General features: G+C 54.7%; 3 protein-coding genes and 1 long non-coding RNA gene across 8 annotated transcripts; 3 read left to right on the top strand and 1 right to left on the bottom strand.

The window, feature by feature from the left end:
* Positions 1-35,150: 35,150 nt before the first annotated feature.
* On the bottom strand, positions 35,151-41,479 carry LOC138925308 (uncharacterized). 2 transcript variants are annotated; one of them, XR_011441270.1, is made up of 3 exons: positions 41,313-41,479; positions 39,435-39,673; positions 35,151-38,449 (listed from the first exon to the last, which is right to left on the bottom strand). It is a non-coding gene; the product is annotated as an uncharacterized lncRNA (long non-coding RNA). The 2 variants fall into 2 exon arrangements; XR_011441271.1 differs by lacking the exon at positions 39,435-39,673 and having other exon boundaries at positions 41,313-41,459.
* A 1,915-nt stretch (positions 41,480-43,394) lies between these two features.
* On the top strand, positions 43,395-52,016 carry SEPTIN5 (septin 5). 4 transcript variants are annotated; one of them, XM_023648090.2, is made up of 12 exons: positions 43,395-43,546; positions 43,702-43,712; positions 48,057-48,153; positions 48,253-48,339; positions 48,601-48,724; positions 48,830-48,964; positions 49,142-49,259; positions 49,397-49,498; positions 50,276-50,393; positions 50,478-50,613; positions 50,856-50,958; positions 51,038-52,016. In XM_023648090.2, exons 1-12 carry the CDS (start codon positions 43,504-43,506, stop codon positions 51,092-51,094), a joined length of 1,131 nt encoding a protein of 376 aa, XP_023503858.1. In that variant the 5' UTR covers positions 43,395-43,503; the 3' UTR covers positions 51,095-52,016. The 4 variants fall into 4 exon arrangements, with proteins under 4 accessions (XP_023503858.1, XP_023503859.1, XP_023503856.1 ...); XM_023648091.2 differs by having other exon boundaries at positions 43,397-43,546; positions 50,297-50,393; XM_023648088.2 differs by lacking the exons at positions 43,395-43,546; positions 43,702-43,712 and adding an exon at positions 46,959-47,382 and having other exon boundaries at positions 50,297-50,393.
* On the top strand, positions 52,002-53,427 carry GP1BB (glycoprotein Ib platelet subunit beta). Its single transcript, XM_023648108.2, has 2 exons — positions 52,002-52,281; positions 52,536-53,427. Exons 1-2 carry the CDS (start codon positions 52,002-52,004, stop codon positions 53,150-53,152), a joined length of 897 nt encoding a protein of 298 aa, XP_023503876.1. The 3' UTR covers positions 53,153-53,427.
* Positions 53,428-53,680: 253 nt separating this feature from the next.
* On the top strand, positions 53,681-54,766 carry LOC138925459 (dentin sialophosphoprotein-like). The gene has a single exon (XM_070275924.1). It carries the CDS (start codon positions 53,681-53,683, stop codon positions 54,764-54,766), a length of 1,086 nt encoding a protein of 361 aa, XP_070132025.1.
* The last annotated feature ends 14,671 nt before the right edge of the window (positions 54,767-69,437 follow it).

The raw sequence follows: 69,437 nt of genomic DNA, 5'->3' as shown, positions 1-69,437 counted from the left end.
GAGACAAAGTAGGATATTTTATAATGATAAAAGGATCAAACCATCAAGAAGATATAACAATTATAAACATATATGCACCTAGCAAAAAAGCCCCAAAATTCATGAAGCAAAAACTGACAGATTGAATGGAGAAATAAACAATTCAATAACAAGAGAGAGGTCAATACTCCACCCTCAGAGGATCTATAAGGAAATACAAGAGTTGAACACTGTAAACCTATTAGACCCAGCAGACATTGACAGCACACTCCACCTAATAGCTGAATATACATTCTTCTTAAGTTCACGTGGAATGTTCTCCAGGATAGACCATATATTAGGCTATAATACAAGTCTCAATAAATTTTAAAGGATTAAAATAATACAAATTATCTTCTCCAACACAGGAAATAAAATTAACAGAAAGAAATTGGAGAAATTCACAAACACATGGAAGTTAAACAATATGTACTAAGTGAGAAAGAAGAAATCATAAAGGAAATTAGGAAATACTTTGAGATGAATGAAAACAACACCACCACACACCGAAACTTATGGGATGCAGCTAAAACAGTGCTCAAAGAGAAATTTATAATTGTAAGCACCTCTATTAGGAAAGAAGAAAAATTTCAAATCAATAACTTGTTTCCACCTTAAGAAACTAGAAAAGGAAAAGCAAACTAAACCCAATGCAAGTGGAAGGAAGTAAATAATAAATATTAGAACAAAATTAAATAAAAAAGATAATAAAAAATAATAGAGAAATCTACAAAACCAAAAGTTAATTTTTTAAGAAGACCAACAAAGTTAATAATCTTTTGTTAGACTGACCAAGAAAAAGAGTGAGACAAATTACTAGAATCAGAAATGAAAGAGGGGGCATTATACCAAAGTTACAGAAATAAAAAAGATGATAAGGGAATACTATGAACTGTTATATGCTGTGGTGGTCAGAACAGTGCTTGATCTTTATGTCCAGATCCCTGGAACCCATGAATAGATCACATTACATGGCAAATGGAATTTTGAAGATATGATTAAGTTCAGGATCTTGATATGGGGGTCTTAACTTGGATTATCTGGATGGGTCCAAAGCAATCACAAGGGTCCTTATAAGAGAAAAAGGGAGGCAGGAAGATTAGAGTCAGAGATTTGATGATTCTATGCTATTGGCTTTGTAGATGGAGGAAGGAGCTATAAGCCAAGAAATAAAGGCGGCCTCAAGAAGCTGAAAAAGATGAGAGAACGGATTCTTCCTTGGAGCCTCCAGAAGGTATGAACACTTGCTAACACCTTGATTTAGCCCAATGAAATTCATTTTGAACATCTGACCTCAGACACTGTATGATATTATATTTGTGTTGTTTTAAGCCACAAAGTTTGTGGTATTTTGTTACAATGTGATAGGAAATGAATACATATGACAGCAAAGTAGACAACCTATATGAAATAAACAAATTTATAGAAAAGTAGAAACTACTGAAACTGACTCAGGAAGAAATAGAAAATCTGAATAGACCTACAAATAAAGAAACTGAGTGAATGATCAAAAACTTCCCGTTAGAAAAGTCCAGGGCCAGATGGTGTCACTGGTGAATTCTATCAAATGTTTAAAGAAGATTTAACCCCAATCCTTTACAAAATCTACCAAAAAATAAAGAGGGAACATTTCTGAACTCATTCTATAAGGCCAGAATTACACTGATAGCAAAACCAGACAGAAGCAGCACAAGAAAAGAAAACTACAAACCAATATCCCTTATGAACATAGATACAAAAATCCTCAACAAAATACTAGCAAACCAAACCAGGCAACACAGAAAAAGGATTATACACCATGACCAAATAATATTTTTATATCAAGAATGCAAGGTTGGTTCAACCGTCGATCAATGCAATCTACCATATTAATGGGATAAAGGACCAAAAAACACATAACAATCTCAATAGACCCAGAAAAAAGATATGACAAAATCCAACAACCTTTCACAATTAAAAAAAAAAAAACTCAACAAACTAGGATGATAAGGAAATTTCCTCAACCTGATAAGGAGTATCTGCAAGAATCTCCACAGCTAACATCATAATAATGACAGACTGAAAGCTTTCCCACTAAGATCAGGAACAGACAAGGATTTTTGCTCTTGCCACTTCTATTGAACATTGTAGTGGAGGTTCTAGCCAGGGCAATAAGGCAGGAAAATGAAAAGGCAGCCTGACTGGAAAGGAAGAAGTAAAACTATCTCTATCTGCAAATAACGTGATCTTGTATACAGAAAATCCTAAGGAATTAAAAAAAAAAACTATTAGAGCTAATAGTTATCTAGGTTACAGGATACAAGATCAATATGCAAAAATCAATTATATTTCTACACACTACCAATGAACAATAGAAAAATGAAAGTAGGAAAACAATTCCATTTTCAATAGCACAAAAAAGAATACAATATTTGGAATAAATTTAATCAAAGAAGCATAAGACTTGTATAAAACATGGCTGAAAGAAATTAAAGAAGACCTAAGTAAATGGGAAGACATCTTGTCTTCACAGCTTAGAAGACAGAATGTTGTTAGGACAGCAGTACTCCCCACACTGCGCTACAGATTCAATGCAATCTCACTTCTTTGAAGAAATTGATGAGCTGATCCTAAAATTTATACAGAAATTCAAAGGGTCTGGAATGACCAAAACAATCTTGGAAAAAAAGAAGAAAGTTGGAGGATTCACACTTCCTGATTTCAAAACTTACTACAAAGCTATAGAAATCAAGACTGTGTGTTATCGGCATAAGGACAGACATATAGACCAATGGAATATTTGGAGTCCAGAAATAAACCCTCACATTTACCGTTAATTGATTTTTGATAAGGGTGCCAAGACAATTTGATAAGGGGGGAAGAATAGTCTTTTCAACAAATCATACGGGGATGATTGGATAGCCACATGCAAAAAATGAAATTGGATCCCTACCTCACACCATATACAAAAAGTAACTCAAAATTGGTCAAAGACCAAGTAAGTGTAAGAACTAAAACTATAAAAGTCTTAGAAGAAAATGTAGATATAAATCTTCACAACCTTGGATTTGACAAAGGTTTCCTACATAAATAACACCAAAAGCGCAGGCAATCAAAGAAGAAAAGAGATAAATTGAACTTCATCAGAATTTAAATACTTTTGTGTTTCAAAGGACACTATCAAGAAAGTGAAAAGACAACTCACAGGATTGGAGAAAATATTTGTAAATCATATGTCTAATGAGGGACTTATATCCAAAATATATAAAGAACTTTTACAACTCAACAATAAAAAGACAAATAACCATATTAAAAATGGGCAAAGGACTTGAATAGACATTTCTCCAAAGAAGATATAAAAATGACCAATTATCACATGAAAATATGCTCAACATTATTAGTCATCAGGGAAATGCAAATTAAAGCCACAATAACATATCACTTTACACCCACTAGGATGGCTATAATCAAAAAGCTAAACAATAATAAGTATTGGCAAGACTGTTGAGAAGTTGGAAGCCTCATACATTGCTAATGAGACTGTGAAATGGCATAGCTCCCGTGGAAAACAGTCTGACGGTTACTCAAAAAGTTAAGCAAAGAGTTACCGTAAAACCCAGCAATTCCATTCCCAGGCATATACCGAAGAGAATTTAAAACGTATGTCTACACAAAAACTTGTACACACATGTCCATAGCATTATCCATAAGAGCCTAAAAATGAGTACAGCCCAAATGTCCATCAACTGAAGCACGGATCAACGAAGTGTTGTAGCTACGCGCAATGGAGTATTATTCAGGCATAAAAAGGAATGGACTGACACAGGCTACAACATGGAAGACCTGGAAAACATCATTTATATGAATGTCCAGAATAGGTAAAGCTACAGAGACGGAAAGTAGATTAGCAGTTACCAAGGGCTGAGCAGAGGGGAAAATGGGGCGTGACTGCTGAGGGATACAGAATTTTTGGGGGAGGTGATGAAAATATTTTGGAATTGATAGTTTATGATGCTGCACAACTTTTTAAATATACTAACAACCACTGAATTGTATGGTTTAAAAGGGTGAATCTTATGGTGTATGAATTACATCATTAAAAAAACATGAAAATCCAAACCCAAAAGAGAAAGAGTGACTTGGTGGTGCTGACCGGAGCAAGCACTGGCGTGTTGTGGGGCTGCAGCTGGGAAGTGAGGGAACCCCGTTCATCAGAGAGCCCCTTCTGAGCTTTGCCCCGCGGGGTATGATTGTTCTGATGAGTAGAAATGGACCTTTTTCTTCACAAATAAAAGATCAGTAACATAAAAATTACTTTGGTTGACATACTTTGTATTTCTTTCTAAACTTTTCTTCCAAAGCAAGATAAATGTCTTTTGGGTTATAGGTAGGTTTGATGGAGTGTATTTGTGCCTGGTGGGGCAAAGGTCCCCCATCCTGCCCTTTCTCTTGGGGCAGAAGGAGGCACAGGGCAGCATCTGCGGCGGCTGCCCTGCTGTCCAGCTCAGGGACTGCGAGATGGGGCTCTAGTCCCGGAGCAAGATGGAGCCCCAGGCTTCGAGATGTCCGCCCTGGGCCAGAGAGTGGGAGCTGATGGTAGATGATTGAAAGGAATTGTGTTTCACTGCTTTTTATTTTGTCAGATGTGATGATGGTATTGTGATGATGTTTAAACATTCTTACCTTGCTTCTTTCCAGAATGTTTCCCAGAATATTTAGGGATAAAATGCGTCTGGGCCATCCTGGAAAATACTTTAGCAAAGGAAAAAAAGAAATGAAGTAGATATGACAAAACGTTAATAATTTTAAAATTTAGCTGATGAGTATATGGAGGTTCTGTTTAATGTTTTCTCACGTGATAGGCAGATATAGAGATAAATTAACATCAATATCTATCTGTCTATCTATCTATCTATCTATCTCTATGAAGATTTTCCACTAAGAAAGTGGCCAAGTGGAAGCGCACATTCAAAGATGCTTTCTCCACTTAGCTCACTTACTTCTAAATGATTTTGTTCTCTTTGAATAGAAATAGAGGATATTATGATCTTGTCACTTTAGGAATGAAATAGAATAATGAGATTTAGAAACCCTATAGATTATTCAGATGAACACAAACATCTGATCAAACAGCAGCACCCCAGCTTTGTGTCCGCCAGGGCGCAAGCCTGGGGTCACCAGGCTGTGAACGAGGGCTCTCACTGTTGGACCGTCTACACTGGCCGAATCCTGGAAACTGCTCACACCTCTCAGAAGGGCACTGGCTGAATCTCTGGGATTGCTGTGCTACCGGATAAAGTCACCTCGCTGCAGCCAAGAGAGCAGGGAACCTGTGGCGGGGTGGGCTGGCTTCGGTCAGTGCCAGCTGGGGGCAGGGCGGCCTATTCGCTAGCCGTGCAAATCAGTCCGATGCGCCTTTGTGCTGTGCAGAGCGGCTCCTGTGGTGGCTCGCTGGGTCCTCCCCTCCGCTCCTGCCCTCTGCCCTCACCCAGGTGCTCTCCTCCCTCCCCTGCTTGCCTTTTCCCCTGGCCTCCTCACCGTCTGCCGCCCCTCCACTGCAGGTTGTAGTGAGGACTGACTCGGTATCTGGTCAGCGGGCTCCCCTCCTGAAGACAGGTCCAGCCGGGGGCCGGTGGCTGAGCCCTGCAGCATGCCTGGCAGGGTGGACGCTCATTCCTGAATGAGTGAAGGCTCAGGGGATCACTAGTGATTTTCATTTTATTCTTTATGTTTTCCCTTTGGGTTTCAAATTTTCTATAAAGAAGACATTTTATAGTAAAAAATAAATAAATGTGGCTTTGAAAGTGTGTGTGGAGCAACAGGAACACTCGTTCATTGCTGGTGGGAAGGCAAAATGGGGCAGCCCCTGAGGAAGACAGTTTGGCGGTTTCTTACAAAACTAAAATACTCTTATCACGTGATCCAGCGACCACGCTGTTCGGTATTTACTCAAATGGGTTGAAACTTGCGTCCGCACAAAAACCTGCCCAGAAATGATGACAGTGGCGTTATTCAGAATTGTGCAAACTTGGAAGCAAGCAAGCCGTCCTTCAAGGGGTGAGTGGATAAATAAACTGTAGTCCATCCAGACAAGGGAATAAATGAAAAAGAAATGAGCTACCAAGCCATGAGAAGACACGGAGGAAACTTAAATGCATATCACTAAGTGAAAAAAGCCGATTTGAAGAGGCCACACACTGTATGATTCCAACTATGTGACCTTCCGGAAAAGGCAAACTATGGGGACAGTAAAATGATCAGTGGTCGCTGGGGGGGAACGTATGGACCGAGCGAGAGGATGTTAGGGCAGTGAAACTGCTGCGTGTGATACCGTCATCATGGGGCCACGTTGTTACACGCTTGTCCAAACCGGTGGAACGTACACCAGGAATGAGCTTAATGTAAGCTGTGGACTCGGTGATCATGACGCGTCAGTGCAGGTTCATCAATGACAAATGCGCCACTTGGTGGGGGACGTTGATAGTAGCGGAGTCTGCGGGGGGCAGGGCAGGAGGATATGGGAATTCTCTGTACTTTCCGCTCAGTTTTGCTGTGAACCTAAAACTACTCTTTTTAGAGTCAATTAAAGTATATTAAAACTTTTTTTAAAAAAAGGAAATGTGAGGCTCAGAGAGGCCGGGTCACAGAGTAAGTTGTCTGTGGTGGGTCCTGGACACAGAGCGAGCAGCACGCACTGCGCCAGCGCATCAGGGAGGACCGGGCCGCCGAGCTGAGGCGGTCCCAGCCCTGCAGTCGGCAGAGAGCAGCCTCTGCGGATGTGGACGGGCAGGCTGTGCCTGCTCATCCGTGTGCGTGCCGTGGTCCCGCGCTGCCTCACCCCGGCCCTCTGGGGCAGTCGCTTTGGGTCACTGGCAGGCACACCCTTGGCTGCAGACCAGCAGGAGGTCCGACCTGAAGCTGGGAGTTGACAGGCATGAGGAAGGCCCAGGAGGAAGTTTTCCCTCCGAAAGACCCTGCCCCGTTTCCTGCAGGAGCTGTGGCTGGGCAGCGCCGCCCAGGGTCGCTGGGCAGGAAGCAGGGGAGGAAGAAGCCCAGGGCACGCAGACCCTGCAGGGGTCAGTGGGAGGGAGGGCACAGCCCAGTGGAACTCAGAGGATGGCGGCCTGACTCAAGGTCCGGCCACCACCCTGGGGCAGCGCAGGCTGCCTGGACAACATTGGAGCCTTGGAATCTCCTGTCTGAGAGATGGGCTCAGAATCCCCTCCATAGAGATCTGTAGGGTCGAGCCAGTTGTATGTGAAAGTCACACACAGTCCACAGGCTGTTCTTGTCACCTGAAACATTCTGTTTCCTTTGTGATTCTGCGACCACCTGGCCCTCCACCCCACTGTTCGCTGGAGCCAGTGAGGGGATGGGGGGCACCTGCTGGAGACCAGTGATTTGCTTTCTTCTCTGGAAATCTGGAGAAAGTGATTTGCTGGAGCCTGGGCAAGGACTCTGCTGGGCATAAAAACAGCCCGTTTGGCCTGGAGTTTGGAGGGTGGGTTGTATGGGGCTGGAGTCAGCCAACCCTGGAGAGAGCCAAGCTGGGTGTCCAGGGAGGGGCTGGGCTCTGCTGTCTGGGGGCAGGGGCGAGCGCACGGCACGCAGGCCCGGCCCAGCCTGCTGGGCAGCTGCACGTTCCTCTTCTTAGTGGAAATCCCTCCTCTCAGCCATACATTGTGTTTGACTCGGGTGTGTTTTTCTTGGCCTTAATGAACAGGATTAGTTGAACTCTTTGTAATTTTTGGAATTGAAGGTATTTTTAACAAATGCAGCCAGTATCGTGGGAACATCCTGAAGTTGCTGGCGTGTCTGTAGTCTAAAATCAACCCCACGCCACCCCCAACCTTCCTCCCTAAAGAGTCCACGTCTCTCAACGGGATGCCTATTTTTGTCCATTTAGGCTTCAAACTGAAGCATAGATAGAATTGAGGAAATTGGCATTCCCCTCTGGTTATTTCTTCTTCTTTCTCCCGCCCGTGATCTACGAAAGCAAAATGGGAGATAAAAAGGGCCAGATGGCCCAATGGTGTAGTAGTGGTTGAGTTTGTGTGCTCTGCTTCAGCGGCCCAGGGTTCGCAGGTTCAGATCCCAGGTGCAGACCTACATGCTGCTCATCAAGCCGTGCTGTGGCAGCGTCCCACATGCAAAATGGAGGAAGATTGGCACAGATGTTAGCTCAGGGACAATCCTCCTCAGCACAAAAGGAAAAAATGGTGCTCAACAGGATGACAACTAGACTTTTGGTGGTGAGCACGATGTGGTCTATACAGAAGTCGAATTATAATCATGTACACTTGAAATTTATATAGTTTTATAAACCAATTTACATCAGTACAAAATAATAATAATTCTTTTTTAAAAAGTGCTCTACAGCTGGCACACTCCTCACCCAGCACAGAAGGGACAGCCCAGATGAAGAAGGAACAAATACACTTTTCTGGCTTCCGTTTTGAAAAGAAAAATTTTTATCTGATTATGAAAGTGATGCCTACTGGAGGCAGAACTCTGAAGGAGGCTGGAAAGAATTGTGATCCCACCGCCCTGCAGGGCCCGCCTGGGTGGGTCAGAATTGGAGTGTGGGGGTGGGCTCTCCCAGGACGTGACTGGGGTCCCCAGATCTGCCCCAGTGGGGCTTCCAGGGCGGAACTGCACAGACGGGGCCTAGGACAGCCCTGTGGGTGATTCTGACGTCCGCCCTGGTCACAAAGCACTCTGAAGGCATTGTCACCCCAAACCCCAGGTGTGGTTTTCTATGTCTGCTTTTCCCCAGGTGACATTATGTCAATGCCATGACCCAATGACACTGAGTGCTCTGGCCACCCAGTGCCCCTTGCCAGACACGGCTGTCATCATCAGACTGGTGCATGGCATTCTAGGTCTTTTTCTCTGCATTTCCATACTTACCTCTTTAACAAAAATACAGTTGGGATTTTTTTTTTCTTATGTAAATGGTGTCACACCACACATGGCATCCTGTGGCTCACCAGTTTTCTACTCAGTAACATGTCTTGATATCTTCCCATGACCAGACACGTTGACGCACATTCTTCCCATCGCTTTGCAATGTTCCATGCTATGGACATGCCGTTTCCATCCCCCGACCCTGGCATCTGTGGACATTCAGATTTCATCCACAGAGATTTTGCTCTTATTAGCAGTGCTGCCTTGATCGGCATCATTTTTCCTCACACACACGTGCGGGTTCCTGTAAGGGAAAGTCAAGAGGCAGAATTGCTGGTCTTGGGGACGCACATTTAAAATTTTAGTCATATTAATAATGCCATATTGCCCTCTAACACATCTGCTTTAATTACCCTCTTACCAGCAGTCTACTATTTCTCTTCATCCTTATTATTACTTGTTATTATCAAACATTTTAATGTTCGGTAATCTGATGGAAGACAGAGTACCTCATTTTAACTTACACGTCACTGAGTTTGGACTCTGTTGCAATTTGTCTATTGATCATTCTTGCTTCCGCTGTTGTGTGCGAATTGCCCGTCTTTTTCAGGTGCTTCGTCCCCTGGTTGCTAAGAGAGGATCCTTGTGGATTCTGCCACCAATCCAGTGCCTCTTTCGTACGTTCCAAACAGTGTCTCCCAGCCCATCAGTTCTCTTGCAACTTTGGTTTTGGTGTCTTTTGTCCTCGATAAGTTTAAGTATTCATGTAGTCACATTTATCAGTATTTTCATTATGGTTTCTCAAAGCTATGTTTTGTATACCTTACTCTATGTTCGTGAACCAATTTTCCTCTGTTTTCTTCTTCTTCTTCTTATCTCTCACCAGCATCAATGTCCCTCAGACAAAGACACCAGGGACCCTCGAGGTTGGGTTTATCGCTCTGCCGCAGCAAGGGAGCCCGCGCACCTTGGGGTCTGAGGGCAGCTCTAAGGCCCCGGGAGGGGGCGCGCGGGTAGGGAAGGGCTGTTACAGGGTTTGGGACTAGAATTATTCACAGGACATCTTGGCAGGGAGTGGACAGAGTTTGTAAACAGGGGTTTGCTGGAACAGCGAGTGAGTGGTCCTGTCTTTAGAACACACGAATTCATGTGGAGTCACTGTTGGACCAGTTTGTCCAGAGCTGTCTCAGTGCTTTTGGGCTGCTGTGACGGAACACCACAGACCGGGTGGCTTATAAACAACAGAAACTGATTTCTCACAGTTCTGGAGATCGAGACCCCGCAGACTCAGTGTCTGCCAAGAGCTTGCCTTCCGGTTCATAGCCGGTGCCTTCTGGCCGCGTCCTCACAGGGCGGAAGGGGTGAGCGAGCTCTCAGGGGTCTCTTTTATAAGAGCACACATCCCACTCATGAAGGCTCCACCCTCATGTTCTAAGCACCTCCCAAAGTGCCTCCCTCCTAAACCATCACTTTGGGGGTTAGGATTTCAACATAGGAATTTGTTGGGGAAGGACACAAACATTCAGATCATTGCAACGGTTTGTCTTAGAACATACAATTCTGAATAAACTGGCGTCAAAAGGTGATGGCCGTCGTGGCTTGGTCGGGCGTGGTTTCTCCCTTTTGTGAGTCAGGGTATGTTTTGCAAGCTGTGGCTTGCCTCAATTCTTAGTTCCTCCTTACAGCCTGGATGCCAGCAGGACCTGGGCAGTCCCTCTCCTGGCCATTCTCCTGGTCATCCTTGGAGGAAGGACAGGCTGTTCTCTTCTGGGCGCAGCATCAGTCCAGACCTGTACCATTGTTCACTTGTGTGTCAAGTCACAATGGTGGCCGTTGGGATGCCTGTGCCATCCAGCCCCCTTGTTCTTCCTGTTGGATCGTTTGGTGGGACAGCGGCTGAGCGGCAGCATTCCAGAATCTGGAGCTCACACACCCGGCGACTGCTACACGGATAAACACTAAGACGAGGGTTTTTATTGTTGTGTGAAACGTCTCCTATGTTCCATGATCAATTTGGACCTTTTTTAGATGACCAAGTTGTTGTTCCCTTTGATCTTGATATAATGTGTTCAGCTTTGCTAGAGTTTGGAGAATTAGTTCCACACCTTGTGACTGTCTGGGGTCTGGGGCGCACCATTACTAAAAACAGGGTTGTCCACTAGCAACGGAGCACCTGAGCCAGCAGAGAGGGAACGTGACCAAGCAAATCAGGCACAGAGACCCGCAGAGAAGCCCAGAGCAGCGGGCGAGAGTGCTCTTCCCCACGGGTCCTCTGCTTGCGGACCACACGTCCCCAGGACCCCTGACCCAGATGCGGGTCTGTGGCGGCGACATGGGCACTGCGCTGTGGAAGCAGTAGTCACAGTCAGTCCTGGGACAGCCCTTCACTGAAGCTCTTCTGACGTCTCTTCCATAAGGTTCAGTTGTGACCTTCATAAAGTGCAGGAGCCTGGAGATGAAAGTCAGGAACAAGCAGAAGCTCCTATCGACAGGGAGACGATGTGGCCCAGTTTGTGTATTGTGGTGACTCAGTTTATCAGAACAGGGAATACTCACCTGAAGCATCACATAACTAAGGATTCATTTAGTCGTTATTTGGGGAAGAAGAAAATCTCCAGACCTTTGATTTATCCCTTTAACTGAATTACAAATATCAGCAATTGACAAGCATAGTTAACCCAGAAACACAGCGTTCTTTTAGACGGTTGTTATGTCAGTCTTTGTACTACATGAATATGAGTATTTTTAACCTGAAAGGTACACAATGATTGAAATATGCACAGTTTACTCATAATTAACCTAGGAATGCTGAAAATCTCTTTTGAGTGAACACTTTTTCCTTTTTTTCACCCTGAATTTGGTAAACAATAGAACTCTGACAATAGTTTTGAATAAATTTAAATTTAGAGAATGACAAACGAATCTAATTGTTCCTATTATCCTTCCATTAATAAGATGAAGGGGTAATTCTTTTTTTTTTAATGGCCATTCCAGGAAACCCAATGATAGTTTAGGCAAAAAAACACCAAACATTTAAATGTTTTTGTTCTGGATTTGAGAAAGACAAAGTCAAAAAGAGTTGTCAGAGAATATAATATCTACTTAAAGCAAGAAATGGTTACAGATAATATTTTGAAAACATACCAATAAATGATAATGATTATGGGGAACTTTAACCTTTTCAAAAACGAGGAGTCCTTTAAAAAAAGATATAAAAGTATGTTAGGAAGCACAGAGGGATAACAGACTATTTTGGTGATGAAAGAAAATGTAGTTCTCCCTCTAGGACACAGACCTACACAAACACACACTCACACTCACACTCACGCCTGTTCTCCTTAAGACCTGCTTGCACGCCCACCAGTTCTGACACCGTTTAACCTTCACCTTCTGCCAGGGGAGGAACCCATCCTGCTTCTTGGCGGGACCTGGCCACTGCCCAGAAAGGCTCCTGGCCTCCCCACCTTGCCCGGCCTCCCCTCTGAGGTGCCTGGTGCCTTGTGCGACGCCCAGGGACGAGGTCTCCACTTGCTCTGGGGCTAAGTCTATCACTCCCTGCCCCCGACTCTCTGTCGCCCCCAAATCTATGCCCACTTCATTCCTTTGCTGTCATTTTAGTGAGGGTCAAGGATGGAGCCAGGATAAACCCGGCTTCTCACAACCTGAGGTTCCAGTCATGTCTTCTGATAGTCTAAGTTTTCTGTGCGTGTAGAGCTCCTCGGTCAGTCTGCAACGCATTTTTCTGTGGGATCTATGACTCGAACCTTTGTTGCTTCCAATTGGCTAGCCAGTTGTCCCAATTTTATTGACCGCTATGGCCATTTTTCTGTTCATATGGATAACCCTTCAGAGACTATCAAGCACGTGTATCTTTTTATTCACGCAGGCTTATTTTCTGGGCTTAGATTTCCAGAACTAGAGTTACTGAGTCAAAGGCATGAGCCTTTGGGAGGGTTCCTGGGCGTGTCACCAACCACTTTCCAAAAAGCTTGCACCCACAGACAGGAGAAGCGTGCCTATCATTGGGTATTCTAATTTTTAAAACTAAACTTCTCTAATGTGGATAAGCAATGTACCTCAACATTGTTTAAATTTATACCTCTTTAAAAATTAGTATTTTAACTAATCCCATTTCACACCCATTAGGATGGCTATCATTAAAAAAATAAAATAACGATGGGGCTGGCCCCGTGGCCGAGCGGTTAAGTTCGCGCGCTCCGCTGCAGGCAGCCCAGTGTTTCGTTGGTTCGAATCCTGGGCGCGGACATGACACTGCTCATCAAACCACGCTGAGGCAGCGTCCCACATGCCACAACTAGAAGGACCCACAACGAAGAATATACAACTATGTACTGGGGGGCTTTGGGGAGAGAAAGGAAAAAATAAAATCTTTAAAAAAATAAATAAATAAATAAAATAACGAGTGTTGGTGGGAATGCGGAGAAACTGGAACACTTGTGCGTTCCTGGTGGGAATGTAAAATGGTGCAGCTGCTGTGGAAAACAGCATGGTGGTTCCTCAAAAAATTAAACATAGACTTACCATTTGACCCAGCAATTCCACTTCGGGGTACATGTACAGAAGAACTGAAAGCAGAGACTCAAACAGATATCTGGACACCCAAGTTCATAGCAGCATCGTTCACAATGGCTGAAAGGCGGAAGCGACCCAAGTGTCCATGGACTGAAGGATGGATAAGCAAAGTGTGTTTTATCCACACGCTGAAATATTATCCAGCCTTAAAGAGGAAGGGGATTCTGACACGCTGCGGCATCGATGGACCTCGAGGGCATTATGCTAAGTGCACTAAGCCGTCACAACAGGACAAATTTACTGTATGAGTCCACTTACTGGAGGTCCCTCGAGTCATCAGATTCATAGAGACAGAAAGTAGGATGGCGGGTGCCTGGGGCCGGGGGGCTGAGGAGGAACTGTTGTTTAATGGGGACAGAGTTTCAGTTTTGCAAGATGGAAAGGGTCCTGGAGACGGATGGTGGGGATGGTCGCGCCACATTGTGAATGTACTTTACGCCACTGAACTGGACACTTGAAAATGGCTAAAACGGTAAATTTTATGTTGTGTATATTTACCACAGTAAAAAAATCAGTGAGAGGAACATATCTTCCAATGTTGACGAGCCAATCCTATTTCTTTTTTTGTGAGTTTTCTCTTCATTCTACTTACGCCTGAGCTTGTAGTTACCTGGTCTCGTGGAGGGGGTCGTCTGAGTGACCTTGGGCTGTGGCTGGACCGGGCCTCCTCCAGACCCCTGAACAGAGGCCCAGGAGTTCAGTGGAGTGAAGGAGAGGATGGCACGGGGGTTGAGGAGGCTCCTGGAGCCCCTGGGAGGAGGCAGGCTTCCTCAGGCCCAGCATCCGTGCCCACCGGCCTGGAGGCGGGGTGCTGAGGAGGAGCCCTTCTCCTCAAGGGGCCCTGACCCCCGGAAGGTGGTCACAGAACACCCAAGTGGCCACATCTGGTCAGGGTCCTGAGCCCAACCAGCCTCTGTGGGTCAGGCTGCCCCTCTCTGGGTGCCAGCGGGGACTGAATGCCCAAAAAGGCACTCTCAGTTCTGACCCTGTGTCCTGAGAGGGTTCTGGGCCATCTGGAGTCCTGCCACCTGGACACCTAATCTGCAAGACAGGTCAGGGCTTCCATGTGTGTTACAAAACCTTGGAGAGGGTTTCTAGAAAGCACAGGCACTTGCTCCATACACATCTCCACCCCCAGTACTTGCCCCAGAGATCGCTCCACACAGACCCTGGAGACGCAGAGCCCTGACCAGGCCCTGCCACCAGGGGGCAGTGTGGCCTGCAGGAGGCCACTGTGATGGGAGCCTTTGTGTTCCAATCCCGGACCAGGCTTCTCAGGTGGACCAGCCCTGAGGCCCTGGGGGACACTCTGGGCTCGGATCTAGAAGTGGTTCCCTGTTGTCCAGTCATCTAAGAGTCTGGGGACCTCTCAGGTGTCTCTGCTGGGGAGGGAGCAGAGCAGGCCAGGGCCCGGTTCCCATGCCCACCACGTAGGCTTGCAGAGCTGGCTATATAAGAGTCACACAGGGAAACTGTGTAAAAAACTTACTGGGACTTCCACTTCTGGGAAGATGGAGCAGACATACTTTTTCCCATTCCTCCCACTAAGTACAACTGAAAGTCTTGGACAGCATGTGTATAACAAACACGGGAAACTCTGAAAGGTGCGGAGAAGACAGATCAGCTTGGGGCCTTGAGATTCAACGAATAACATGGTGGCAGGTGCCCTGGGTTTTCTTTTTGCCTCGTATATCTCACCCCTGGAGCTGAAGAAGCTGGCAACTCAGAAATGCCAATGGAGACACACAGAAACAGCCCCAACAAAAATCTATTCTGTTTATCCACAGGACCAGCAAGGAGCAGCCTAGCAAGAAAAAACCTTTTGGGCAATAACCACCCTACTCCAACCAATACCACTGAAAACACTGTGGCCACACCCCTACCCCCCTAGCAAAGGCCCGGTGGGAGCCTAGACTGAGAAGCTGTAACAAGGCATTCCAATGCCGCTGCCTGGGGACGGTGTCAGAAGAGGCAAAGCAGGGAGCTGAGACTACCATCCCCACTGGTCAGAGCGGCCCCCACCCCCATGGAGACCACCTGGGGGAGCCTGGACTTCCACCCCCACCTGCCGGTAAGGAAGCACTCCTCCCCGCCCCTGCTGGGGTGGTGCCAGAGGAGGCAGAGCAGCGGCCCAGGACTTTCATCACCCAGAGGTAATGCGGCCACCCCACAGGGAACCAGCAGAGACCATGTGGGGCGCCAGAACCCTGCGCAGAGGAGAGAGGAGAGGGCCTCGCCTTTGGTGTCAGTGGAGACTGAATGGGGACTCGAGCTTTATCTCCAGCCTGCAGTAACAGTTGCCAGAGCAGTGTCGGAATAACAAAAATAACACGACACTTAAAAAATAGGCAAAACAGGGGCCCACCCAGCGGCTCAGTGGTTAAGCGCACCTGTTCCGCTTCAGCGGCCCGGGGTTTGCCAGTTCGGATCCTGGGTGCGGACATGGCACTGCTTGGCAAGCCATGCTGTGGTAGGCATCCCACATATAAAGTAGAGGAAGGTGGGCATGGATGTTAGCTCAGGGCCACTCTTCCTCAAAAAAATAAAGGGCAAAACAAAGGAGCAGGAGGAAACTTTTGGAGGTGATGGATATGTTTATTACCTTGATTGTGGTGATGGTTTCACAGGTGTATACATATGTCAAAACTCATCAAATTGTATAGTTTAAATATGTGTAGTTTTTTATATATTAATTATATCTCAATAAAGCTGCTGAAAAAAAAAACAACTAAAAGAAAATTTAAAAATAAGATCCAGGGGGGGCTGGTCCAGTGGTGTAGTAGTTAAGTTCACATGCTCAACTTCAGCAGCCTGGGGTTTTCAGGTTCAGATCCCGGGTGTGGACCCATACACCACTCATCAAGCCATGCCGTGGCAGCATCCCACATACAAAAAAATAGAGGAAGATTGCCACAGATGTTAGTTCTGTGACAATCTTCCTCAAGCAACGAGAGGAAGATTGGCAACAGATGTGAGTTCAGGGCCAATCTTCCTCATGAACAAATAAAAATAAAAAATAAGATCCAGGATGCTGGTCCCATGGCCAAGTCGTTAAAGTTCCACTCATTCCACTTCGGTGGCCTGGGTTCACGGGTTTGGATCTGGACGTAGACCTACGCCACTCATCAGCCATACTGTGGAGGTGTCCCACATACAAAACAGAGGAAGACTGGCACGGATGTTAGCTCAGGGCTAATCTTCCTCAAGCAACAAAAAGAGGAAAATTGGCAACAGACATTGGCTCAGGGAGAATCTTTCTCACCAAAATAAAAAATAAAAAAAAATAAGATCCAGAGTCTCCTAACATGAAAATTTCCAGGTTTCAGTAGAAACTCATTCATCATACCAAGAACCACAAAGATGGTTCCTGTTAAAATGAAGCTGTGGAATGAAACTGAATGAAAAAGGGCAATCAATACACGCCAATGCTGAGGTGACAGATATGTTAGAATTATCCGACAAAGATTTTGAAGCTGCCATTATAAAAATGCTTCAATGAACAATTACAAATACGCTTGAAACAAAGGAAAAAATAGACTAGGAAAAATGGAAAGCTACTATTTCTTTGGAAAGCAAAGAAATAGAGTCTTACCAAAGAAATAGAAGATATAAAGAAAGTATAATGGAAATTTTAGAAGAAAAATACAATAAAAAATATAAACAGTGGATGGACTCAAGGGGAGAATTGAGGGTGCAGAGGAAAGAATTAGTTAACTGGAAGTCAACAATAGAAATTACCCAGGCTGAGATAGAAAATAGACAGAAAAAAAAGGAATGGAGTCGGGGCTGGCCCCATGGCCGAGCGGTTAAGTTCGCGCGCTCCGCTGCAGGCGGCCCAGTGTTTCGTCAGTTCGAATCCTGGGCGCGGACATGGCACTGCTCATCAGACCACGCTGGGGCAGCATCCCACGTGCCACAACTAGAAGGACCCACAACGAAGAATATGCAACTATGTCCTGGGGGGCTTTGGGGAGAAAAAGGGGAAAAAAAAAAAAAAAAGGAATGGAGTCTCAGGGACCTGTGGGACTACAACAAAAGATCTAACCTTCATGTCCTCAGAGTTTTGGAAGGAGAGGAGGAAGAAAGAGGGCAGAGTTGATAAAGTACTCAAATAAATGATGTCTGAAAACTTCCCAAATTTGGCAAGAGAGATGAACTTACAGATTCAAGAAACTGAGTGAACACCAAATTAGGTAAACCCAGAGAAATCCACGCTGAGGTACATCACAAGTGAACTTCTGAAAACTAAAAACAAAGGAAAAAGCTTGAAAGCAGCCAGAGAAAACAATACCGCCCCTAAAAGGGGACAACCATGTGAATTACAGCAGATTTCCCACCAGAAACGATGGAAGCTACAAGGAAGTGGTACGATATTTTTCAAGTACTGAAGGAGAGACCTGTCAACCCAGAATCCTGTACGCAGTGAAACAATCCTTCAAGAATGGAGGAGAAATCAAGACATTCTCAGACAAAGGATACTAAGAGAATTTGTTGCCAAAATATCTGCCCAAAAAGAATGTCTAAAAGAAGTTATCTAAACAGAAAAGAAACAATAAAAGACGGAACTTTGTAACATCAAGAAGAAGGAAAGAACACAGTAAATAAAAACATAGACAAATACTATCCACTTTCCTCTCTTCTTGAATTTTCTAAGTTATGTTTGGTAGTTGAAGCAAAATTTATAGCACTGCCTAGTATGGTTCTAAATGTAGGAGAGGAAAGATTTAAGACAATTATATTATAAATGGAGGAGGTAAAGGGACGTAAAGAGAGGTAAGATTTCTACACTTCACTCAAACTGGTAAGATGACCACAGCAGTAGACTGTGATAAGTTATACATAATGTAGAGCAACCACTAAAAAAGCTATACAAGGAGATATACTAAAAACAACTATAGATAAATCAAAATGGAATTCTAAAAAATGTTTTAAAACCTGCAGGAAGGCAGGAAAAAGAAAACAGAAACAAAAGACAGAGAGAACAAGTAGAAAACAAAACTGAATAAAATGGCAGAATTAAGCCCTAACGTATCAAGAATTACATTAAATATAAAATGTCTAAATTCACCAATTAAAAGACAGAGATTGGCATAATGGATTTTAAAACATGCCTCAAGTACACGCTATCTACAAGAAGTTCATTTCAGTATATTCCGCACAAACACTAATCAAAGAAAAGCATGATTGGCTGTATAACATTAGACAAGGTAGACTTCAAGGCAAAGAAAATTACCAGGGACAGAGACTGACATTATACAATAATAAAAGGGTCAATCCACCAAGAATACGCAGCAATCCTAACCGCATATGCGCCAAACAACAGAGTGGAAAAATATATAAAATAAAAATGGCTAGAACCAAAAGGAGACTTCAAAACTCCTCTCTCAACAATTGATAGAAATACTAGACAAAAAATCAACCAACAGGAGCTAATTGACATTATTGAACATTTTATCCCAACAGCAGCAGAATACACATTCTTGCCAAGTGCCCATGAAACATACACCAAGACAGACCACATCCTGGGCCATAAGGCGAATCTCAACAATTTTCTAAAAATTGAAATCATATGGAGTGTGTTCTCCAACCACAATGAATTCAAACTAGATATCAATAACAGAAAAATAATGGGAAAATCTCCAAATATTTGAAAACTAATAACACACTTATGCATAACCCATGGGGAGAAAAAGAAGTCTCAGGGAAATTTTAAAAACTACATTGAACTAAATAAAAATTAAATACAGCATGTCAAAACTTGTGGACAGAAAAAGCAGTGCTGAAAGGGAAAATTTAATGTATGCACTAAATGCATACATTAGAAAAGAGCAGGGGCCGGCCGGGTTGCACAGTGGTTAAGTTCGCATGTTCCCCTTCCGCGGCCCGGGGTTCACCGGTTCGGATCCCGGGTGCAGACATGGCACCACTTGGCAAGCCATGCTGTAGTAGGCATCACACATATAAAGTAGAGGAAAATGGGCACGGATGTTAGCTCAGGGCCAGTCTTCCTCAAGAAAAAGAAGAGCATTGGCAGCAGATGTTAGCACACGACTAATCTTCCTCAAAAAAAAAAAGAAAGAAAGAAAGAAAAAGAAAAGAGCAAACGTCTCAAATCAATAATCCAAGCTCAAACCTCAAGATGCTAGGGAAAGAAGAACAAAATTAACGCAACACAAGCAGAAGGAAGAAAATAATGAAGATAAGATCAGAAATTGAAAACAAAGGCAATAGAAAAAATCAATGAAAGAAAGAGCTGCTTCTTTGAAAAGATGAATAAAAGTGACAAAGCTCTGGCAACATTGACAAAGAAAAGACAAAGATTCAAATTACTGATATCAGAAATGAAACAGGGGACCTTACCATGACCCTGCAGACATCAAAAGGATAATAAGGGAATACTACAAACAACTCTATGCCCACAAATTTGACCACTTAGATGAAAGGAACCAGTCTCTTGAAGACACATGCTGCCACAACTTACCCAATATGAGATGGATAATTTGAATAACTATTAAGGAAATTGAATTCATAATTTTAAAACTCCCAAAAAAGAAATCTCCAGGCCCATATAGTTCCAATGGAGAATTTTCTAAAAAATCTTTAAAGAGTTAACACCACTTCTACACAATCTCTTTCAGAAAACTGGAGAGGAGGGAACACTTCCCAGTTTGTTTTATGCTGCTAGAGTTACTCTGATATCAAAACCAAATCAAGAGATTACAAAAAAGAAAATCACAGACCATTATCCCTCATGAATATAGACACGCAAGTCTTTAGCAAAATTAGCAAGTAGAATTCAGCAATAGATAAAAATAATTATACACCACAACCAAGTAGGGTTTACTCCTGGGATGCCAGGTTAGTTTAACATTCAAAAACAATGAAAGTAATCCACCAAGTTGACAGGCTAAAAAAGAAAAATCACACGATGATATCAATTGATGCAGAAAAAGCATTTGACAAAATTCAACATTTATTAATGATAAAAATTCTAAAAACAGGAACAAAGGGGAAACTTCCTGACCCTGATAAACAGCATCTACAAAATACCTGCAGCTAACATTATACTTGATGGTGAAACACTGAACGCTCTCCCTCTGAGGTGGGAGTAAGTCAAGGATGTCTGCTTTTGCCGCTCTTACTCAAAACAGTGCTGGAAGTCCCAGCCAGTGCAATGAGGCAAGAAAAGGAAACAAAAGGCACTGATCGGAAAGGAAGAAATAAATGCCCCCATTTGCAGATGACATGATTGTCTATGTAGAAAACCCCAATGAATCTACCAAAAAACCCTCCTAGAACTAATAAGTGAGTTTAGCAAGGTCACAGGACATAAAAATTCAAAAATAAGTCATTGTATTTCTTATCTAGCAATAAACACATAGACGTCAAAATTAAAAATATGGTAACATTTAAAATCACTCACAAAATAAAATACCCAGATGTAAGTGTAACAAAACATATGTAGAATTTGTACACAAAAAACTGCACAACGCTGATGGAAGAAAAAAGGAACGAGCTGTCGACGTGCACGACACCATGGGGAGAGCTCCAGAGAACGATGCTGAGTGAAAAACTCCAGTCCCAAGGGTTACGTGCTGTGTGATTCCACTTCCATTTCCACAACATTGTTGAAATGACAAAATTATAAAGACAGGCAACAGATTAGTGCCTGTCAGGAGTTAAGGGGGGCGGGCAGGAGGGAAGCGGACGTGGCTACAAAAGGGCCCCAGGAAGGGTCCTTGTGGTGACAGAAACGTCCCATGTCCTGACCCTACCAGTGGCAGTGTCCGGGTGGTGATGCTGTACTACAGTTTTGCAAAATGTTACCATTAGGAGGAACTAGATACGGGGTACAAGGGACTTCTCTCCATTATTTCTTACAACATGTGAATCTAGCTATCTCAAGAAGGGAAATGTTTAATTAAAAAGAGGTTTCAGTACAGAACAGGTGGTAATGGATAACTTAGATCACGTAGAACAAGTGTGAGTCATGCGGCTCACTGAACTGCATGTCTAGCAATAAGCCAGTATCTGCGTTTAAAAAAAAAAGGAGCCTGTTTGTCTTCTGCTCTTGATTCAGGTCAAGCTTCCTCTTGGGTCATAGTTGCCAAAGAAATAAATTGCAACACAGCGCTGCATGTTTCCACACATCTGGGGAGCGGGGCTGCCTCAGCCGCAGGAACCTGCTGGGGAGGCTGGGAGCTGCTTCTCTGCACCCAGGTCTGCACGCAGTGGGACAACCCGCCTCTCCGGGCTGGCCCTCCTGACAGCTGGGTATTAGAATCACAGTCATGCCCTGTGCAGAGTGACCCTGCCTGCCACCTCCCTGCAGAGCTGGGCGATGCTTGGGCGGGGCTCCTGTGCTGGGACTTGCTGGGTGGACTGGCGTCTGGCAGGAGATTGGAGGACTGGGCCGTCACAGCTCCAGCGCCCTTGAGTCTGCAGTTGGCTTTTGAATTTGGGGTCACAGCCACCAAGTTTGGAAACCACAGCAGCACCAGCTTGAATGGAGCCAGCTGCTGGGGTTGCTTCACAGCTGTGTCCTCACTCTGCATCTCACCATCCATCTCCACCCTGCCTTCCTGCCTGCCTTCTGGCTCATGGCCCCCAGCACTCTTCTCCCTAACTGACCCAGAGGACCCCTGCCTTCCGCAGCTTCCTGGGTGCAAAGCATCACCCCTGCCTCCTAGGGATTTGGCAGCGGCTGACGCTCCCACATTGTTCCCTGTAAAACACTGGTCTGCCGATGCCACTCCTTGTCGTAAGTGCCCTAGTCTCTCTCTCCAAAAGGTACAGCGGGGCCGTAACCTCCTCAGCCCAGCTCCACCCCACCCCGTACCAGCTGCTCCACCCGGTTCCTTTGGCCATGCTGCTTCCAGCCCACTGGCCCTGTCCTCCACCACTCCCTCTTGAATCTTCCCGTCTTCTAGGCTCATGGGCTGGCCCCAGTGCTCTTCTCTGGTGGCTCCACCCATGCACCCATGGCTTCCTCTGGCTCAGAGGCACGGTTTGCTGGCTGCTTGGAGTCTGCTGGGACGTGTCCGGGTCATATTGTGCTTTCTGGCACGTCTTATCCCCCAGAACCGAGGCCAGGCCTGCCTGGAGTGGACTGCTGGGCTGGGTTTGGGAGCCCTGACGCGCCAGGCTGTGTCCCCTGCTCCCGGCTGTGCTCCAAGGGTCTCTGCTCCCCTGCTCCCCTGCACTCTGTCTCCAGGCCTGCTGCCTCCTAGGAGCAGCCCACACGGTGGCTTTTGTCTCCACGCCATCTGGCTTCTCTGTCACCTCCTCTGCCAGCTCCTCGTCCTCCGGCCACCCTCTGCTCACAGGCACCTAGCGACGGGAAGAGGAAGGACCAGGTACTGAGAGTGATCAGTGGCGTCATTCTGTTGGAGAGGAGGGGGTCAGGGGTCACAATGGCAGGACATGAGGTCAGATGGCCCCATCCCCCCGGGAGAGGGGACAGACCCCACTGTTAGAGGCCTTGAATATGACCCCTCCAGCTTCTCTGGATGCAGGAGGCGATGGTGATGATGCAGCTCAGATGCGAATGGGGCGACATCGCAGGGGCCGTTCCTGGTCAACCACGTGTTCCCAGCTGAGCACAGCCCAGCATGTGAACGTGGAAGCTCGAGTCAGCGCTAAGCGGCAAGACCGACCCATGGCCCGGCCCTTCATTAAGCGCGTTCTTCTGAGCCCAAGGCACTGCTTCTTCATGGGTCAGCGTGGAAGCCGGTCGTGCCATGTCACACGGGGTAGGCAGCAGGGGCAGCATGGAGCTGAGCGCAGGCCGGAGTCTCAGCTCTCATTCCTCCCTGACCTCGGGGTCCTGTTGGATCCTGTCAACTTTTTTCTGTGTGGGGAGAAGCGGGGATCTCATGTGACGACCAGGAGTCGTGTGGCAGACCTTGCCCTCTGGATGGCCAGACACCAGATGGCCACAGGCTCTCTCTGGGGCGTTCTGGCACAGACAGAAGAGGAAAGTAGGATGAGCTCCTTCAGCCCTTCGCCTCAATTTCCCCGTTGTTAACATTTTGCCTCATTTCCTTTCTCTGTATACACGTGCACAGTGCCAGTACCACTGCTGATTCTATCATTGTTACCGGACCACTTAGGAGTGTTGTAGTCCTTTACCCCTAAAATTTCAGGGTATTTCACCTAAGGACAAGGACGCTCAGCTCAAGTGCACAGTCCAGGAAATTTACTGTCGATATTAATCACACAGTCCAGTTCACATCTCGTCAGTTGTACCAGTAATGTTCTTTCCAGCCGTTTTCTCCCATCCAGGACCACGCCCTGTGTTTTCCTGTCAGGAGTCTGGAGTGGCCACTCAGCCCTGCCTGTGTCCCCAACAGTGGCCTCTATGGCCATCGGCCACCTGCTCTGCGGCATGTCCCTTGCCGGGTGTGCCTGACCATTTCTTCCAGCTGAGATGCACATGGCCACATGGAAACTCTGAGGTTGAGCAAACACCCTTTCCTTGAGCACCTCTTGCCCAGCCGCTGTCTAGCACCTGTCAGCCATTCTTGCTGGAGTTGTTTATTATGACAGTGGTTGCGAGATAATAATTCTGTAACTCTCTCCCTTCTCCAGGCGTTAGTTGGCATTCAGCTGCAAGAAAGAGCCGTCCGTTCTCTAGTAGGAGCACAGGCTTGTGGGTTTTCACTTAGTTCAGTGAGCTATAGTCCGTTACTGTCATTGCTCATTTTGATGCTGTCAGGCTGGCTCCTGTGTCCTCTGACATGTTGCCATTGGTTTTGAGCACTTTCTTGCTTTCCTTTCCCTTTTCTTTCACTGCTCCAACCCTGGAATCAGCCACTTCTCCTGGGTTCCTTTAGAGCAGAATGTTTCTCTGACACCGAGACCTAGGAGCTGGGTGTGCTCCTTTGCACTAGGGTGTCATCTAGGTCCTAGAAAGGTACATCATTAATAATATCATGAGCTCACATGGTTGCTTCTGGTCCCACCCCAGCACCACAGGCCCCTCCTTGAGTCCACCAGTCCACATCTGCATCTCCTGCTCCCACGAGAGAGCCCTAACTTCTGACAGCAACGCCATACGTATTTATCATCTAGTTGATCATCCAAACACACAGAACCGTTCCAGAATTGCTGTACCCACCCACCAAAAATGGCAAACCTGTGAAGAGGCTGTGTCTGCTCTTCTCATCTTTAGATTGAGTGTTGTGTTCAGAAATTCGTTGGGTTTGTTTTTTGTTTTCTTCTCTGTGGTTATGTTATACATGTGAGACACGGCTGAGTTGGGTTTTCTGCTTGTATTCATTTTTAGGGTTCCTTCTCCAGTGCTCTCGATTGAATTTTATTTATGACTACAGGGAACATTAACATCTGAAATCAGAGATATACAAAAGGTCACTGCCGTTCGCCACGGCCCTGCCTCCTTCCACCCCTGCTAGACAATTAGTGTCATTCATTTCCGGTTCTCTCTCCTGCTTGCTTCTGCACATATCAGAAGATATATACATTCACATGTACTCTTATTTCGCTTTCTCACACAAAAGCTGGCATACCACTTGTGCTCTTTTTGTATCTTTTTTTCACATAAATGTAGCCTGGAACCACACCTCGTGGTCCAGGAGGTCACGCCTGAGGCGCTCCCTGTATGGCTGCTGCTCTGTGGTTCTAGATGTTCCCAGACATGTGATGACCAGTAGTGAGGACGTTTGTTCTCGAGCGTCTTCGAACTGTTAGAGGTGTGTCTTCAGGGCAAATCCCCAGAGGTGGGGTGGCAGGTCGCAGGGTAAAGCCGTACACAGTCTCACCAGATATTGCCCACCACACGTGGGGCTGAGGCGTGCTGCGGCCCCCTGTGCCCCGTGTGAGGCGCGCCTGCCCCACGACCTCTGGCTATGCACGTCCGCCCGTGGGTGAGCTGACTCCGTGCGGGTCAGTCAGCACTTCCCTCGTTGTGTGTCAACCGGAGCATCTCGGCGTGTATTTAAAACCCTTTTTATGTTGTGTGTTGCGTATTGTCTGTATCTTCTGCCCATTTTCTCATCTTCTCCCTCCTTGACTGCTAGGTTCTGTGTATATTAGGGACACTGGCACATAACCCACAGATCCTCCCTGCCCATTTGTTGTGTTCCGTCTGTCTATCCTGTGCCGTCTTTCGCCACCAGGCAGTGTTTTGTTTACAGGTAATTGAATTTATATCTTTTCTCTTATTGTGTATGGAGTTTTGAGTTCCCACACCCAGTCTGCAAAGAATTCACCCATGTTCTCTCCTAGTACCTGTCCGATTTCATTTGTTACCTTTGGATCCTTGGTCCATCCATAGTTTAAGTTTGTAAAGGTGTGAAGCGTGCATCTAATTTTACCTTTTTCTAAATGGCTTCCCAGTTGTCCCAGCGTCATTTATTTTTATAAAGTCCCTCTTTCCCCTGCGTTTGTCATGTACTAAATCTCCAGATGAGCTTGGGTCTGTTCTGGAGTATTCTATGCCAATGCCATCCAGTAAAAATAGAATGTCAGCCACATGTATAATTTTAAACTTTCTAAGAGCCACATTAAAAAAAATAGAAGCAGGTGAGATTAATTTTAATATTTTTGACTTAAAATATTAAAATGTCATTTCAACATGCAGTCAATGTAAGCAGACGATTGATGAGGTGGGCTGCTTTCTTCCGATCTCAAGTGGGTGTGTGTTGTTCCCACAGCTCATCTCCCTGAGGACCAGCCACATCCTGGGACTCAGCCGCAGCGCACGGACATGCAAGGCTGTGCCATCTGTCCCCTCGCCGTCTGTGGGGGGCCAGCCCTGCACTGTGGTAACTGTGAGGGGTAGAGATGTTTGGGTGACCCTGCACGGCCCTTGTCCCCGCCAAGTAGAGGCCGACTTTGCTTGATGCTGGCGCCTCTCTTCCCAGAGAATATTCTCATTCTCCGAAGGAAGTGTCTTATCGAAGCATCTGGGGCAGCTGGCATTTTGGTGAGAAAGCATAAGAAATTTCTATTTTGGGGGAACCCAACCTAAGAAAATTTCTCTCTCATTTTGCTGATCACCTGTCAGATACTATGAAATGACTTCTTAATTTTAATATAGATTTTTCTTCTGATTCTCAAGCCAGTTTTGTAGTAACTTATTTGGAAATTTTCCAGAATAAAAATAGCAGCTGGTAATATACCTTAGTATTGCTCCTTAATTACGTAAGTCCCTGGCTTCTTGGGCTGCTGGAATATAAATTCTGAATAAAAGGGACTATGTTTTTCTTTTCCAGATGTTCTGTCTGTCCTAACATCCCTGACTTCACACTGAGTTGATTTTAACTGCCTTTACTCGAGCCTTCACTTCACTGTCGACTCCGTTCTGCTCTTTCCGCTGTGGACCACCCCGCTCTGTAGGGCTCTTGCCCAGCACAGCCCAGACGCGGCCTTTGGCTGGGAGTTTGGGCTCTGGGTTTGAGCATCACCACCGGGAACGCCCGAGCTCTTCCTGCCCTGCCTTCTGCTCAGAATTCCACAGTCTAAGCAAACATGTTTGGTCTCTTTGGTCTGGCCGCTGGGGCCAGGCCGACCGCACCGCTGGACTCATGAGTGGAGGATGTGCAAGGTTAGAGGGGAAGAAGAAACCAAGTTGCCTCCTTGCTGGCTGCCCCGGGTTGGTACGTAGACACTCATCACCGTCCTCGGCTACTGGGGGACGGAAGCTTCAAGTCTCCCTGCGGAGGCCTCGCAGGGACCGGTGCTGCGTCTGCAGAAGCGCCAGCTGCGCCCAGGGTTAGTGGGCGGCTCCTCCCTCCAGCAGACTCCCCGCCGTAGGGGTGGGCAGCCTCCGCCTGGGGCCTTGGCTCTTTTCCTGGGCTTGGCCTCTGTCAGCAATCTATTTTCTAACTTTTTCCAGTAGGTAACAGGGCCCCAAGATCCAAGGTTCTGGAAGCATAAAAGGTTCCCATGTGGAGAATCCTGCCTGCCGCTCCTGCCTGCACACCCAACTCCCTGCTGCTCGCCCACCGGTGGGCAGCTTTTGGGGTCCTTCCAGGGTATGGCGTGCATGGACAAGCACATGTGTGCACGTAGGAACAGAGATTTTCTTCTGCCACCTTTTTCATACAACGGCCGTGTGCTATGCCCACAGGCCGGCAACTTTTGTTTGTTTTTTTATTGTGCTAAGAACACTTATCATGAGATCTACCCTCTTAAATGTTTTACGGTGTTAACTGCAGGCCCAGCGTTGTACAGCTGGTCTCTAGAGCCTAACCATCCTGCATAACTGAAACTTTATACTCACGAATTGGTTTTTATTTTTTTTTAGTTGTCGTAAAATACACATAGCATAAAGTTTACCATTTTAACCATTTTTAAATGTACATTCAGTGGCATTAAGTACATTCCCATTGTGGTGCAACAATTACCCCCATCCACCTCCAGAACTTTCCATCTTCCCAAACTGAAGCTCTGTCCCCATTAAACAAGAACTCCCCACCCACGCCCCAGCCCCTGGCAGCCTCCATCCTACTTCCTGCCTCTATGAATTGACTATTCCAGGTCCCTCACGTAAGTGGAATCAGTGTCCTTTTGCATCTGGCTTAGTTCACTTAGCACAATGTTCTCAAGGTTCATCCACGTTGCAGCCTGTGTCAGAATTTCTTTCCTTTTTAAGGAAGGGGGGCTGGGGCCGGGGCTGGGGAGGGGAGAACAGGGAGAGACTGCATGCAAATGGGTTTCTTCTTGGGTGATGGAAATGTTCTAGAGTGAGACAGTGGTGGTGTCTGCACAACTTTGTGAATGCACTAAACATCTACCGAATTATACACTTTTCAGGATGGATTTTATGGTTTGGGAATTATGTCTCAATATAAAACATTCTAGGGGCCGGCCCGGTGGTGCAGCGGTTAAGTGTGCATGTTCTGCTTTGGCAGCCTTGGGTTCGCTGGTTTGGATCCCGGGTGCGGACAGGGCACCGCTTGGCAAGCCATGCTGTGGCAGGCGTCCCACATATAAAGTGGAGGGAGATGGGCATGGATGTTAGCTCAGGGCCAGTCTTCCTCAGCAAAAAGAGGAAGATTGGCAGATGTTAGCTCAGGGCTAATCTTCTTCTTCAAAAAAAAAGTTCTAAATTTGTGGTGATTGTTGCACACCTCTGCGAATGTACTCTGTGAAAGCCTATGAATGGCATGCTCTGATTGAATTGTATGGTATGTGAATGGTGTCAATAAAGCTATTTTTTTAAGCTTTTTTTTTTCAAGATTGGCCCTGAGCTAACATCTGTTGCCAATTTTCCTCTTTTTTTTCCTCCCCAAAGCCCCCCAGTACATAGTTGTATATTCCAGTTGCAGATCCTTCTAGTTGTGGCATGTGGGACCTCAGCATGGCCTGAGCGGTACCATGTCCGCGCCCAGGATCCAAACCAGCAAACCTTGGCCACAGAAGTGAAACGTGCGCACTTAACCACTCGGCCACGGGGCCGGCCCCCTCAATAAAACTATTATTGATAAAAGAAAATACAGGTGCACACCCAGGCTGTGAGAGATAGACTCGGTGGCCCTGGCAGTGAAGGCCGGGGAGACTCCAGGTGGAACAAAGGCCCTAGGACGGGGACGAGCTTGGTGTCTGAGGGAAGGTGAGGAGCCCTGGGGCCTGAGGCGGGTGAAGGGAGGAAGTGAGGCGGGCGTTGGGCGTGGGCTCAGGGCTCCTCCCGTGGGCCTGTGTGCACGGCGAGGGGTGGAGCCTGAGACCCAAATGCTCGATTCTAAAGGGTCCCTACTGCCATGTCGAGGATGCGAGAGGGCCAGACCCAGGGCCCGACGGAGGCAGTGCAGGTGCAGGTGGCACAGGGCAGCATCACAGGCTGACTTGTACCCTGCAGATGCCTATGCTGAAGCTCTGACCCCCAGCACTCGGAACGTGACTGCACTCGGAGAGGGGGCTTTCACGGAGGCGACTGTGGGGGAATGAGGTCGGAGGCTGGTCCTAAGCCAGGATGACTGATGTCCTCATAAGAAGAGATCAGGACAGGTGCGCAGACGGACAGCCGCGTGAGGACACGGAGATGACGGGCCTCTGCCAGCCACAGAGAGAGGCCTCAGGAGACCCCAGCCTGCCGGCACCTCAACCGTGGATGCGCAGCCTCCAGAAGGGGGAGGAAAGGCGCTCCTGTTGTTTAAGTGCCAGGCGGTGCTGTCGGTGGCACGCCCCAGCACGGCTACAGGGGTGACAGAGAGATTGAGCATATTCTAATACATTTGGGAGCAGAATCGGCAGGATTTGCTGGTGCATTGGATGTGGACGTAGAGGCTGAGGGAAAGGGGACAAACAGTATGCCTGGGATTCTTTTTTTTAAAGGTTTTATTTTTTTCCTTTTTCTCCCCAAAGCCCCCCAGTACACAGTTGTATGTTCTTCGTTGTGGGTCCTTCTAGTTGTGGCATGTGGGATGCTGCCTCAGCATGGTTTGATGAGCAGTGCCATGTCCGCGCCCAGGATTCGAACCAACGAAACACTGGGCCGCCTGCAGCGGAGCGCGAGAACTTAACCACTCGGCCATGGGGCCAGCCCCTATGCCTGGGATTTTTATTTGAGCAAGTGGTGGGTGATGGTGGTGTGCGTCGATGGGAGAGCCCAGGCAGGAGCAGGTGCTGCTCGCTCGGGGCCCATCCAGAGTGACACCCTCGGGACTCTCACGTGCCACTGTCAGGTGAGCAGGTGGGTGGGCGAGATGGGCTCTGGATTTCTGGGCAAGGACGCAGACCCACCCTGGGCAGGCCCCAGGAATGCTGGCCCTCACCCGAGCTCGGGGACCACAGCCTCCTTCGAGGCTCCTTTGCTGTGGGCACCGCTCCACGGCGAGGTCTCTTCACCTGCCCACAAGAAAAATCAAAGGGTGCCCTTGGGCCCCGTCTGTGTGGGAAAGGTCACTTCCTCCCGCCATGGTTTTGTGCACCGGGCCCATTACGTGTCACAGGGAAGCCACGTGAGCAAGACAGGCCAGGGTCCTGCTCTCAGTGGGCTGGTTCCTGTGAGGGGGAGACTGACACATAAGAGCAAAACAAGACGTTTGGAGAGCGCTGCAGTGTGCGCAGCAGGGCACGGCAGGAGGAGCCAGAGGGACCGAGCAAAGGCCCCAAGCGGGATGGAGTTCAGCTGGGGAAAGATGGGGCAGCTGGTGGAGCCAAGGAGACCAGCTGAGGGAGAGGGGCCAGGGGGTACCCAGACTGTCTCCCCTACCCCTGGATTGGACCCAGGATCCTGGTGAGTTTGCCGAAGGTGAAGCCACTTTGGGGCAGGGTTACAGCAGCTCAACCTCTTGTCAGCAGTGACCTCTTAGGGATCTCCTTGGATCCGTGAGTTGGGAAGGGGGTGTCGTCTACACAGGAACAACGCTGAGATGGCTGGAGCCTCTGTGGGCCCAGGGGTGTCGACGCCTTGGAGAGAGCCAGCCAAACAGAGCCCGTGGCCCCTCCCCAGCCGCCCAGCAGCGCCAGGCCTGTCCTTGGGTCAGGGAGAGGCGCCACCAGCCCGGGATGCACCCTCTCCCTCAGCGCCTGCCCTGGAGCCTGAGATGGCCACCTGCCCGCCAACCCAAACACTACTGGGCGGCTCTCAGGCCGTGGGCCCACAGGCCACACACCCCGCCGGCTGTCCTCCTCTATCCTGAGCCCAGTCACCCACCCACCCTGCAGCCCAAGGACCCCGGGAGGCATCCTTGGTGGAGTCCAGACTCACCTCCCCAGCACGATGTCTCAGAGGCGGGTTCGGGTCAACAGGTCCACAGGGACGCACTTGCCCCTGCCCCGCCTCCCCTCACATGCCCTGTCAGCTGTCCCTGCACACACACCTCCGACAGCCCTCTCCCCTCCACACCCTGCCCTTGCCCTGCAGGCCTCCGGTATAGCTCACCCCACTGGGGGAGGCTGCCCGCCACCTTCAATCCACCCCTACACCGCTGGCCAGAGACAGATCAATACAAATTATCCAGTCTGCAGAACAGAGGGAAAAGATCGACCCCCAAACCAACGAGATTTTACAGACCATATTTTTCAAAGAGGGCCATGACATTGTCCTCCATGCCACATGCTCTTTAGAACCTTGATACCCCCCTGATTCTCACATTCAAGAATGTACGTGATCTTATACCATCTTTTAAACAATACAGAAGTGATGCTGCATTACGTCTGAGACTGGGTCATAAAAGACAATGCAGCATCTGCTTTGGGTGCTGGAGCACTTGTGCTTAGAGCCTTGGGGCCACTGTGCTTTCAGGATACCAGGCTAGCACACTTGAAGAGATGATTGCCAGGCTAGCCCACCTGCAGAGTTGTTAGGAAGAAATGCTGAGACTTCACGGAAAGGGAGACGTCTAGCCAGTTGCTCCAGCTCCAGACATTGTCTGCCTGAAGTCACATGAACTACCCAGCAGAGTCCCCCCTGAATTTCTGACCTGCAGAAAGAACGGTAGATAATAAAATGATTAAATCGATGTTTTAAGCCACTACATTTTGAATTACTATGCAGCAACAGATAATCATTTCAGAACAGAATCAAGAGTCCAGAAAGTGATCCACAATATATAGCCAAAACCTTGATTTTCCTCAAAGGTGCCATGGCAGTTCAATGGGAAAGCCAATTTTTTTCAACAGTGTTGGGACTACTGGATAAAGTGGGGCAGGGAGGCAGAATGAACTTTGACCTCTACTTAACACCACACTCAAAAATTAATTCCAGATGGATCATAGTCCTAAACGTAACACTGAAACTGTAAAGCATCTAGAAGAAACAGAGGAGACTATATCCATGACCTTGGAGAAAACTGGCCAAGATTTCTCAGAAAGGACAAAAAAACCCCATGAAATATCAAATAAAAAATTGCTAAATTGGAATTTATCAAAATTATAAACACCTGTTTCTCAAAAGACAGTATTAGGAAAATGAAAATCAAGCCATTGTCTGGGAAAAAATACTTGCAGTGAACACATCTGACATTGGACTTGTACCCAGAGTATATTAAAGAACTCCTGCAAATCAATAATAAGAAGACAATCCAATTTAAACATGGGCAAAGGATTCGAATAGACATTTCATGAAAGAAGACACACAAATGGCCAATAAGAGACACTGAAGAGACACTCAGCCTCACTAGTTATTAGGGAAATACAAATGAAACCTGCAAGGAGACACCCCTCCATACCCATTAGAATAGCTAAAATAAAAGACGGACACTAATAAGTGTTGACAAAGATGCAGAGTAACCAAAACTCTCAGATACGCAGATGGGAGCAAAATGGTACAACCACTTTAGAAATAGTTTGACAGTTTCTTATAGAGTTAAACATACACCTATCTGATTCAGCCATTCTACTCCCAATTATACACCCAAGAAAAAAGGAAATATATGTCCAAACAAACATTTGTACACATGTTCATAGCAGCTGTGTTTGTAGTAGCCAGAAACTGGAAACAACCTAAATGCCCATCAACAGTGAAAGGATAAACAAATTGTGGTATAGCTACACAATGGAATATTACTCAGCAGTAAAAAATAGTGAACTATTGATACATTTAGCAACAGGCATGAATCTCAAAATAATTATGCTGAGTTAAAGTCAGATTTTTTCCCCCAAGGAAGATTAGCCCTGAGCTTACATTTGCTGCCAATCCTCCTCTTTTTACTGAGGAAGGCTGGCTCCGAGCTAACATCCATGCCCATCTTCCTCTACTTTATATGTGGGATGCCTACCACGGCATGGCTTGCCATGCAGTGCCATGTCCACACCCAGGATCTGAACCGGCAAACCCCGGGCCGCTGAAGAGGAACATGCACACTTAACCACTGCGCCACCAGGCCAGCCCCTCAGATTTTTTTTAAGTACTATTGTATGTACTTTATGTGAAGTTCTGAAACAGGCAAAATTAATCTGTGGTGATAGAAAGCAGATCAGTGGTTGCCTGGGGCTGGGCCAGGGGTGGTGGTGATGATGAGAGTTGACTGGGAAGGGGCACAGGAAGCTGTATGGGGAAAGGAAAATGGAGTCCTGATTGGGGTTTCAGTTATATAGGTTTATACAATGGTCAAAATTCATTGAAATCAGCACTTAAGATCTGTGCCTTTCACTGCACGTAAATTTTACCACAGTAAAATAATTTAAAACAAAACAAAAAAGTGAAAGGAGTGCCCAATCTGTGTTAAGTGGGTGAAAATAACAATGCTAGCTATTCTAGTTCCTTGGCCTTTTCCTATGAATTTTATAGAATATCCTTATCCATATTTATTAAAAATCTTGTGGGGATTTTGATACTTTTATATTTTGATATGCAGTCATAGGTAGCTTAATGGTGGGGATACATTCTGAGAAATGCACCCTTAGGCAATTTCGTCCCTGCAAACATCACACTTACACAAATCTGGACTATCTGATACGAATCTTACGAGACCACCATCGTATACGCAGTCTGTTGTTGACTGAAACGTCGTTATGTGGCACGTTACGGTATAGGAATCTGATAGGAATAACTATATATCAGTCTGGGGAGAGTTGACATCTTTGCAATGTTGAGTTTTCCAATCCATGAACATAGTATGTCCCTCTATTTATTTAGATCTTCTTTGATTTCTTTCATCTGCATTTTGTTTTCAGCATATAAATCCTATACACGTTTTGTTAGATTTACACAAAAGTATCTCATTTTTTGAAAGACTGTAAATGGTATTATATTTTTAATTTTTGTTTCCGTGTGTTCATTACTAGTATGCAGAAATGCCATTGACTTTTGTATCCTGCAGCCTTGTTGAAGTGAGAAGGGACAGTCTACCAGATTGCTCTACACTCTATACATTTCCACATGCATATTCTATAGCTACAGTTGTTAACACTGTGTGGCATTAGCAGAGGCACAGACACATAGATCAGTGAAACAGACGAGTACCCAGAATCATAGGCACATAAACATGCCCAACCGATTCTGGCAGGAGTTCAGAAGCAGCTCAGTGAAGGGAGGGCGCCACAGCTGCAGCGGGAGCAACAACCTCAACCCAAATCTGTCACCTTAAACAAGAATTAACTCAACTTAGTACTGTGGGCTTAAATTTAAAATGTAAAACTATAAAATTTTTAGGAAAAAAAAAACAGAAGAAAATCTTTGGGATCTAAGACTAGGCAACAAATTCTTAGACTTGATCCCAAAAGCACGAGCCATAAAAAGAAAAATTGATGAGCTGGACTTCATCAGAATCAAAACTTCTGCTCTGCGACAGACCTCCTGTGAGAAGGATGAAAAGACAAGCTACAGACTGGGAGGAAATATTTGCAAATGACATATCCAACAAAGGACTAGTATTTAGAATATATAAAGAACTCTCAAAATGCAACAGTAAAAAAACAACCCAGTTAGAACATGGGCAAAAGACATGAGACATTTCACCAAAGAAGATACACAGATGGCAAAAAAGCATATCATTAGCCATGAGGGAAGTGAAAATTGAAACCACAATGAGGTTCCATTACACATTAGAATGGGAGAAAAGTGACAATACCTAATGCTTGTGAGGATGCAGAGAAACTGGATCACTCATTCAGCGCTGGTGGGAATGTAAAATGGTCTAGCCATTCTAGAAAACAGTTTGAAAGTTTCTTAAAAACCTAAACACACAACTATCATAGGACCCAATAGGACCCATAGGACCCAGATTTATCCCAGATAAATGTTTCAGGTTTTTGTGGAGTTTTTTATTCTTGGTCATATTTTTTTTCCATTATATTTTCTATTGAGGTTATGATAGTTTACAACCTTGTGAAATTTCAGTTGTACATTATTATTTGTCAGTCATCTTACAGGTGCACCCCTTTACCCTTTGTGCCCACTCCCCTCCCCCCAGTAACCACTATTCTGTTCTCTTTGTCCACGTGTTTGTTTATCTTCCACATATGAGTGGAGTCATACAGAGACTGTCTTTCGCTATGTGGCTTATTTGGCTTAAAATAAACCCTCAAGGTCCATCCATGTTCTTGTGAATGGGACGATTTTACCCTTTTTTATGGCCGAGTAGTATTCCATTGTGTATATATACCACATCTTCTTTATCCAATCATCAGTCGATAGGCCCTTGGGATGCTTCCACGTCTTGGCTATTGTGAATAGTGCTGCAATGAACATAGGGGTGCAGAAGTCTCTTTGAATTGCTGATTTCAAGTTCTTTTATCCCAGATGAATGAAAACTTATGTCCACACAAAGACCTGGACGTGAATGTTAACAGCAGCTGTATTTGTAATAGCTGGAGACTGGAAACGACTCAGAGTCCTTCAATGGGTGAATGGGTCAGTGAACCCGGGCCATCCACTCCAGGGAATCCTACTCAGCAGTAAGAAGAAAGGAACTGCTGGCACACACCACCTGGATGAAGCTCCCAAGAATTCGCTGAGTGAAAAACGCCGTTGTCTGAAGGCTACACACTGTGGGATTCCATCACCGTGACATTCATAAAATGACAAAATTATAGAAATGGAGGGAGATTGCAATATTATCATATAGTTTTGCAAGATGTTGCCATCGGGGGAAACCAGGTGAACATGAGATCTCTCTGTTTTATTTCTTACAACTCCATCTCAGAATAACAAGTTTATGGCTGGCTTAGTCCTACACCATCCTGGGAGGCAGGTGAGACCAGAAGTGGGACTGGTGTCCACACACATAGCCCCAGGCCCACAGTGTGTCCGCGGCCCCTTTCTGGCAGGGCCTCATTGCCCAGGGCTCTGACATCCTTCAGGCACCCTCTGTCTGTCCCACATCCGCAGCAGCTATGTGCCTCTCTTTCCTCTCAGTCCCAAAAAGCATCAGTTATTGAACACATTGTCTATGCCAGATGGCCATGTGGCTGCAGATGAGCAGCCACCAGTGTCTTGCTTGCTGCCCAGGAGCCTCTCCAGTGACTGGATGGAGAAGACCCAGTCTGGGGGTCAGGTAGATGGTCTGTGCCCAACACAACCCCGCCCCCCAATTGCACCCTGCCAGGCTTGGCAGGAGGCCTGGCACTGGGGCTGGCATCAACTGGGCCCAGAAGGTGGTCATGGAGGCCTCGCTTACGCTTGTTTCCCATAATTCTGGCTGCTTCCAGTCCCTTTCCTCTCCAGACACTGACGCAGAGCCTACCAACACGCTGAGGCCCCCTTTCTCAGCTTCCTGCTCGGCCACCATATCTTCTCATTACCTGTTTACCCATCTCCCCTTTGGAATTGCCTTGAGTTCCACGGGTGTGACATCAACAGGCCTGGAATGCCATCCCCAGTCGCCACGCGATCACCAAGACCACCACTGTCGTGCTTCTCCATCCTTGCCCCCCCACCCCTTGTCACAGCTGTCTCCTCCCTGGGGTTCCAGGAGGCCCGGGCTGCTTCCTTCCCTTGAAAATCCATGTTGTCACAATTGGGACTGTCGCTCTTTTTGATGCTCAAAATAACCTCGAAGACCAGTTGCAGCCAAACAGTCCCCCTGGGCACAGATGGGGAGACTGAGCCAGGCCTGCTCCTGACCTCCTGACCTCGGGACAGCTGGGCCTGGGGACAGTGGCCCGGGACAGGGCACTGGAGGGTGCAAAGGCGTTCTGGTTGTACTCCTGGTTACACTGGTGTCTCTCATCGGAATCGTGGACCCGGGCCTGGGGAGGAGGTCTGGCAGAGCCCTCAAGGCCACTGCGGCAGCAAGGCCCAAAGGCTTCTCTGCTTTTCTGGGCCCCAACTTGGCCATCGTCTGCCTGGGGTCCCTCCGCCCTTCTCTAGGCGGTCCCTTGGGCCTCTGTGCCCAGCCCCTTTCTCCTGGCCTGTGGTCAGCATCTCATGGGGACCTGTGGCATGTTGACCCCCCAGTGTGAACCCTGGGAGAGGAGGGTGGCGACCACCGCTTTCTCCTGCATGTGCTGCTGTGTGTTGCAGCCGGACAGGGCTGGTGGCCGCCATGCAGGCCAGAAGCACCAGTCCTGCCTACTCTGTGCCCTCTGCCTGCAGCCGGCAACTGCCTGGGAAGTCCTGGAGGGAGGACAGGGCTAGCACACCGGCAGTGCATCTTGCCCCGGGGGCCATGCACGGCTGCTCACGAGGCTAGAGCGTGGGGCAGCACACGCCCCAGAAGACAGCGGCACCTGGGGGTGGTTGCGAAGAGTCGTGGCTGCAAAAATGAGTCTGGTAAGAGTTTGTGAGAGGGAAATGAGACCCAGTGATTCCTTTTTCTTGTGAGGTCTCACTTGCGTGTCCCCAGTTCCAGCTCCCAAATGTACTCTAGTGATGCTTCTTTGGTCTGACCCGGCTCAGCCACCCCTGGTGGGATGCTGGCCAGAACTGCTCAGGCTTGGTAGCTGGGCCCATGCCTCCCACAGGCTGCTTGGAGCCACTGGTGATGTTGAAGAGGCCCTCCTTCCCTGCAAGAGCAGCCTGGGCTCGGGAACTCGGTCTCCTGCCACTCCCCCACCTCGAGGGGACCCTGATAGTGGTCCTGCCCATTGGCCTTGGAGCAGCCCCGGGGGCTCCACTTTACAGACAGCCTTTGGAACAGGGAGGGGACAGGCGCCGATTTCAGCGCAGGACAGGAGGGCACCCCGCTGGAGAGCGACTGCCTTGCCTCGTGTATTCGTTGTTGGGGCTGGCCTGGGCTGGCCCAGCACCTGAGACGTCTCGCCTCATCAGTTTGCAGGCATCATGGCGTATGGTGGTGGGTCTGTCTACCACCAACTGGGAGCCCCTCCCCTCCTGAGGGCTTGGTGCGGTTCTGGCCTGTGGTGAGTGTGCAGGGAACACCTGATGGGGACTGAGGCCAAACAGGAGCAGAGAGGAGCAGGGCAGAGCCGGGCCCTCACCCTGGAGGCGGGAGCAGGAGGCCTCGCCCAGGCATTGGGGATGGCAGCCCCTCACCTCCTAAGCATCCACCGTGATCCTGGCCCCAGACCTCTGCCCTGTGCCGGGCAGGCAGAGCTCTGCAGATGGCTCTTCTCTGCAGGCAGAGGAACCCCCGACGACCTGCAGCCAGAAAGAGGGGTGGGAAGGAGATGATGAAGGGGAGTGAACTGAGACCCTGAGTCCTTGCCCTCACCCAAGTATGACCAGTCACCAGAGACCAGGAAACCAGATGACGGATGTCTGCTCTGAGGGCTCTGGTCGCCGCCTTCTCACCTGGGCATGACAGCCAGTGCACCTGTGCCACCAACCCACTCTGCCCTCCCCGGCTGGTGCCCGGGCCCCAAGGCCAGCCTGCACCAGGCAGGGTGCCACCAGCAGGGCAGGTACCAGGGCCACGGAGGGCCTTGGCCTGCGCAGCTGGGCAGTGGGCACCAGAGCCCTCGCTGCGTCCTGTTGATTCTGGGAGGGTTTTCCGATCTGTCTGGCCTGATGCTCGCATGGCCAGCCGGGGAGCTGGGATGCAGTGGAGAGCTGGAGCCAGCCTTTGCAACCCCAAGCCCCGGCCCTCGCTGGCAGAGAGGTGGGCCGTGGGGGAGGGGCAGGAGCTTCCCTCCGCTGTCTGGCGGGCCGCCTCCAGATCTAGGTCATCGTGCTTCAGCCTCACTCTCTGCCTTCCGCAAGCTGTGTTCCGTGGGATTTTTTAAATACCTGAATGCCTCTGGGAGAAACTCAGTGTTGGTGCCATTTCGTATCTGCACCTTCGGCTTTTCGTGACATTACAGAGCTACAGCGAGGACAGAGAGTCTCAGAGATGCCAGGACACCTTGAGGAGGTCGCCTCCAGCCCCCTGGTAGCCCCTGAGCGCATCCCTTTGGAGGGCCCCCAGGGTCACACGGTCAGGCAGCTCTTCCCCACTGAGTCACACTGTGCTCAGGGTCCCTGTCACCCCGACCCCTGCCCTGGGCTGCGTTCTCTCCCAGGGCCCTTCAGTGGTCTGTCTCTCATTGGCTGCAGCTGGAGGCCCACAGTCCCCTGACCACTGACCCTCGAGGGGGCAGGGGCGCCCGCCTCCCCTCTGGGTCCCCGGGTCCCAAGGCTGGCTCACCGCCGCAGAGCACAGGCGCCCTTTGTGGCCTGCTCCAGCTGCCCAGTGAGTGGCGGATGCAGTGTGGACCAAGGCTCTGCCCCACTTGGAAGCCTCTCTGTCCCTGGAGCACACAGTCGCTTTAACGGGGCGAGCGTGCCCTCCTGGCAGGGCAGCTGCTGTGGACTCCAAGCTCTTTTAATTGGCCTGTGTCCATCGGTGACGAGGACGGGTGTGTGTCATCACGCTCTTACATTTTTCTAACAAGGAGATCAAGAGAAACATTCTCCAATGGCCCTCACTGCACACACAAGCCCCCCTCCAGAGCTCCTGGGGCCCACGCACCCGACTCGGCCACCTGCCCGAGGCTCCGAGGCCTGGGGTCAGCAGGGATGGGAAGGGTAGTCCAGGCAGAGGAAGGCACGAAGCCAGGGGGCACCCACAAGTGCAGGGCAGGAGGTGTGAGTGGGGCGGCAGCCCTCCTGACTCAGTGGTCTCAGGTCTTCTCACCTGTATGGCTGAGCCAGTGCAGCAGGCCCAGCAAGGACAGTACGTGGGAGCGGTGCCCACAATCAGACAAAGGCAGGGCCCAGGAGGGCATCAGAGCCCAATGGGGCAGCCTGACCAACCAGGGCATGTCCCTGGCCTGCCTGGGAGCTGGTCACACCCTTTGGGGGAGCGAGGTCTGGGCCCAGAGGTTGGGGTTCGCTGTTTGGTCTCACCACACTCTGAACCTCCGCTTCCTGGTCTGAGCAGGGGCCCAACTACACCCATTCCAGCCTGTGTTGGTGCCTCCGGGAAGGGCGGGGTAGGTAAGGGCTGCAAGCGCCCGAGCCTGCTCTACCTGACATCTGTGTGTCACCTGGAGCAAACTGCTCCATCTCTGAAACTGGCACCCGTGTCACCTGCCACCTCCGTCATGCCTGTCACTGTGGTTTACACAGAGCCCATCTCCCCACAAGTTGCTTCCTTTTCCGGCCCCAGGTGACCACACGGACGCCCACGAGTCTGTGCTGGAGGGGAGGGAGACAGCACAGGCTACACGCAGCCTCTGGAGAATTTCTTCACTAAAGGAGGTTTTTTCCTGAAAAACGTCAAGCTATTTGTAGCCCAAGTCAGTTGAGCAGATTTTTCTGGGTGTAGCTTATTTTATCACTCATTAACTTCTTTTCTTTATGAATTAAAAAGTAGCATTTTTTTTCCCACCCAGGAGCATTTTATTTACTTCTCTCAGTGCCACAACCAGCACTTTCTCTGCCTGCTGGGGAGGGAGACTCAGATCCTGCTCGAGGACGCCATGGCCCCTAGGATGTAGGCATAGGTGGTGCGTCCAGAGCAGGCCCTACCACTCCACCCGTTCCTGACCTTGCACGTCCCTGTCACCCCTGCAGAGCTGCCCTGTTTGATGGACAGGAGCCGTGCAAGGGTTAGCAGCATCCCGGCTGAAGAAAGCGAGAGAGGCCCTATGCTGTTCCACCTGGGAAATCTGGGGGCACATCCTACGATTCTGCTGGCCAACACCCTGGTGGCCCAATTTCCTGACTTCAGAAATGTCCCAGGCAGATACTTTGCCTATAGAGCAACGGGTGCTGCTACCCCTCCGGTCTCTCAGCCAGAGGGGGACAGCCCCAGGGTGTCTGTGGTGGGATTCGGGCTGTCCCCCGGACTCACAGAAGTGGGAGGCCAAAGCCCCAGGGTAAGGAGCAGACCCCACCCGCCCGGGAGCCTTTGGTCACCCTCAGGGAGCTCAGGAGGCGTTGACCCAGGCCTGCCTCTGACTTCTTCCAGGGAGTGGCTCCCAGTCCTCTTTCCACCAGCTCCACACCAACCCTCCAGACCTAAAATGCTGGGCTCTAATCCTGCTGCGTCTCCGTATGTCGTCTTTTGGAGCGCACTTACCTCAGTGGAAAAGATCCTGTTCATGCGGTGCACCTCGTCCTTTTGTCTCCCATCTGCAGAATCACTTTTAAACCCCAGATTCTTGTACCCGCGCATGTCCCTGCCTCTTCCCCAGCTATGCCTTTGATTGCAGTTCACTCCCCCATCGCCCCACCCCACCCCCGCCCCCACCCGGGTGCCTGGAGCCCCACCCACCTGAGCCCCAGTGCTGCCTGCCTCAGGAGCATGCCTGCCTCCTCAAGATCAGATTTCTGTCTCTCCTCCTTTGTCCCCAAGAGCACAAGCAAGGGTCAGTCCATGCTAAATGTCCAAACGTCATTTTTCACTGACCAATGGAACCATTTTGCAAAGCTCTAGGCCCCATGAGACGGGGTTCCCCTTGAGACCCTTGGGGCTGATGAAGGCTCAGGAGTCCTGCCAGGCACTTCATGTGTCTCCTCTCCTGCTCCATTCCTTTATCCACAATTCCAAATTTGCCCAAAGCCCTGAAACTTAAAAGTTTTCAAAACTCGTGGCAAAGCCAGCCCTGACCTGCCGGGCAGCCACACATCACGCTCTTTATTCCAGGCCGTGGGACCCGTCCTGCTTTACTGCAAACACAGCAATGTGTTTGACCAGGAGGTGCAGCCCCAAGCTCCAACAAGGTGTCCCGTAATGGATGAAAAATTCTGAATTGCAAACGCATCTGGTCCTGAGGCTTTCTTTGGATGAGAGTTGGAGCAGCGGAGTGTCCCCCATGCATCCCAGTTCCGGGGGCGGGGGGTCTCTGCAGAAGGAGAACAGGCTTTGGCCACCGACGGACCTTGGCAGAGAAATGGTGCTGCTTACGTGACTTTTTCACTTAGTGAGCAAACAACTCTGTGCTGGGTGCTGTTGATTCAGAGATGGAGTCCCAGGAACCCCAAATCCTCCTCCTCCCTCGCCCCTCGCCGCCCTGGAACCCAGGGGTCAGCCAAGAGACCAAGGGCACAAGAGGGGCTGGGGAGGGAGGAGGAGCTCCTGGCCATGGAGGGTGCAGCAGGCCATCTCCCTCCAAGGGGACCCTTGCCTGGGGAGCTAGTGCCCACAGGCCTAACTGTCCCTTTCTGAGGGACAGAAGGCGCCAGACGTGCCACTTGGGGGCACCCTGGAGAGGTCCAGGCAGACAGTGACAGAGAGAACTGGAGGCACTCATGCTTGTGAACTCATTGAAGTTCTGGGGCCTCAGCTTCCCCATCTGTAAATGGGGTGCAGGCCCTGGCTCTGCCTCCGCAGTGTCCCTGGCTGCCCTCCAGCACAGGAGGCTGAGACCCCCCTGCACCCCTTCTCAGGGTGGTCGCAGGTCTGCCTGTGGGTCTGCAGAGCAGAGCGTGCAGAGTTGGGGTTGGGGTGGGGCAGGCTTCAGGTTGGGCCAGTCCTGTCCCAGATGTCAGCTCAGTTACCCTTCACAAATATCCCAGGAAAAGAGAGGTGGAACATTGGCCCAGGACAATTGCTTGGCCTCTGCAGTTTGCCCAGATGTGTCCACTGCCAGAGCACACGGGCACAGCACCCAGCAGGCTGCAGGAGGGTAGCTGGGGTGGTGGCCCTGTGCCAGGTATCAAGCCTTCTGTGACCAGCACCTTTCCAGCTGTAGCCGGGAACAGAACTCCCCAGGCCAGGGCCTCACACGTCCCTCGTGACGAGGAGAGAAGGCGGCATCCACTGACCTCAGCGGGCAGAGCGCGCAGGGGCTAGCATGAGGCAGCGAGACCCCCGGGGGCATGCTTTGCAGAAGGCCCACATCGAGGAACAGTCAGAGCCCAGGCACGGACAGGGGTCCCGCGAGAGCGCAGGGAGCCAGGGTCCGGCCCCCGCAGGGGGCGAGGGCGGGGGTCCGGGGCGGGCAGCGGCAGGTCCGCGCGGAGGGCGAGGGCAGCGCGCATCTCGCCTGGTTCCCGGGCCCTGCCGAGAGGCTGGAGGCGAGGGCGTCGCCGGGAGGCGGCGGCACTGGGGCCTTTGGGGGGCGCCTGGTCCCCGCCCGCGCCGGCCGCGCCGGGTCGCGCGTGGGCGCGGCGGGCGCCGATTGGCTGTCGCGCGCGCGGGCGGGGCGGGCGGCGGCGGCGGCGCGGAGGGGCCGGTCACCCCGCAGCCCGGCCTCGGCCTCCGTCGCTCGCCGCCGCGCCCCGCCCGCGCGCCCGCCGCCGCACGTCCCCCGCCGCCGGCGGCCACCATGAGCACCGGCCTGCGGTACAAGAGCAAACTGGCGACCCCAGGTGAGCCCGGCGCCCGCCCGCGCGCCCGCGCGCGCCTTTGTCCCCGCCGCCAGCCCGCCCGCCCGCCTCTCACCGTGTCTCCGTCTCTTCCCCCGCCCGCCGGCTGGACCCGCCCGGACCCGGACCCGGACCCTGACCTGACCCTGACCCCGCAGAGGACAAGCAGGTACGTGCGCGCCGCCGCTCACCCAGCCTGCTGTCACCCATTGTGCCACCAACGCCGCTGGCGCCCAGGCGCGACCCCGCCCCCGCCAGCCGTCATCCCGCCCTGTCGCGATAACAGATTGTCAGCCTGGGCAATGCCGCCGCGCCTGCGGCTGCGGAGGACAGGAGTGGGTGCCATGCCCAGGGTGCCTGGCCCCTGTCCCTCACAGCATGCCCGTGCACCCTTCCCAGGTGCCCCTCTCCCATGGGTCCAGCGCCAGCAGGATCTTGCTGACCTGGCTTTTGACCGTGTGCTGGGGGTCCTGAGTGAGGCCACGGGCTAGGGGAGGGGTCTCTGTCCTCCAGCCAGCACAGAGACCCTGAGCAGCCCCATGAGAGAGCCTGTGGCCACCCTACCCTGCTCTTCTGCATCTTATGCCCCTCTCCCCACACACTAATTTGAGTGAGCTGGTCTGTGGCCAGGCCTCTTTCCCAGACTGGGAGCCTCCAGGGCCTGGCCTGAGTCATCTCCGTACCCAGCACAGGTCTTCAAACCTAGTGGGTACAAATAGGCTTGTGGCCTCCCAAAGGGGTGGCCTGGTCCCCACCCTCCAGGAATGCAGGACCCAACAGGAGGCTGGCCTGGACACCCACTGTGAAAACCCAGCTGACGTCAGCGTTAAACAGAGCTGGAGACCCTGGGAGTGGGGTGGGCATGGGTAACCAGGTGGGCTGGGGGCTCTGGGCAGCCCCGCTGGAGGCATTTCTGGCTGAAGCTCAGCCATGTTTGGGAGAGAAAAGAAGGGCCCAGCAGTGGCTTTGGCAGCCCCGATCGGGGATGGGGCTTCACACACCCACCGGATGGATGCTGGGTAGAACCCTGGAGTCCTGGCCCAAGATGTGGTACTTGGGCCAGGAGCTACCTGGGGGGGAGGGTGGGGGGGGTGGGAGCCAGGAGTCACTGGCTGCTCAGTGCATCTCCTGGCAAGGATGTGTCCCACCCTGGGACAGGTGAGGCTTGTGGGGAGGGGCCCTGTCGACCTTACACTGCCAGCAAGGGGCTCCCTGGGGAGCCGGGCCAGGAGCTGCCTCCCTATTCTAGCAGGTCAGACAATGCCTGAGATGCAGGGACACACGCCACCAGGCTATTGTTTGACGGAGAGAGAGGGAAGGCCTGGGAGAGCAGCTCCCACAGCTTCTCCTGGGCCTGCAGGCTCTTGGGGTCACTGGGCCAGGCAGCTGCTGCCCAGCACCACCCAGAGACCCCTCCTGCCGAGGCATGAGCTCCTTCGAGGAGCCCATCCTTCGAGGTCACCCAGGAGCCAGCCTCACCCTTCCCCTGCCCCTAAGACCAGAGAGAAATGGCTCCGTGCAGGCGGAGGGGGAGCCCCAGGCAGGGCCAGGGAGCCAGGTGTTTGGGGCGGGCTCCCCGTGGGTCTGGGGGGAGCCAGAAGCACGTGGTAGCTTCACTGTTACCATTATTGGTGTTACTGAGCCTCAGCTTATCCACACTCTGTGACAGGGGGTGGGGGAGCTCTGGTGGCGCTCTGTGCCCCCTCCTCCCACGCCCACCCCGTCTCAGGCAGTGATGGGGGCTCTGTCGGCTTTGGCGTCTGCTTTCAGAGCTGACTCTGGTAATTCTAAGAATGGAAATGCCTCGAGAGCCAGGCATTGGGAGGAGGTGGGCGCAGCTGTGTCTAGGGCTCGGGAAGCCCTAAGGAGTATTTGTTGTGTCTCAGTGGCCATAGAAAGGGGGTGGCAGGGCCCCTTCCTTGGGGCTCCCCTAGGGAATCCACAGGTCCTATCTGGGCGCGGTCTGGTTGTGGGGCGGGCAGGGTGGGAGCTGGGAGTGGGATTCTTGCCCTCCCGACCTGGGCTCCCCAGACGCTGTGCCTCACCGGCGGGGAACGGAAGCGGGCTGGGAGAGCTGAGGCTCCTTCTCAGCCTGATGCCAGGCCCAGGTCTGTCTGTCTGCCTGAAGATGCCCTGGGCCTGAGCTGCCAGCCTGTCTGGGCGGTGCTGGGCTGAGGACCATGTCTCAAGTGCACCCACGAGTGAAGTTGAGTGGGACTCAGCCTGAGGTCAGCATGGCAGAGGGCTGGGGACCAGTGAGGGGGCTTTCTCGGAGCAAGGCCGGGGGACAGGCTGGGAGAGCAGGGGGCCCTGTGGCCTCCCCCTGCTCTCTACACCCTCCTCTGGATGAAAGACTCTCCTGTTCCCAGCTGTGGGCCCACCCCTTCTCCCCAGGTGCCAGCGGTCTCAAGGCCCCACAGCAACAGCATAAGCCTGGACGGGGGGACAGAGGCCCCTTAACCAGGGAAGCCAAGAAGGGAGGGTCTGGGTGGGGGAGAGCTGGGGGGCTGCCTGTCCCTGCTGACACACACAGTCCAGGGGCGCGTCTCTTCATACCCCAGCTCTTTCCAGGCCTCCCTCCTGTCGGGCTGGCGCTGGCTTGTTCAGATTCCGGCGGGGTACTGGATGAGGGGGTGAGGAAGGGTTTGGCAGCTCAGGAGACCCTGGTTGTCCCTGGAGTGGCCACATGGGAGTGAGGGGTAAGCTGGCTGGAGCTTTCCAGTCCCAGTGCACCCAGTCCTGTGGGTCAGAACAGACAGGGAAGCTCAGAGGAAACTGTCTGCTGGGGAGGGAGGGGTCCCGGCTGGCAGGGGTGGTCTGGGAGCAGCCATGGCCAGCAGGGATGGTGGCGGGTCGTAGAGCTGCACAGTAGGGCAGCACCCAAGTTTCCAGAGGTAGAGGAGCTAGCGTCTAGTACTCTGACTTCCCCCTCTAAGCCTCCGAGGACATGGGGGGTGGGGGGAGTGCAGGCTAAGGAGGCTCAGCCCTCGCCCCCTCCCACATGTCTTGGGGGATCCTCCAAACATACACACACACACACACACACACACACACACACACGAGGGGAGAGGGGCAGTGCAGGCAGGGATGTGTCCGTGGCTGGTTGGAGGCGCTGGGACACCGCTGGGAGGTTTTCGGGCTGCATCTGCGAGCAGAGAAGGACTGGACCCGGCCGGTCCCTCGTGGGTGCGCGCGCGGGTCTGCGGAGCGCCCTCTGGCGGGCGGAAGCCGTACCGCACCTCTGGGGGCGGGAGGCGCGGCGGCCGCAGACCCCGGGCCCGCGCGTGGCACCCGGCTCCCAGCCCCGGTTGCCCGAGGCCTGGACTGAGGCCGCGGCCCCGTCGCAGCGCCGCGGCCCCCGCGCCCCGCGCCCCGCGCCCCGCGCGGCCCTCCCCGCAGCCCTGCGTGGCTCCGCCCGCGGCCCACTTTCCCGGCGCCGGTCTCCCGGCGACAGCGCCGGCGGGCGGTCCCTGCCCCTCCCGCGCGCCCGCCGCGCCCCGCCTCTATTGGAGCGAGAGCCGGGCCTGCGAGGCTGCGGCCGCGGGCCGGCGCGGGCCGCACGGGCGGGAGGGGTCTCGCATGGCCTCCGCGCGCGGCGGCACCCGGGCGCGGCGTCCCCGCTCCGGGCCTCTGTTCCTGCGTCCGTGAAGCCCGGGCGAGAACAGGGCTTCAAGGTGGTGCCGCGCGTACGTCCCTCGAGAACGCCCGGCCCGGTCCGGGGTCCTGACGCGGCCAGCGGGGTGGCAGGGGCCGCTGCGATGGACTCGCTGGCAGCGCCCCAGGACCGCCTGGTGGAGCAGCTGCTGTCACCGCGGACCCAGGCCCAGCGGCGGCTCAAGGTGTGTGGAGCGGGGAGCGAATGCGGGACCGCGTGCGCGCCGCCGGGGCCGGGCCCTCAGGGGCCTCCGCCACTATCTCCGGACGGGACAGGGGCAGCAGGGCCACGGCCGCTCGGGTGGGCGCAGGGACCCCGCGAGCGGGATGGCTCGGCGCCGCTGTCTATAAATAGCCCCTGCTCCGCCGTCGCTGCAGCCAGCCACCCCCGCGGCTGGATCGCGGCCAGACGGGGCCTCCCACCCGGGTACACTGGCGGGGGAGTGAGCGCGCTGGGCAGGGGCGAGTATTGAGGCCGGGGGCTCCTCCTGCCTGTGGAGGGCCTTGGGCCTGTCTGAGGTGTCAGTCATGGTGGTCTCTGACCACCACCCAAGGGAGGACACTGCCTGTGCCTGCTGCGGCCTGACACCCCTCTCTACACACACAGACACATTCTCGGGTCCCTGTGAAGCCCCTCTCTGCCGCTGGCACAAGGGAGCCTTCAGCTGCCACTCACCTTCCCACCCCCAGGCCTTTGCCCACAGTCCATCACTCCATTTCTGCCACTGAAACACCCCGCCCTGGGAACTCCGCCCTCTCTGCTGCCTCCTTGACTGAGCTGGGCAGGGGACAGGGCAGGGGGCAGCCCCAGGAGCCCCAGCATGCCCCTGACCTGCCCTGCTCCTGCCCCTGCCTCCAGGACGTCGACAAGCAGTACGTGGGCTTTGCCACGCTGCCCAACCAGGTGCACCGCAAGTCGGTGAAGAAGGGCTTTGACTTCACGCTCATGGTGGCCGGTGAGTGGGCCTGGCTCCCAGGAGGGGCGGGCCAGTGGCCAGCCAGGCTCTTCATGGCACCTTGGACTGACTCAACTCCTTCACTGTACCTGTGGGCAGGTGAGTCGGGCCTGGGGAAATCCACACTGGTCCACAGCCTCTTCCTGACCGACTTGTACAAGGACCGGAAGCTGCTCAGTGCCGAGGGTGAGTGGGCCCCACACTGCCTTCGCACTGCTTCACCCTCCCCTGCTGTGTGACCCCTCCGAGGCACCCTTCCAGGGCCAGCCCTGCTTCTCTCTCCCCACAGCGTGGGTCTCCTGTTCAGGGTCTAGGAGGAGTGTCCCAGACCACAGGCCCGGTGGTCAGGGCCAAAACACTAGGATGGATGAGAAGGAGGGTCTTGGCTGCCCAGAGTAGGGGGTGAGGGTCACAGAGGCCCCTCCAGACAGTCCCCCACCCCCACAGAGCGCATCAACCAGACAGTGGAGATCCTGAAGCACACGGTGGACATTGAGGAGAAGGGGGTCAAGCTGAAGCTCACCATTGTGGACACACCAGGCTTCGGGGATGCTGTCAACAACTCTGAGTGGTAAGGAAGGCCTGGCTGGGGATGGTCCCTGCCCAGGCTGACTCAGCCTCCTCCAGGCTGGCGGGCCGTCCTCGCAGCTGGTCTTATGCGCTCCCCTGCCCACAGCTGGAAGCCCATCACAGACTATGTGGACCAGCAGTTTGAGCAGTATTTCCGTGACGAGAGTGGCCTCAACCGCAAGAACATTCAAGACAACCGGGTGCACTGCTGCCTGTACTTCATTTCCCCTTTTGGGCACGGGTGCGTGGCTGTCCTCGGGCCGGGCTGGGGAGGCACCCACCTCCATGGATCTCCATGTCATTGCCCCTCCCCTGTCTGCATCCCCACAACCATTCCCCCCCTTAGCCCACCCCCACCCTCTCCCTGCACTACGGCAGCCCCCACCACGCCCGTCACCGCCCCGGCTGCTCTCTGCAGGCTTCGGCCAGTGGATGTGAGTTTCATGAAGGCTCTCCATGAGAAGGTGAACATAGTGCCCCTCATCGCCAAAGCTGACTGTCTTGTCCCCGGCGAGATTCGGAAGCTGAAGGAGCGGGTGAGCCTGCTGTGGCAGTGGGGCCTGGCCCAGGGCTCTGGGTCTGCGAGCACCAGCTATGGTGACCCCAGGCATCACTGTACCTGGCTCAGGGGACCTGGCCAGCCCCAAATCTGACAGCCCTTGCCCCGCCGCAGATCCGGGAGGAGATTGACAAGTTCGGGATCCACGTGTACCAGTTCCCTGAGTGTGACTCGGATGAGGACGAGGACTTCAAGCAGCAGGATCGGGAACTGAAGGTGAGCATGCAGCCCAGTGGGGCAGGGGAGGGAGCCAGAGGCCAGTTCACGCAGGGCCCGGAGGAGGGCCAAGCCCCCAGGTCCAACCTGGTAGGGGCAGGGCTCTCTTGTCCAGCCAGTAGAGGCCCTTCACCTAGGGCTAGAAGGCTAAGATCACATGTGTCCCCAGCTGCCTTGTGTAGTTTGGGCCCCAAATGGTTAGTGGGTAATGGAGCACTTGCTGGGACCCAAAGGCACTGCTGCTGGCCAGGCCCCCACCCTGACCCTGCTTCTCAGTGTTCTTCACCAGCAGAAGGGCCCAGCCCAACGGCCACAGGCCTGTACATGCCCTGGCTCCCAGAATTCTGAGCTCCAGAGGATGGTGGTGGCTTTGGGTGTCCCAGCAGCTACAGTGGTGATGACTAAGCTCAAGCCAGGGGACAGGTAGCCATCAGGCCAGGAGCAGGGTTGGCCTTTGGCCCCAACCAAACTCAGCAGGGGCATCACTAGCCAGAGGCTTGGGCTCAGCTCTGGGGAGGGAAGGGAGAGGTAGCCAGATGGAGCAGCCTTGAGGTGGGTATTGGGAGGGGAGAGCATGCCTGGTTGGGCACAGCCTGGCAAAGGCCGCAGAGTGTGAGCTGCACCAGCTCCGGCTTCAGCTGGCAGCAGAGTGGCTAGAAGCAGGGGCAACGTCGGGATCTCTTTGGGGAGAGGTTGTTGATGGTGATGCTGAAGGGCCCCACCAGGCTCAGGCCCCTCTCCAGCCACTAACTCACTTTCATACTTACTGGGCATGAGCCCTCACCTGCCCCTTCCCAGGAGAGTGCGCCCTTCGCTGTTATCGGCAGCAACACGGTGGTGGAGGCCAAGGGGCAGCGGGTCCGGGGGCGACTGTACCCCTGGGGGATCGTGGAGGGTGAGTTCGGGCAGGGGGCACAGGGTCCAGGGTGGGCAGGCTCCCCTGGCTGGCGCCAGCTGACCACTCACCCCTGCCCTGCAGTAGAGAACCAGGCACACTGCGACTTCGTGAAGCTGCGCAACATGCTCATTCGCACACACATGCATGACCTCAAGGACGTGACGTGCGACGTGCACTACGAGAACTACCGTGCGCACTGCATCCAGCAGATGACCAGGTGCGCTCCCGCCCTGGACCTGAACCATGTACCTTGTGGCCCCAGCCACGTCTCCGTAACGGAGGGCTGGTCCCCACCACCCACCTAGACCCGAACCTTGCCCCAGCCCCCAAATCAGCTGCCCAGTGCCTTGTCTCCCCAGAGCCAGCCCAGAGGTGTGGGAGCACAGGAGGGCAGGGCTTGGTAGTACCTGGGGTCAGCTGGACCTCCCATCAGTGCTGTCCCTCTCATCCACCCCACAGCAAACTCACCCAGGACAGCCGCATGGAGAGCCCCATCCCCATCCTGCCACTGCCCACGCCTGACGCTGAGACAGAGAAGCTCATTAGGATGAAGGATGAGGAGGTTGGTGAGGTGGCAGGGGAGGAACGGGCTGGCAGGGAGAAGGGCCAGGCCTCTCCCATCGAGTTTCTCCCCCTACCAGCTGAGGCGCATGCAGGAGATGCTGCAGAAGATGAAGCAGCAAATGCAGGACCAGTGACCCCCCAGCCTCACATTGCCATGGATATACTGCCAGTCTCCAGGCTGGCCCTTCCCACCCCTGGATCCCTACTGGTCTGTACTCTACCCTGGATTCATCTGGATTTCTGACAGGCCTGGACACAACCCCAATCCCAGAGTGGCCCAGACCCGAACTGTTCCCTGCCGTTCCAGACCTGACCCGGAGACGCGGGGTTGCACCCCCCAGCCAACCCTAATTTATTCTCAGCATCAATCCCTCCTCTTATTTGTATTTGCCCCTACAACCAGTTCCTTCTGGCCTTGAGGGACCAGGAGCTTCGTTGGGCCGTGACTTCTGAGATCTGCCCCCACCCCAGAAGATCCTAGCACTCAGACTCCAGGCCCTACTCGGGGCGGGTAAACCAAGGCAGAATAGGGGCGCAGGTCCCCAGGGTCTTGGGCCTGTCCCCCCGTGCGAGTGCTGCAGAGCAGACCTGGGAGCCCTCCTGCGCCCACTGCCACAGTGTATGCTGGGACCGCGCTTTGTGCCAAGGTGGGCCAGGTTCTCCCTCATCTCACCTGCAGCTCAGCAGGTGGGTTGGGCAGCAGAAGCAATTAGGATCCCTCCAGACCTGAGGAGGCCAGCCAGCTGCAGGGGGAGGAGCTCCGGGAGCGGGGCCATCTGTGACAGCCGGCGGGCCCCCCACTAAGGGGCCCCAGGGCTCCAGGAGCAGTGGGAGGTGGGTGACCCCCTGGCAACTCCCATGCCTAGACTGCCGTTCCCTGCCCATGGCTGGAGGTCCCTTCTCCCCAGCAGCACTGTCGCCCAGGGTTCCCTAGCCTTTGCCCTCCCCATCCCGCCACCCGCATGATCCCTCTCCACAAACCCTCTTCTCCAGTTTTGTTCAGTTGTGAATGCCGGGTCCTGTCCAGGTGACAGGAGAACAATGTTGGTGACCGTCGCATCAGGCTTTGAGTGCTCTGTGCGCCCCTGGGAGCAGTGGGGGCGGAAGCCGGGCAGCTGGCAGCCCGGTGATAGCGCTCTATCTGGGGCCGCAGCGCCTGTCCGCGCGTCCTCGGGGTTATTTCTGGCGGGGCGGCTGCGCTGCGGTCGGCGTGGCTGGCGCCGGGGCCTGGCAGGGGTGGGCGGCCTTATCGCCTGGTTCTCTGGCCAACGCCTGGCGCTCCAGAGCCAGCCGGGTCACTATCCTCTCGCCATGAGCTCCGGTGAGTCTAGGGTCCAGCCAAGCCCCTGCCGCTCCCTAAGCACAATCGCGTTGGGAGGGGCGCCAGTCGTTTGCCTGCAGCAGGGAGAGATTTGGGTCGGACTTAGAGGAGACTTCCACCCAGTGCGCAGGTGGTGCGGTTGGAGAGCCTTTCGGGCAATGGGGGTCGCGGGCCTGGCCTGGCGCTCCGGAGGCTCAGAGATGCCGCCCAGGTGCCCCACAGGCCGCCCAGCTCAACGCGCGCTTCCCTTCCAGGACCGCGCAGGGCGCTGAGCCTGCTGCTCCTGCTGCTCGCGCCACGGAGCTGCGCGGCCACACGCTGCCCCGCTCCTTGTGTCTGCGCGGGGACGCTCGTGGACTGCGGGCGCCGCGGGTTGACGTGGGCCTCGCTGCCGACCGCCTTCCCGTCAGACACGACCGATCTGGTGCTGACCGGCAACAACCTGACGGCGCTGCCGCCGGGGCTGCTGGATGCGCTGCCTGAGCTGCGCGCCGCGCACCTGGGCGCTAACCCCTGGCGCTGCGACTGCCACCTGGTGCCGCTGCGCGCCTGGCTCGCCGGCCAGCCCGAGCGCTCGCCCTACCGGGACCTGCGCTGCGCCGCGCCCCCCGCGCTGCGCGGCCGCCTGCTGCCCTACCTGACCGAGGACGAACTGCGCGCCGCCTGCACGCCCAGCGCGCTCTGCTGGGGGGCGCTGGCGGCGCAGCTCCTGCTGCTCGGCCTCGGGCTGCTGCACGCCTTGCTGCTGCTGCTGCTGCTGTGCCGCCTGCAGAGGCTGCGCGCCCGCGCCCGCGCCCGCACCCGCGCCGCGCACCGGCTGTCGCTGACCGCCCCGCTGGTGGCGGAGCCGGCTGGAGCCGGCGAGTCCTGAGAGCCGAGCGACGCGGAGCCAACCCGACAGGACCCAGTCCCGGGAGTCCTCGCCCTAACCTTGACCCATGCCCCTCCGCCGCCCAGGCACAATCTCCCAGACCACGCCGCCCCCGGCAGGCCCTTCCACATGGGCTCTGCTCCTTCCCGCCACCACTAGCGAGGCGAAGCCAATCCCTGCACGTTAGGCAGGTCCAGGCGGTGAGCTGCAGCCCGGACCCCGCCCGGGTCCCCCGGGCCAAAGTCCAGTGCGAATAAATCCTGCTCCAAATCCGACCTGGCTCTGCGGCGCGCCACGTGGAAATCTACCTCCCCAAACCGCGGGAAAACCCCTGGGAGGGGTTCAAGGGGACACCCCACAGCTACATGCCCGAAAATAGCCTCCAGGCAAACACAAGGTCCCTGAGTAAACTCTCCCCTCCACTGATGATCACAGAGGGTCACCTGGGAAGGCAGGGAGCAGTGGATGAGAGTGGGCACACAGAAGGGGGCAGTGAGGACTCTGTGGGCAGTGACGACACTGTGGGCCATGAGGACTCTGTCGGCCCTGAGGGACTCTGTCGGCCCTGAGGACTCCGTGGGCCGTGAGCACTCCGTGGGCAGTGAGGACTCCGTGGGCCGTGAGGACTCTGTGGGCCGTGAGCACTCCGTGGGCAGTGAGGACTCCATGGGCAGTGAGGACTCCGTGGGCCGTGAGCACTCCGTGGGCAGTGAGGACTCTGTGGGCCATGAGCACTGTGTGGGCCGTGAGCACTCTGTGGGCCGTGAGGACTCTGTGGACAGTGAGGACTCTGTGGGCCGTGAGGACTCTGTGGGGAGTGAGCACTCTGTGAGCCGTGAGGACTCTGTGGGCAGTGAGGACTCCGTGGGTAGTGAGCACTCTGTGAGCCATGAGGACTCTGTGGGCAGTGAGCACTCTGTGGGCCATGAGCACTCTGTGGGCCGTGAGGACTCTGTGGACAGTGAGGACTCTGTGGGCCGTGAGGACTCTGTGGGGAGTGAGCACTCTGTGAGCCATGAGGACTCTGTGGGCAGTGAGGACTCCGTGGGTAGTGAGCACTCTGTGGGCCGTGAGGACTCTGTGGGGAGTGAGCACTCTGTGAGCCGTGAGGACTCTGTGGGCCGTGAGGACTCCGTGGGTAGTGAGCACTCTGTGAGCCAAGAGGACTCTGTGGGCTGTGAGGACTCTGTGGGCCGTGAGGACTCTGTGGACAGTGAGCACTCTGTGGGCCGTGAGGACTCTGTGGGCCGTGAGGACTCCGTGGGTAGTGAGCACTCTGTGAGCCAAGAGGACTCTGTGGGCTGTGAGGACTCTGTGGGCCGTGAGGACTCCGTGGGTAGTGAGCACTCTGTGGGCCGTGAGGACTCTGTGGACAGTGAGGACTCTGTGGGCCGTGAGGACTCTGTGGACAGTGAGCACTCTGTGGGCCGTGAGGACTCTGTGGACAGTGAGGACTCTGTGAGCTGTGAGCACTCTGTGGGCCGTGAGCACTCTGTGGGTAGTGAGCACTCTGTGAGCCATGAGGACTCTGTGGGCAGTGAGCACTCTGTGGGCCGTGAGGACTCTGTGGGCAGTCAGGACACTGTGGGCAGTGAGGACAGTGAGGGGCAGTGAAGTGAGCATTTCCAGGGGACAGTGAGGGGCCGTGAGGTGGCCTGAGGACAGTTCAGGGTGTGAGGTTTCCCCAGTGGCAGTGACCATGCCATGGGGCCAGCTTTCGGGGCAATTAGCGATGGATTGGGGACAGTGAAGACAGTCTGGCGGCCTGCCTGCGACTCCCTGGGCACCCGAGTGAGGAGCTCAGCCTCTGGGGGCCGGGGTCACTGGGCCCAAGGCTTGCCAGGTGGGTCTGTGGCTGTCACTGCAGGGCTGAGGGGCACCGGGTATGGCAGGGTCTCGAATCACGTGCTCCACCTGACCATGCTTCCTGCAGGAAGGTACCTCTGACCACCCAGACCGGCCAGGGGCTTCTCAGGGCCCTCAGGTCCTGGTCCCCCGTCCCAGCCCTAAACCCGAGCAACCAGGGCCTGGGGCTCCTCCATGGGTGCCTGAGCCTGGCGCAGGTTGCCAACAGTGTCCTAGGGTGCCCAGATGACACAGTGACACTTTCCTCACCATCAGGGTCCCACTCCTGCCCTAGGTGTGGTCCCCACTTGGCTGGCCCTGTGAATAGTGAAGGCTACTCTCCACAGACCGCAAACAGGACACCGATGAGCAGCCTCAGGCCTGGGCCCCAGCCGCCTGGCACAGGAAGACCCCTGGCCCCACTGACCGGGTCGGGGAGGCTGCCGTTGACACGGCCTTTGTCCTGGCCTTTGTGGGACAAGACGGATGACCCTCCGGTCGGGCTGATGCTATCTCCAGGCTGCCGGTCGGACGTGAGACAGGAGCCACCCCCTCCTTTGTGGGCAGGTGCATGGCATCCGGCCCATTGTGGGCTGTGACCGACGGTCGAGCCGTCCATCCGGCCTTATCACCACACTGGGGATGGGGGCCGTCTTTGTACAAATGAACTGCCACCTTGCCCTCCCCACAGGGAGCCCAGCACCCCCAGAGCCCCTGGTGGGGTTGTCAGAGGAACAGTCATTGTCACAGCGAGGTACACAAGCCAGCCCCCAAACTCAGTCCCAACGCGGCACAGGGTGGGGCGTCCCCCTACTTTCAGAGGAGGAAACCAGATCTGAGAGCGGGGCTCCCTGCTGGGCCCCAGAGCCTCCACGGCTGACCCGGGCAGAGCCGAGACCAGGCCCCCAGACACTTCTCCTCCTCACGGAGGCCTTCAGGGAACAAATTCAGGGCCCAGGAGAAAGTAGTCTGGGGGTCCTAGGTGACCCCAAGCTAACAGAAGTGGCCCTCCTGTGGGACAAGGCCCCAGCAGGAGCTGTGGGGAGTGGTCAGCGGGAGTGCAGGCACACTGCACACTGCCCACAGGCTTCAGGATTCCCAGGCCAGTCTGGCTGAGAGGGTGGGCACGGCCCTGAGGAGCAGGAGCCGCGGGAGCAGTGCGCGGAAGAAAGAGGCTGGCACCGCGGTGTGGGCAGAACTAGGGAAGAACTTCCTGCTAGCTGGCGAGTGGGACAACTGCACCCCATGGTTCTCTGGGGCCCCCCACCAGTTGTCCACTGTTTAGACTGGCTCCTGCCAAGGTACCGGCCGCGGTGGGGCGCCGACCTGGCCTCGCTGGCTGACCTGCTCCAGGCTGCCTGGGAGCGCCTAATCCCAACTCCTGACCCTGAGCTGACCCTCCACAAGCTGGCCAGGGCCTCAGCCTCCAAGGAGTGTGGAGAAGTGGACGGTCCCAGCTCAGTGCCCCTGAATGGCCCTGTGCCCAGAGGGGGACTATGCACCCCTCCCCCAGCTCAGGGGCCTACTGTGCCCCTCCCCCAGCAGTGTCCTCCATCTCGTGGACAACACACCTGCCGCAGGGCCCCTTCCCCACTGACAGGCTGGTTCCCACTGTGGCCTCAAACTCCTTCCAGATAGGAACAGGTCGGGGTCCACTCAAGGCCCTGCTGAGCCCCCACACCTCCAGCCCCCAGGCTGGCTGGTTCAGGGCTCCACGCCCTACAGCCCAAGGTCCTCTGACCACACTGCTGCCCACCCAGCCTCTCTGGGCTCCCGGGATCCTTGGCCTTCAATCAGGCCCAAGCCATGGTGCCCCCTCCCCGACAGCGCCAGGCCCTCCACACCCTTGCCACGCCAGTCCCAAGGCGCGGCATGCCCTTCCTCCTGGGACTCTGTCCTCACTACACAAGGCCCACTCAAGCATGTCCTCTGCAGAGCGCTTCCAGCCCTGCCCTGGACCAGTACATGGCTCAGGACACTGCCTCCATGCTGGGCCCCTGAAGTCGGGCCAGGCTCAAGCCACATCCAGGGCCTGGGTGCAGCCACCTGGAGAACGAGTGACCCACCAAGGGGTTGCATAGAGTGAGCCCTGCAGCGCCAGATGGCATTCCCGGGGCAGACACAGTCGTGACCTCCCGCCGAGCCCCTCATCCTGCCTGTGAAATGGGCGCCGCCCGCGCTGCCCACCTCCCGCCCCGACGCCCGGTCCAGTGCCCCCTCACAGGCACCAGGGGGCGCGCGCGGGCTGCGGGAAACGCCTTGGTGGGCCAGGGCCGCCAGAGCGGGCGCCGGGGGTGCAAACACCCGGCCGGCGGAGAAACAGAGGCCGGGAGAGGGGGACTTGCCCAGGCTGGCGGGGGTGGACCGCCGACAGGGGCGGGCCGGTCGCACCCCCGTGGGGGAGGGGAGGGGTGCGCCGAGCGGCGCTGACAGACGGGGAGTGGTGAGCGCGCCCCTCCATCCGCCTCCCTTTCCCCGCGGGCTCCCTGACAGCCTGTCAACCGGGAAGATAAGGGACCTCTTCCGCCGGCGGAGGGGGCGGTCAGCCCAGGTGCGCCCTCGGCCCTCCCGCCGCCTGTTTGCTCCGTAAACACTTATTGAGCCCCTGCTGTGTGCGCGGCCGGGCAGGGCCAGCAGCTGCCAGGCGGGCGTGGAGGACGACAGGGAGAGGTTGGCCTCAGCCACTTCTGCCCGGGATGCCGGCTGGGGGGCCCTGGAACAGGCTTCTCCGGGGGAGTGGAAGAGAGGTTCCCTTACCTCCCCACCAACGTAGGAGTGGGGGTTGTGTGCAGGTCCTGGGTGGGCCCCCTCCAGCCTGGGGACTTAAGTGGGGCTTGTCCTCTCGGCCTTGGGAGGATCTGGGGAGCTGAAGCCCTGGCCACGTTGGGGGGTGGGCGCACCCGCCGCCCAGACAGAGCAACAACATTGGGGTGGGTGGCGAGGCCCTGGGGGCCCATAGCTCACTGCACCGTCTGTGCCCACCCCCAGTGTTTCCGATGGAAGACAGGCAGCGGGTGATAAATCACCAGCCCCCACCCCCACCCACCCAGGCGGCTGTGGGGAAGGGGGTCTGCATATGACAGAGACAGAGACTGACCTAGAGACAGAGAGACAACCACAGAGACAATGGCAGCTATGGCTGGCCGGCTGACACCAGCCAGGTCCCTTGGCACAGGGTGTCTGGCCTCCTGCCCCCAGGCGCGCCCCCCCCAAACCAGGCCCATCTGGAAACCAGCTGAGAGTCACCCAACCCCAGCCCACCCCAACAGGGAGGAGGAGGAGGGAGGGAGCAGGCCTCAGCAGCCACTACTCCCAGACTCCCGCCCCCAGGACCATAAATCAGCAGGGGGCTCTCTGCAAGCCCTCCCCCAGCCCCTCCCCGTGAGGGGGGGGGGTCTTTGGGGTCACTGGTCCTGGTGACTGGGCCTGGCCTTAGCTATGACCCTCCCTGCTTCAACAGCCCTTGGGGGCTCCCCCAGCCCCCACCTCTCTTTTTCCTCAGCATAGTCACATATCCAGAGTTGTCTACACCCAGTGCTGTCTATACTACATGACCACTCACTGCCCTCATCTCTGTCCACAGACAGGAAACGCCAGCAGGGAATGATGTCCTGTCCTATGAGGAGACCCCATAGGCTGGCCCTGCAGGAACTGGGGGTCAGTGAAGCCCCCCAAGAGATCCACTCTGCCCCAGGGGAAATGCCGTCTGTCCCTCTTTCTGTCCTACCTTCCTGTCACCACCCCCCCCCAGGGTGCTGAGGGCCAGCTGGACAAAGGGTGCTGAGAGATGGGCTGGGTGGGCCCCCCTCCGCAGGTGTGAGCACCCCCTGGGGGGGTCAGTCCTTGGTGGATAAGGCTCGAGAGAGCATCTGGGGGTGCTCCCAGGACCTACGGAGTGTGCTCAGCACCCCCACTGCCCAGACCCCCAACCCAGTCAGGCAGGCCTCAGCGATCCCTGCCCCAGGGGTCTGTCCTGCAGACAGTCCCTCAGGGCTCATGCAGCAGAGATAAGGCCACGTGTCCACAGGGAAATGCACAAAATGTCCATCGTGAAATCTTTCGTGGTTTATCTCAAAGAGCAGCGGAGGCAGAGATGGGAGCTTCCTTGTCTCAAAAGACCCTCGGAGCTCTTGGAATTCTGTGCCTGAGAGTGTCCAGTGGCCTGGCCTGGGCCTCCTGTGACCCTCAGAACAAGGCTCCTGAGCCGCACTGGCACTGGGACATCAGAAGCACTGACCCAGTGTGTTGAGGGAGGACCGGAGGGCGCCCCAGTGCACAGGGGGCCACTCGTTCATTCATTCCCAATCCTCGTGGTTCCCACCAGTGCGCAGCCGTGCCTGGAGGTGCTGGCTGCGAGGGGGGAGGGTACAGGTCCCTCGGTCCCCAGAACTTCCCTCAGCAAAGGCCCCACCCTCCCTCTACCCCTCCTGATGGGGCCTGCCTGAGGGAACTGGCCAGCTCCCTACTACCAGTGTCCCTGGGGGCTCACTTCGCCCTGTCGAAGCACGTCAGACAAATTGAGGGGCTCTGGGCCAGACAGACCCTCATGTGGCAAGGGGAGGGGCGGAGAGGGGAAGGGAGGGTACCTTCAACCAGAGGGACCAGCCTGCCCCACCTACCCCACCTGCCCAGGTGTCTCTGCTTCTGTCCCAGTCACACGGGATCCTGGGGCCATCCCCACAAGGTCACTTATGACCCCAGTGGGATAAAGAAATCCTCAGAGGTGGGAGGGACTGGAAGGGGATCCTTCAAGCTCTGCGTGATGGACTCCCTGGGGTGTGGAGGTACAGACCCCAGAGGAAGTAGAGGGTCCCCGTGGCAGCCACTTCCCTTGCCCAGGTGTTTAGACAGGACTGGCATGCCCACCTCCAAGGGGAGGCTGCAGCCTGGGGCTGGGGTCCGGGGAGGTGTGAGGGTCCAAGGGCAGTGGGGCCCACATGGTCCACCTGTGCGTCACCAGGCTGGCTGTGCTTCTGGCCTCTGAAGGCTCCCAGGCTTAGGGGGCTTTGAGGAGGCGCCTGTGGGAGGCCCGAAGGCCAAGCTCTGCCGTGCGTCTGCGTGGAACTCTATTTTGATGTGATTTGTATTTGGGAGTTCGCTTTTCTCTAGGCTTTGTTTGTTTAAAGATGCTCTTGGAGAATTCCAGCCAGTCTGCAGATACGGAGGAAAGGGCTTCTGTCTGGCAGGGTTGGGGAGGGCAGGCGCCCTGACAGCCTCCTGTCCCAGCACGCCTGCCCATGCCCTTGTGTGCCCACTAAAGGTGCTCCCACATTGCGCTGCCTCACCTTCCCGCGGGAGCCCAGCCTGGGGCCAGGCCCAGGAGAGCACCTGCGACACAGACTCAGAGCAGGTGGGAGCCCATGGGTGCTGCAATCCTGAGGCAGCCACGCTGAGGGTCACAGTGGAGGTCACCAACTTTCTTTACAGGAAAGTGGGGACAGGCCTGTTCGTAGGAGCCTTGGGTCTCTCCTGCACTAAATGCCTCACCTGGGCACCCCCTGCTTTGGGGGCCCTGGTGGGGGCCTGTATTTTGTGGATCTCTCTGCTGTAGTCCCTCGTCTCGGGCCCCAGCTCCGTATGTCTCTTCCCCACGGGTCCCCGGTGTGGGGGTCAGTGATGCTGCGTCTCCTTACTCAGGGTGACATGATTCTGCTACAGTGGTCTCTAGGATATCCATGAGCCTTTCTCTCTGGGCTGGGGATCCATCAGAATCCTCCCAGGGGGCCACACTCCAGGGCCTCTTGTGGCAAGGCCAGCAGGAGGAGTGGCTGGAGCATGACTGTGTCCCCAGATCGTCCATGGAAAGGTGTTGACAGCTAAGGTTGACCCACAGCCTCAAACTCCACGAGACCCCCAGGTCCTTGCCAGCCTGCAGTGATGCAGTCTTGAGTCCACTGACCCCTTCCCGACTCCTCCCCAGGTCCTCCACAAGTCCTTCCAGTCCTCCTGCGTTGTCCAGAGTCCTCCCCAGGACCTTTCCTTAATCCTCCTCAGGTCGTTGCTGAGTGCTCCCTGAGGCTTCCCGCTTGCAGTGCCTCCACATTCTCAGGCTGGGACTGCTCTCCCTGGATTGGTCCCAGCAGGTAACTGAGGGTGGTGCCACTGGAGCCTTGAGCCTGGAACCGTCCTGGTGGGCAAGGTGGGCAATGGGCACAGTGGTGGGCAAGCCTGGCAGCAGGACTGTCAAGGCACGAGGATGAACTGTGGCCTCTTTCCCTTAGCACTGGTGTCTGGGCTGTGTTCAGTGGCTGGCCTGGCGGGGCCGTGGCTGCCTGGCGCCCCCGGGCCTCCAAGACAGTTAAGCCTCAAAGCAGGTGGGACCCAAACAAGACGGAGGCATCACCACCGCGCCCTCATTCCTGCACATCCTTGTCTCTCTGCACGCTCGCCGTGTCCTCCTTTGGCCAGCTGGTCCCCTGCTCTGCCTTTGCCTCCCCATGCAGTAGCCCTGGGTCCCTCCACCACGACCCTCCTCATGGACTGTCTGAGGAGAGGGGAGATCCTGCAAAGTCACCCACACATACCCACACACGCACACACACACATGCACACACAGCGTTCAGAGAGCCTTCCTGGCTTTCCTTCCCTGGGTCTGATTCCTCTGAGGGTTTGGAGAGAGCACACCTCCAGGGTGGGTCGAACACGAGGCTAACCACACATGCTTCTGGTGTGCGTAAGCACCACTGTGCATGTGCGTGTGCATGGGTATATTGGAGATGTACAGTCCCACCTCCCCGTGTGAATGTGTCTGTGTCCCCAAATATCTGCTTGCGTGTCTGTGACCCCACATCCCTGTGAGTTTGTGCATGTCCTCACACCTCCTGTGTGCGCGTGTCCTGTTGGCCCACTGTGCCCTCGTGTGCCCCCCGGCAGCCGCCTGTCCCCGCCCGCCGTGCCATGTGTACACAGAGGCTTGTTTTCTCTGCCTTGCGGGCCAGGGGTGTGCTCGTAAATCGTGCAGTCGATGACACATTTATCCCGCGGGCGGCTGGTGGTGCGAATTTATGGCTGCCCCTCCCTGCCGGCTGAGGCAGGACAGGGGCCTGAGCGCCCCACAAGCAGGCAGCTACAGGCCACTCAGCCGGCCAGGCTGTCGTGGGACCACTGGGACTGGGGCTGGGCCAGGAGGGTCTCAGGAGCGCCCCCAAGGTCTCACCTGCTCAGAAACCCAGCAGTTTCAGAGAGCTCAGGGCAGATGGGAGGCCAAGAGGCTGGATGGGCTCCACCTGGGCGAGGGCTGGGCTGCAGGGGCTTCTAACCTGCCTGAGGCATAGAAGCCAAGAGCTCGGTCGATGCCCTCCCTGTCCATCTGCCCCCCCGACTCTGCCCCTCAGTCTTCCTACGTGTGAAACGGGGCAGTAGCTATAATGTGCAGGACTGGATGGGTCGCTTCTCTCAGGCGTGGTGTCCGCCCATCCACTGCTGCTGGGCCTGTTGGAGGCAGGGAGGTTTGGGGAGGTCTGTCTGGAAGGGTGGAGACCTTGAGGGCAGCTGGTGCTGCACCGAGGGAGGAAGGAGAGGTGATTGTGGAAAGTTACGGCCGGGAGGGCCCCTCAGAGCACGCCTGTTCTCCTCTGCCTTGTGAAGATGGGGAACCAAGGTCCAGGGAGGGGGAGGGCCTCAAGACCCCAGATTCCTGCTCCTCAGCGTGCAATGTGGGGGTCCCTGGCTTAGCCCCCATCCCTGGGCAATCTCCTTTGTCCTGCAAAGTCTGCGGGTGGGGGAGGGGGCGGCTGGGAAGATGATGTCAGCTGGTCCGCAGGGGAAGATGATGGAGCAAGTCAGGTCTGCTCGGGGCCACTGCCGAGACTGGGAGCCAGCCGGGGCTGGGGGCCCTCAATGCCCTGCTCTGTCCTTCTGTCTGTCTGTGTGTAGGGTCGGGTCTCCAGGGGACCCTCTGTCGGCTCTCATGCTCCCTCCAATCTCTGGTCCCCGGCCCCCCTCGCCGCCCGCCTGTCAGGATGAGCGATGGCCGTGCCCCTCTCTGGGCTCTCGGCCCCAGGCCCGGTTCCCGCTCATTAGCCGCTGACACTGTTTGCTTTCCCACCCGGGACGCCCATCCCCGTCACACGCCATTTCTCCCGGCGCCCCCACCCCCGTGGGCCAGCCCAAGAGTCCAGGGTGCCGGGCAGGACCTGCATTTGGCTCCTAGAGTGATGGCCAGACAGAGGCCAGCCCCACCCTCACCTGCACGCCCTGGAGGACAGCCGTGCTGCACTGTCACATAGCCAGGCTACAGCAAGAGTGAGACTGGGCCATGCCACTGAGGCTGACTTTGTGGTGACACACAGGGTGGGTCTCTGGTGACAGCCACCAGGCTCACCCTCCCATCTCTGTCTCTCTTTATCACTGGCTCCTATTTCTGCCGTTGTCCCTCTGGGTCTTGCCCCCAGCTCCATCCTATGGAATGACCACTCAACCACCAGCCCCATGAAGAAGGCCCATCCCCCACCTGGAGCCCCTTGGCTGCCCCAAGCAGCCATGACACACAGCCTGGGGTCAATGTGTGGCTCTGAGGATGAACCTGGGAGGAAGGCAGGAGGCAGGGGCGCCCAGGGCAGAGCTGGGGCAGACAGTGGAGGGCTTGGCATTGGCTCAGGCTTCAGAGTAGCCCTAGAGGGCATGACAGGGGTGGCAGGCACTCCTCCCTCAGGCTGGACACTTGCTGGCCCCCCCATGCGCCCTCTCTACCCCCTCCCCCAACCCCAACCCCCACCCAATGTGGCCACAGCTGGGCGGCATCAGGGCCCACAGGCCAGTGGCAGCCAGTCCTTCACTTAAAAATGTGTTTGTGATTTCGGCGGCGGGGCAGATAACGGTGACGAATGGCCCGCATGCCCCATGGGGCCCCCAGCCCATCTGGTTTGACTTTGGCTTGTCGTAGGATGCCCTTGGGCCCCCACCCCTGCCCTCAGGCAGTACCCTCAGAGTGAAGCCTGGGGGCAAGTGTGGGCAGTACCTCTAACCTTTGCACATGCTGGTCCCTCTGCTGGGCATGCCCTCTAGCGAATGTCCCCACCACCATCACCACAGGCCTCCTTCAGCTGTGCCCACCTGGGACCACCTGACAGCACCTGGGCTGCAGCCACTGGGCACTGGCAGGGTGGTGCAGAGGCCGTGCCCCGAGCCACTGTTACCCCTGTGGACAGGGAGCAGTGGGCGCCTGGCTTGGAAGGCGGGCTGCAGGAGCCGGGCTGGGCGGGAGGGAGCGGCCCTGGCCCAGAGAGGGCAGGGCGGCCGACGGGCCTGTCCCTGCTGGAGTACACGTGGTCATCGTCAGGAGGAATTTCTGACAGGGCTCCCGACCCTCCCATGGCCGCTGCGGCCCCCAGACCATCGATTATCCGGGAAAGCAGCTTCCGGGTCCAGCCCCAGGCACGGCTGGGGCAGTGAGGTCGGCCCTGAGACCCGGGCAGGGGGGAGCAGCTGGCACCCAGGGCTGGGCCAGCACGGGCCAGCCGCGCCTGGGAAGGGGGAGCACGGAGGGCCACTAGGTTTGTGTGGCCTGAGGGACACAGGCTCACGCATTCCTCAGTGGACCTTCCTGAGCTGTGTCTGTCCAGGTCGCAGAGGGGCTTGGACCCTGCCCGCAGCAAGGAGATAAGGGAGGTGGGGACTCTGTGTGCAGGATTCCCGGCCCCGGCGAGTGGCCACAGGGCTCACAGGCCAGGATCAGGGCTGGAGGTGCCTCGAGAGGAGCGACCTGAGTTGCTCTGTCCCCAGGCTGCATCAGCAGGGCTGCCCAGTCCCTGCCCTGGCTGTGGGGACAGCCGAGGGGGAGGGGCAGCACCATGGCAGGACCCCAGCCCCCTCCCCACAGCAGGAAAATCCCTCTCCCTCAGTATCACATTGTTGAGAATTAACTTTGTTGAAATAAAAATTGGTCTTGGTATTAACTCGGCCTTGAGGATTTTCTCCGGGATCCTGGAGGCCGCAGAGGGGTCAGACGCCCATTCCCAGAGCCAGCCGCCTGCTCGGGTTTCAGGGGCGCCAACGACCTCCTAACCCTCCTACTGCTGTAACTCTCTGCCCTCGGGAACGTAGCACCCGGCCTGCCTTCTCCCGCCCTGGCTGTGAAATGGAACAGTGAGGACAGTGTGCATCTCGGGGACCCGCCCCTGGGCCCTCCTCACCCCCCCCAAGACTCTGCCCCCATCCCTCCCTCACCACTCCATGTCACTTGGCAGCCATATCTGAGGATCCACAGGACACCCCCTCCACCCTTCGGGCTCTGCCATGGCCCGGCCTCACAGTCTCTCTGGGCCTCAGTTTCCCCATCCGTAAAATGGGACACTTGTCCCAGCCAGGGTGTGGGAGGCCCTGAGAACAGACAGGGCAGCAAGATGGTCAGACACTCTGAGGTGGCCCTTGGGAGAGGCAACCCCCCCGATGTGTGGCTGTGTAGCCAAGGGTGTGACGGAGGGGCACCCTGCCCTGGGTCTCTTGAGAGGGCGCTGTGGGCGCACAGGCATTCACTGCCTCAGCCACAGACAGAAACGGCCCCCAGACTGTGCACGGGGGTGGGCTGAAGACAGGAATGTGGGGTCTGGGGATGCTGCCCGGAGCTCCCTGAAACTGGCTCCCAGGGAGGCGAGTAGAGACACTCCGCATTGGTGCTACCAAAAGAAGGGCAGCCACTATTCGCAGTGGTTAAGTTCGCACGTTCCACTTCGGCTGCCCGGGGTTCACCGGTTCGGATCCCGGGTGCAGACATGGCACCGCTTGGCAAGCCACGCTGTGGTAAGCATCCCACATATAAAGTAGAAGAAGATGGGCATGGATGTTAGCTAAGGGCCAGTCTTCCTCAGCAAAAAAGAGGAGGATTGGCAGCAGATGTTAGCTCAGGGCTAATCTTCCTCAAAAAAAAAATTTAAAAAAAGAAGGGCAGCCGCCAAAGCCCATGTTTCTACACAGACACAGATCTGTGTCAACAGCTTCAAGACTCAGGGGTCTTGCCCACTCCACTCGGTGCCCTCGGGCCGGCGGGGTCCCCTGGAGTTCTCCACTGGTCTGGAGTGTGTGTACTCCTGCAGGGAGACTGAGTCCACCAACACAAGCAGAGTAGCGAGGGGGGCCAGGTGGGCCGAGGAAGGCCAGAGCGGGAGGGGGCATCCTGGGCTTCTACCCGACCAAGGGCGAGGTCCTGTGTCCTAGTAGGGAGCCAGTAGGCGAGATTTCCCAGCTGGTGGTCCCTTCACAGCCTCATCTGACCACATCCCCAGCAGTGTGTTTTGGGGGGTGGGGTGCAGCCTGGGAACGGGCTGGGACGGGGGCCTGGGAATGAAGGCGGTGGCCCCTGGGGGATGCTCGAGTGGGGCCAGCTGTTGCTGCCTGGCTCCAATTCCCGCTCTGTGCCGAAGCTGGTCCCCCGGGCCAAGGCTGGTGGTCTGCCTGGGAGGGGGTGGGTGGGACACTGGGGCTATGCCTTCCTCCAAGCCGTGTCCCAGGGGCAGCAGAGGTAGGACGGAGCCACCTTCGTGCTGAGGGGCAGAACCGGCCGTCCAGGAGGGCTCACTGTCCATCAGCAGCAGGTCCCAAAGTCTGCTCTGAGCCCCCGTCCTACTCTCACCTGGCACCTGGGCCAGCTGCCTGCCTGCGCGTGCGTTTGAGACCCCTTGGGGCCTGCCCCCAGGACCCTCCGTCCTACACCATGCGCCTGGCCCCAGACTGTACCCTCCAGGCCTTCACTCAGGCTGGTGCTTCTGTCCAGGGAGCCTCCCCACCAGGACCAGCCTAAAACTCCTACTTATCTTTCAAGACCCTATGTGAGTGTCCCTGTCCCTGGGAAGCCACCTTGAATGCTGGGCCCAGCACCAACCTGGTGTCCTCAGCTTTTTAGGACCTCTCCCTGGTGGCCCTGCATGTGCCACAGGGCTGGACACCAGGGAAGTGCACAGCCCCCGTCATGATGAGGGGCTCACCGTGTGGCCTGAAGGAGGCCGGGCTCCCTCAGGCCTCGTTTTCCCCAGGTGGCCTGTCCTTGGCTGACAGCACCACGGGCCCTGCTGGAGCAGCTCTGAGCTCAGGGAGGAGACTGAGCCGCGGGGCCATGCCTCCTCGCCCAAGGGCTCTGGGGAGGGAGAGGGGCTCTGAAGACATGAGGTTTGAGGTGGGCACACTGGGGTTTCCCCCAGAGCAGAAGAGTGAGGGCCCTCGGGCCACCCCAAACACTCGGTCGGCTCCAGTGGAGGCTCGGCGGGGGCGGGGGCGGGTGGGGGCCAGAGGAGAACCTTCTTATGCCTGGAATCCCGCCCGCCCGCCCAGCGGCCCCCAGGGAAGCCCTGTGATGCAGGAACCTGATATTTTAAGACTTAAAGCAAATGTTTCTGGAGCCCGAGCTGCGCCGAGGCGCCTGCCCAGGCCTCGTGGGGGCAGGGCCACCACAGAGGAGGGGGTCCCCACCCCCAGCCCCAAAGCAGCCCTGCCCCTCCCTGGGCCGCAGTTTCTGGTGACAGGAGAGGCAATGAGGCAGGAAGCTCCTTGAGGGGTCAGAGACAGGGCCACTTCAGCACCAAGGGGGGCGCTGGTGTCAGCTGCTGTGGGGACAGTGGCCTCCAGCACCATTGGGAGCCTGAACCCCTCTAGGTCTTCAGACTGTCCTCACTGCCCTCAGGACGGGCAAGTTGATCGCTCTGACCCACTGGCAGAAGACAACTGGCGCTCAGGGCCAAGCCACCAGAAGCGTCCAGGTCCGCGGAACGAGAGATCTGGGAGGGACTGGCAATGTCTGCGCTGGTAGCAGGCATGAGAACAGGGACTCGTGAGCTGGAACTGGCTTAATGAAAAAGCAACATGACCAGGTTTCTTAACCTCAACATCAGCAGGGCCTCCCAATTCCTGGACGACAGAGGGGCCTGAAGCTCGGCTCGGGCTGGGCACAACTGGCTGGGTGAGGCCCAGTCTCCAGGCCCCAGCAGGAGGCTCAGCGGAGCCGTTGTCGTCCTTCTGGGAGCCTCCTGGGGCCCTGAGGGCTGGAGCCTGTGGGTGGAGGGGCCAGGCGGGGGGATGGACAGCACAGGGCAGGGCCCCCTGCTGGGGTGGCTGGAGATTAGGGCCTAATCACTAAGAAATGCTTCAGGGGCTGGGCCAGCCCAGGTCCAGCTGGGAATGTGGGGTGTGGGAGGGCCAGATGTTCTGGAGATTTTTCCAGGGTGGGCCATCCTAATGACCCCAGTCAGCTGGGCCCCCAGCACCTGTGCTGAGTCCCTGGTCTGGTCTCAGCTGGCGTGGCTGGGCTGCACTCCCACCCCCAAGCCAGGGAGCCTGTCAGAGCCAAGGGCCTCCACAGGGGCTGTCGACCATTCTACAGATGGGGAAGCAGAGGTCCAGAAACGGGACAGCCCTTCCAGGGCCACTCAGAGAGCCTACAGCCAGCCCCACTGTGCGGACTCCTTCCCCCAACTCTACCCCAGGACCTGAGGTCCCCTTCTCTCGGCGCACAGGAGGGACAGAGCTCTGGACAGCTAGGTGAGTCCCAGCAGCCTGCCTCAGGCGTCTGGGTGCTGCCTGCTCACCCTGAGCCCTAGCTTCCTCAAGGGGTCACCACCCGACTGTGGTCTGTGCCTTGCTGGCCCTTCTGCTCTGGTGAACTCCTGTGTACCCTCAAAACCCACTGGGGCCTGAACCGTGAGCCCCGGAATTACCCCCACATCCCTAGCTCCATCCCCAACTACTAATGCCCCTCCCCGGACAGGGGGAATTCTGTGCCTTGAGCTCCCCTGGAAGCCTACCAGCCACCACCTCAGGTAGTCCCAGGCCTGGCCATGACCCCTAACCTCACTGGACAGGCCACCCTCACTGCCAGGCCTGAACTCATGCTGTGAGGACCGACATACTACATTACTATGACTCAGTTTCCCAACTCTGAAATGGAGATGATGGGTGTCAGGTGGGATGATGAGCCCTGGGTGCCCTGACTGAGTGCTCAGAGGGAGATCAGAGTAGGCTGCCTGGAGGAAAGGCAGCTGCTGGCAGCAGCACCCATGGGGGGCACCACTTCAGGGGCGCAGAAGAGGTCCACGGTCCCCTCATCCAGACAGCCGCTCAGGGCTTCAACCCCTCGCCAGTCCCCTGCTTTCTGCAGGCAACCCCCTGACTAATGGCCCCCCCCAGGCTGGGGGGCCAGGGGACTGTGCCCACAGGGGGCTGAAGCCTGTAGAGCAGCCCCTCCCAGGAAGCCACTGTCTCCTCAGGGTCACGGCCAGCACCCGCCCACCACTGCCATCATCACCCCACTAGAGCTGGGACCACACCACTCAGCACTGCTTCATCTCAGCACTTCCTTCCATTGCTCGGGCCTCAGTTTCTTCAAGCATAGCTGGGAGAAGGGCCAGTGGGCAGATCTGATTGGAGGAGAGGAGAGGGCATCCCAGGCAGCTGGGGTTAGATTGGGGAGCGGAGCCTGGGGGCTGGGAGGCAGGAGGAAGGAGGAAAGCCCCCA

Source organism: Equus caballus, chromosome 8, assembly GCF_041296265.1.
Source record: "Equus caballus isolate H_3958 breed thoroughbred chromosome 8, TB-T2T, whole genome shotgun sequence".
In the NCBI taxonomy this organism is placed as follows: domain Eukaryota; kingdom Metazoa; phylum Chordata; class Mammalia; order Perissodactyla; family Equidae; genus Equus; species Equus caballus.
This window is presented reverse-complemented; position numbering and strand designations above follow the sequence as displayed.

Coding starts and splice junctions, on each gene's coding strand:
- SEPTIN5 (XM_023648087.2), top strand. CDS start 47,302: ATGGACTCGCTGGCAGCGCCCCAGGACCGCCTGGTGGAGCAGCTGCTG. Junction 48,965..49,141: donor ATTTCCCCTTTTGGGCACGG/GTGCGTGGCTGT, acceptor TGCTCTCTGCAG/GCTTCGGCCAGTGGATGTGA. Junction 50,614..50,855: donor TGCATCCAGCAGATGACCAG/GTGCGCTCCCGC, acceptor TCCACCCCACAG/CAAACTCACCCAGGACAGCC.
- LOC138925459 (XM_070275924.1), top strand. CDS start 53,681: ATGAGGACTCTGTCGGCCCTGAGGGACTCTGTCGGCCCTGAGGACTCC.
- GP1BB (XM_023648108.2), top strand. CDS start 52,002: ATGTTGGTGACCGTCGCATCAGGCTTTGAGTGCTCTGTGCGCCCCTGG. Junction 52,282..52,535: donor TCCTCTCGCCATGAGCTCCG/GTGAGTCTAGGG, acceptor CTTCCCTTCCAG/GACCGCGCAGGGCGCTGAGC.